Source organism: Azolla caroliniana, unplaced genomic scaffold, assembly GCF_043228905.1.
Source record: "Azolla caroliniana isolate FFs.n. ecotype wild unplaced genomic scaffold, voAzoCaro1.0.p SCAF_22, whole genome shotgun sequence".
Lineage (NCBI taxonomy): Eukaryota > Viridiplantae > Streptophyta > Polypodiopsida > Salviniales > Salviniaceae > Azolla > Azolla caroliniana.
Genome location: NW_028230457.1, coordinates 5,148,307 through 5,220,395, shown reverse-complemented (window position 1 = coordinate 5,220,395; position 72,089 = coordinate 5,148,307). Strand labels below are relative to the sequence as shown.

General features: G+C 41.8%; 3 protein-coding genes across 6 annotated transcripts; 1 reads left to right on the top strand and 2 right to left on the bottom strand.

Annotated features, from left to right (window-relative positions):
- Positions 1-13,489: 13,489 nt before the first annotated feature.
- Positions 13,490-26,676, bottom strand: PDR2 (phosphate deficiency response 2). Of its 3 annotated transcripts, none has more exons than XM_087337227.1 (23): positions 26,523-26,676; positions 25,603-26,097; positions 24,670-24,762; positions 24,275-24,537; positions 23,936-24,008; positions 23,680-23,852; positions 21,966-22,137; positions 21,740-21,844; positions 18,617-18,727; positions 18,450-18,536; positions 18,147-18,329; positions 18,019-18,069; positions 17,819-17,944; positions 17,653-17,732; positions 17,446-17,554; positions 16,342-16,470; positions 16,195-16,260; positions 16,038-16,109; positions 15,815-15,966; positions 15,608-15,719; positions 15,157-15,273; positions 14,974-15,070; positions 13,490-14,899 (listed from the first exon to the last, which is right to left on the bottom strand). In XM_087337227.1, the coding sequence occupies exons 2-23, from the start codon at positions 25,846-25,848 to the stop codon at positions 13,806-13,808; spliced, it is 3,711 nt and encodes a 1,236-aa protein (XP_087193353.1). In that variant the 5' UTR covers positions 25,849-26,097; positions 26,523-26,676; the 3' UTR covers positions 13,490-13,805. The 3 variants fall into 3 exon arrangements, with proteins under 3 accessions (XP_087193353.1, XP_087193352.1, XP_087193354.1); XM_087337226.1 differs by having other exon boundaries at positions 26,527-26,676; XM_087337228.1 differs by having other exon boundaries at positions 24,275-24,483; positions 26,527-26,676.
- Positions 26,677-40,261: 13,585 nt separating this feature from the next.
- LOC147849871 (uncharacterized) lies at positions 40,262-43,323 on the top strand. Its single transcript, XM_087336896.1, has 3 exons — positions 40,262-42,050; positions 42,537-42,589; positions 42,898-43,323. The coding sequence occupies exons 1-3, from the start codon at positions 40,338-40,340 to the stop codon at positions 43,037-43,039; spliced, it is 1,908 nt and encodes a 635-aa protein (XP_087193022.1). The 5' UTR covers positions 40,262-40,337; the 3' UTR covers positions 43,040-43,323.
- Positions 43,324-44,066: 743 nt separating this feature from the next.
- LOC147849870 (uncharacterized) lies at positions 44,067-46,865 on the bottom strand. Of its 2 annotated transcripts, XM_087337264.1 has the most exons (6): positions 46,624-46,865; positions 45,967-46,088; positions 45,569-45,658; positions 45,208-45,260; positions 45,028-45,130; positions 44,067-44,562 (listed from the first exon to the last, which is right to left on the bottom strand). In XM_087337264.1, the coding sequence occupies exons 1-6, from the start codon at positions 46,826-46,828 to the stop codon at positions 44,497-44,499; spliced, it is 639 nt and encodes a 212-aa protein (XP_087193390.1). In that variant the 5' UTR covers positions 46,829-46,865; the 3' UTR covers positions 44,067-44,496. The 2 variants fall into 2 exon arrangements, with proteins under 2 accessions (XP_087193390.1, XP_087193391.1); XM_087337265.1 differs by lacking the exon at positions 45,569-45,658.
- Positions 46,866-72,089: the final 25,224 nt, after the last annotated feature.

The window sequence follows — 72,089 nt, the reverse complement described above, 5'->3', positions numbered from 1 at the left end:
TTGAGCGCACGCGAGGGCACTAGCACCCTCGACAGAGCCATTGAGGTGGTCGTCGGTACGATCGGCCGGTTCAGCGGAAAGGATGCGACGAAGTATTTGGCGTCCTACGGGGCAGAAATGCTGATGCGGGACATTCCGGAAGAGAGGCGTCTTGCCGGGTTCCCTCGAGTGGCGATGCCGAGCATCCATGCGGAGGTGCTCAAGGTACGGGCAGAGAGCCGTACCTGGGAGGAGTTCGAAGGCCGATTCCTAGAAAAATACGGGTTGGACGATGCGCTCCGGCTTTCAAAACGGGACTTCATGGGATGGGTGGAGTCCCCCGGCAAGGGAAGAAACGCGTCGGCACTCCTCCGGGAGTTTGAGGAACGCTTTGCGCGCCTTTCAGCTCTTGACCGAACCGTTCTGGATACGAGCCGGGTCCTACTGTTCGTCAAGTCGGTGGACAAGCGGGACCGGGATCAAGTCGGCTCCTTGCTGGAAACCGAAGACGGACTGACGACCGACTGGGCTGCGGTTAAGAGAGTCTGTGGCCGTTTCGACAAATGGCGAGAATGGGCTGACAACGGGGCGGCCGGTGCGGGCTCTGTCACAGCAAGGAGGCTTGAACCGGCACGGCAAGGGCAAAGGGTAGAGACCCGGGAGTGGCTCGAAACCAGTTCGGCTTCGACCGGCATGGTCAATGACTCGTCCGGAGGAGGAGCGCTGGAGGAGTTGACGCGGGCGATAAAGGATCTCCAGATTGCCCAGACTCGAAGGGAAGGCGGCGAACCGGCTCGTGACCGACGGCCGGCAGCAGGGAATAGGTGCATGTGGTGCGACGAGGTTGGCCACATTCGGAAGGACTGCGGCGATTTCGCCGAGGCGTTGAGGAACCGGGTGGTGTACCTGTGGGAAGGCCGGGTGCATGCCGGCGATACCAGAAGGGCCCTAAACCAAAATGATGGGCGAGGAGGTATGAAGAGACTGATGGAAGAGGCAGCGGCCCGACACGTGGAGGCCATCCACTACTCGGCGTCGGCCGGTATTCGGGTCGGGGGCAGCGAGGCCCAAAAGGAGAGCAAAGACGGATTCTGGTCGGCAATGCTGGAAGGCCTCGCCGGCGCACGGCTGAGGAAAGATGAAGCGAACCGCGCTGAGAGACGGGTCCGGGAAATAACCGGGTGGAGCGACACGGTCGAGGAGAAGACGGGCTTCATAGAAGCCGCCTGCCGGAACTACGAGGCTCTGGTAGAAGACAAACGAGTGGGGAAAGCCGGAGCGGCCGGGCCCTCACAGCGATACGAGACCCGATTCGGGCAACGACGGAACGAAGCCGGTGGGTCCAGCGCGCAAGATAACCCCAGGAAGGGCGGATACCAACTGGGGACGGAAATACAAAGGACCACGGACCTACGAAAGGTCCTAGAAGAACGGATCCTCGACAGCAAAGTGGAGCTGTCATTGCGGGAGGTGCTAGGGATCGCCAAGAAGGAGTTCCACGACTCCATTGTGGACCTGGTGAAACGGAAGAGGCTGTCGACGGAGACGGAACCGGAAAGACCGGTGGAGGTGCGGATGACGCACATCGACGACATGGCGTTGGAAGATGAGTGGGCGGAGAGCCACTATTCAAGGCTGCACTGGGCCCGAGCAACCACGGAGACCCCGGTAAAGATCGGAGATGTTCAGGAACCGGTGGTGGCACTGGTGGACCACGGTTCGGAAATAAACCTGATGTTCATGGACTTCTATAAGAAGGGAAAGTGGCCGATCAACACCAAGCACGGGTGGAAGATACGGGCGGCGATGCGCGCCACCGAGGAACTGCATGGGGCCTGCAGTTCAAGGAGTACTATCGCTCGATGGGAATCCGGCTCGAATTTACCGTGCCGAAGACACCGAAACTGAACAGGTTGGCCGAGAGGATGAACCGGACCATAATGGAGAGGGTCCGGAGTATGCCAGCGCATGCAAAATTACCCAAGAAGTTTTGGGTTGAGGCACTATCGACGGCGACATATGTGATAAACAGATCACCCTCAGTACCCTTGGACGGAGACACACCACAGAGAGTCTGGACCAGTAAGGAAGTGACCTACCGGCATCTGAAGGTATCCGGGTGTCTTGCGTACGTGCATGTAGCTAAGGACCGGAGAGGAAAGTTAGATCCAAAGACCCGGCCATGCATATTCCTTGGTTACGGCGATGATGAGTTCGGCTAACGAGTGTGGGACCTGGTTGACAAGAAGGTATTCCGGAGTCGAGATATTATCTTCATGGACGACAAGACGCTCGCCGACTGGGAGTCGGAGAAGAAGATAATGAACTCCGAGTCAACCGGTAAGTATCTATTCTATGATGAGCAGACCCAACCGGCAAGAGACCAGTTAGCACTCGATGAACCAGCCGGTGACGGTAAGGAGACAAGATAGGCCGAAGAAGAAGGAATAGGTGAAACCGAAACCAGACAAAACCCCGAATCAGATTTGGATGAAGAGCAAATGGAGGAGCCAATTACCGAAGCCCAAGGACGTAGATATCCTCTCAGAGAGAGAAGGGCCCCCCGGAGATTTCCGAATCCAGAGCACGTGTTGCTAACCAATGAGGGGAGCCAGAAAACATCAAGGAAGCTAAAAGTGACGCCCATAGCCGCAAATGGTTAAGTGCCATGCAGGATGAGATGGATCCCTACATGAGAACCATACGTACGAATTGGTGGAGTTGCCGAAAGGAAAGCGGGCACTCTGAAACAAGTGGGTGTACAAGTTGAAACCGGAAGATGCCGGCAACCCCCCGAGATACAAAGCCAGGATTGTGGTGAAGGGGTTCCAGCAGAAGAAGGGCATGGACTTCGACGAGATATTTGCCCCGGTAGTAAAGATGACTTCCATCCGGACGGTGCTAAGTATAGCGGCAAGCATGAACCTCGAGGTAGAGCAGCTAGACGTGAAGAAGGAATTCCTTTCAGAGTGACCTCGAAGAGGAGATCTACATGCAGCAACCGGAAGGATTCGTGGAGAAAGGAAAGGAGCACCTCGTTTGCCGGTTGAAGAAGAGCCTATACGGACTGAAGCAGGCTCCCCGACAATGGTACTGGACGTTCGACTCCTTCATGACCGACCAAGGGTAACATAAAACGCAAACCGATCACTGCGTCTTTGTGAAGAAGTTCGAAGGAGGCGACCCCCTGATACTCCTTCTGTACGTGGACGACATGTTAATCGTCGGACGGGACCAAGCCAAAATACGGATGCTGAAGAAGGCTCTCAACCAAACTTTCTCAATGAAAGACTTGGGCCCGGCAAGACAGATACTGGGGATGCACATCATCCGAAACCAGTCAAAGAAGCAATTGTGGTTGTCACAGGAGAAATACATGACAAAGGTGCTTCAGCGGTCCAACATGTTAGAAGTGAAACCGGTCGGATCGACACTCCCGGCAAACTGCAGATTATCTAGTAAGCAAAGCCCGAACACGAAAGTAGAGAAGGCGGATATGATGAAGGTGCCATATGCCTATGCCGTGGGGAGCTTAATGTACGCAATGGTGTGTACTCGACGGATATTGGATACGCAGTTGGAGTGGTGAACGGGTTTATGAGCAATCCCGGCAAAGAGCACTGGAACGCGGTCAAATGGATACTCCGGTACTTGAAGGGCACTTCGAATATGTGTCTCTGATTCGGCTTCAGTAAACCTCAACTTGACGGTTTTACCGATTCGGATATGTTGGCTGATGTGGATACCAGCCGGTCTACATCCGGGTATGTAATGACATATGCAGGGGGAGCTGTTTCGTGGCAATCGAGGCTGCAGAAGACGGTTGCGTTGTCAACCACGAAGGCGGAGTACATGGCGGTTGTTGAAGGCGGCAAGGAAATATTATGGATGAAGGACTTCATCGGAGAGTTCGGTATCTGGCAAGATGAATATCAGCTCTATTGCGACAATCAAAGTGCCATCCACCTTGCTAAGAACGCAACGTATCGGAGTGGTGAGCGGGTTTATGAGCAATCCCGGCAAAGAGCACTAGAACGCGGTCAAATGGATACTCCGGTACTTGAAGGGCACTTCGAATATGTGTCTCTAATTCGGCTCCGGTAAACCTCAACTTGACGGTTTTACCCATTCGGATATGTCAGCTGATGTGGATACCAGCCGGTCTACATCCGGGTATGTAATGACATATGCATGGGGAGCTGTTTCGTGGCAATCGAGGCTGTAGAAGACGGTTGCGTTGTCAACCACGGAGGCGGAGTACATGGCGGTTGTTGAAGGCGGCAAGGAAATATTATGGATGAAGGACTTCATCGGAGAGTTCGGTATCTGGCAAGATGAATATCGGCTCTATTGCGACAATCAAAGTGCCATCCACCTTGCTAAGAACGCAACGTACCATTCCAGGATGAATCACATCCAATGTAGGTATCACTGGATCCGGGAGCGAGTAGAAGATCAAGAGTTCGCGCTGACGAAGATCCACACGGCCGAGAACGGGTCAGATATGTTGACCAAAGTACTGATACCCGACAAGCTGGATGCATGTCGGAAGCGGATCGGACTAGTAAGACATCGCATGCCGGAGTGAAGGGGGAGTTTGTTAGGAAACAGGTCCCTCTGGATGGGAAGTGAGAAGAACAGTATTGATGAGCAACACACCCGAGGCCGAATCCGGATGTGGAGTACCCGGCAACAGAAGACCCGGTGAGAACCGGATGTTGCAGGCCCGGTGAGAACCTCTCATCGGATGGAAGGGACATATATGTAAATATGTTCCAAAGAGCCCACCGGGGCTATATTTGTAAATAGCCCGAAATTCACATTAGTATAAATATGACCTAGGGCAAACTTAATAGTAATGATGTAGAGTTGGTTGTGTGATTATTGTTGCGGCGATAATTCAGAGCGCAACTGCGTACAGAGAAGATAGAGAGAGAGGAAGAGGTTGTTGCCTCTGTTGTAACCGCCTGGTGGCGAAGCGAGGGAGCAAGAGGTCGTTGCCTTTGTGCCCCATTGTTGTAATCTTGATATAGTGATATTTTGCAGTCTGAGGGCTGTCGTGGTTTTTTTCCCAGATTTGGGTTTTCCACGTCAACATCCAGTGCACTCTCTTCTTTACTATTTCATGTGTAGACACATTTCACCACATCCCTATTTTCTGTGGTTGATCTGACGTCTCGGTTGTCGCCGATCATAGCTTAGGAAACCATATTCCTATCAACATGTTATCTACAGAAGGAGGGAATTCGACGCGAATTCTCGTGTAGATATACACCAGAGCAGAACGGTGTAGTCGAGCGGAAGAATCGGACGATTGAAGAAGCGGCCAAGGCAATGCTTGAAGAGAAGCATATGCCGAAATTCTATTGCGCCGAAGCCGTGAAGACGGATGTCTGCCTGCAAAATCAGACTTCTGCTAATGGAGAAGTGTCGCAACATGAGCTGTATTTCGGAAAGAAACCGAATTTGGCACACTTGAGGATTTTCGGCAGCACGTATGTGCACGTGCCGAAGGAGAAGAGGAGGAAGCTAGATGCCAAGGCCGAGAAATGTATCTTGGTTGGCTATTCAGACTAGCAAAAAGGGTATAAGTGTTATAACCCCCAAACAAAGGAAGTATGCGTAAGCTGCGATGTCGTATTTGACGAGTCCGCTTCGTGGTACCTACTTTCTCCTCCAAAATCTCATGACTCCATTCCGATTTTTGAAGAAGAGAACATCCAAGCTGAAATGCCTCCGCATGATGAGGATGTCAGAGCTCTAAGAGAGAGTCCGATCTCATTTCGGCTAAGCGGGCCGAATGAGGGGTTGGGCCGAAATGGCCAACCAGATGATGAGACGGCGAGTAGTGGAGACTCAGTTGTGCATTCCCCGCGCAGGAAGCCGAGGAGACGGCTTACACGCAAGGATAAAGGCAAGAAGAAAATGCCGTAATACGACTTCGGCAGTGCCGAGTCAGATCCGAACGAGTCTAACTACGAGAAACTGAGAAGGAACCTCCATGGAAGAGGTCGACAGTAGCCGAAAAGGTCGTGAAATTGGGTAATCACAAATTATGCCAATCTACCCACCTCAAGAACCCCGTAAAGAGATACAGGTATAATGAGTACATGGCACACCAGTACGCGTACATGACGCGAGTGGCGGAAGTGTGCGAGCCGGAGAGCTACGCAGAAGCGGCGAAGGACGCAAATTGGCGTGCCGCGATGGAGGAAGAGATGCGCGCATTATTGGAGAATGAGACATGGGACCTAGTTGACGCACCAAAGGGTGTGAAGTCGATCGGATGCCGGTGGGTGTATAAAGTGAAACACAACACGGACGGCTCTGTCAACCGCTACAAGGCCCGTTTAGTAGCAAAAGGCTACGCACAGAAGCACGGCGTGGACTATGATGAGACCTTCGCGCTTGTCGCGAAGATGACTACCGTACGAGTCCTACTAGTCGTAGCCGCGGCAAAGGTGTGGCACTTACATCAAATGGATGTAAAGAACGTGTTCCTACAAGGCGATCTTGAGGAACAGGTGTACATGGTACAGCCCCCTGGATTTCTATCCGAACAAAATACCTTGGCAATTTGCCGATTGAAGAAGTCCTTATACGGACTAAAGCAAGCCCCGCGAGCTTGGAACGCAAAGATTCCATAACAGTTGCGTAGGATGGGCTTTGCGTCATCGAAATCGGACTCTTCTCTATTTGTTCGGCAAAGTCAATATGGACCAGTTAGCCTGCTCTTGTACGTTGATGATTTAGTCATCGTCAGTGCCGACCTTGACGAAATCCGCCGCATGAAGTCTCAGCTTGCGGCATCGTTTGAAATGAAGGATCTCAGAGACCTTCATTACTTCCTCGGGATCAAAGTGATCCGTACCCCTGATGGCATATTGGTCAGCCAGCGTCATTACGCGTTGAATATGCTCTTCAAGTTTGGGATGGCAAACTGTAAGCCCATCTCAACTCCTCTGGATAGAAACGCAAAGCTTCACCAAGATTCCGGAAAGCCGTGTGACCCAACACGGTTCCGACAGATTGTCGGGAGCCTTATCTATTTGACGATCACTCATCCGGATCTTAGCTACCCGGTCGGCTTAATCAGTCAATTCATGTCGCAGCCTACGGACGAACACTTTCAGTGCGCGCAACGGATATTGCGTTATGTTAGCGGCACGGAAGACATGGCGTTGTTTTATCGGGTAGGCGTAGCCGAACAGTTAGTTGGCTACACGGATGCCGATTGGGCCAGAAACGCCCACGATTGTAGATCCACATCCGGATATGCATTCTCTCTAGGAAGTGCGGCGATCGCGTGGAGCAGCAAAAAGTAGCCAACAATAGCACTGTCGAGCACGGAGGCCGAATATCGAGGGGCGACTCTTGCTACGTGCGAAGTCATTTGGCTAAAACGGCTATTACGGGATCTGCAGGTAGAGGTGTCTGATCCGACGACGATCTTTTGTGACAACCTCAGCAGTATCCACCTTGCGAAGAACCCCGTTTTCCACGCCAGGACCAAGCACATTGAGGTGCATTACCATTTTGTCCGCAAGCAAGTCCTTTCAGGTGAAGTTGAACTGGTGCATGTTCCGACTGATCGGCAGATTGTAGACATCTTCACCAAGCCTCTTGGTCTTGACAAGTTACAGCATTTCTCGGGTGAGCTTGGGTTGCGCCACGTCGACACGCCGAACTTGAGGGGGAGAAAGGAAGACAAACAGGAACAAGAGCGGACAGCCAATTCGGATGAGAGCGGAATTGAATCGGAAGCGCTCGATTCAATCCAAATGTTCGATTCGGATATGCTGAATCAACTGAAGGCCATGCAGGAAAAAGGGCAGCGAAGGACGCGTCGACACCGCGACAGCGAGGGAGCTGAGAAGGGCCGAACGAGCAGACAAGCCGACCGAAAGGGTCAAAGCGCACAAAATCGAACAGGTCAAGGAGCGCGAGCGAGGCGTGAAGCCAGAAGGAACCGGAGCATAGATCCGGCGAAGCAAGTGGGACCTCAAGTTGAGCTTGAGGGGGGGTGTTGAGAGACAAGCTCAACACTCGGTGCGAAGTACGCAACGTAACCCAATGCGTAGACTAGGTTGCTGAAAAAGTACGCACAACAAGGCTGCATCGGTGTGAAAACCGAAGAGGCTGTTAGAGTGTTATTCCTCGTAAGGGAATAATTTTGGGAGTTTGTGTAGTCAGCTCATTTATGAGCATTCAAGTACTGTTAGTACTTGTGTCAGCCCGATTGTCAGGGCTTGTATAAAAGGTGCTCATTGAGCACAGTGTATGTACACAGAACTGAGTGTCATTATTTTGAATCCAAGTTTTATGTTGTCTGCTCTCTCTCTCCATCTCCATCTCCATCTCTGTGTTTTCTGTGTTTTACTGAATTGTCTTATTCCTTTAAACTGTGTACTCTGTGTTTTCGCACACGCTTCCGCACAACGTATTCTTTTACAATAACTAATGTGTCATAGCAATTACATTCTATGACACATAGTTATTAAAGTAGTTAATGTTTCCCCCCTTTCCCAAGAGAGCGTTTTAGTAAAATTGTCGAATACAGTTGTTTAATGGCCATATTTACACTATCCCTTGGATAGACTAGGTTTAGGAAAATTCTATAAATATGTCAAAGGGCAGTTGCCCTAGCTTAGTTATTATATAACGAGCTTTGTAACGTAGCTCAAAAGGTTGTTGTCTTCATTCTATTGTAACTCTGAGTTTGAATAATACAATTACATATCGTGTGCCATTCTCTCTCTCTCTCTCTCTCTCTCTCTCTCTCTCTCTCTCTCTCATTATGTCTCCTTGATCTTGCTTTACTATGCTAACTTGGTGTTCTTCATAAGAAGGTGTTGTTTATGTTTCCGCACGGACGGTCTCGGACTCCATTATCTGGTATTAGACCTAGAGGTTATTCAACTCGTTTTCGGCCGTCATGTGTTCAACAACATTCTTGCCCCTATCTTCCTATAGACCCTAAGTTCAAGATCTCATCTTGAGAAGAGAAAGACAACTGAATATTTGCACTCTACTGAGCTAGATCACTCTTAAGGTAAGCCAGCCGGTTGTACCTTGCTTCTATGATTGCAGCCACTTGGAGTGGAACCTCTATCAAATCGGCCTCAATTGTGCGTTACTAGGTTAGATACTATATTCTTGTTTGTTGTAACCACTCATAGTAGATTCTGTCGAGAATCGTGACCCGCCACAACCGGCTTCTCGTTCAGATGTTCGGGTGCAGGGAACGTAAAATAGAATGCGCTCAGACAGAGTACAAAAAATAGAAATAGCACAAGAGACAAAAACACACGATTTTAACGTGGAAACCTGAAATGGAAAAAAACCACAGGGGTCCACAAACCCCAAGAAACCTCAGCCTATCGGCCTCGTTCGAGTTCCTCATTAACTCGGCTCTTCTCTTCCCCTGTTTCCTAACTAATTCAACCCTAGGAGCAACCACATATGTGCTTCACTCAAACATATGAAATCCCGGAAGAATAGTTTAGATATGTCCCTCCAATCATCGTAGTCACTTGAAGCAAGATCCACCTAAAAAGAAGGCACATAATCTGTGATTGTCCTCTAAAATTGGTATTCGGAACCTATTTGGCATATAGTTGTGCTCAACTCGACTAAGCGATATTCGGAAAGACCAGTCGTTCTGTCTCTCCACTCGTTGTAGCCACTTGGAGCAAACTCACCATCCAATATTCATTCGAAACCCAATCGGCAAACCCAATATGGCTAGAATGAATTCGGGTGAGCTAGTGGGTTGCACCCTACCATTGTTCGTGGCTAACTCTGAACATAATCTCCCAAGGCTGACATAGATGGCATCAACATCTGGCTCATCAGAAATGAGTCTAAGGAAGTTCCATGGATCGAACTTCAACTTCTGAAAGGACTAGATGTAGGACTATCTAATAGTGAAGGGTTAGATCGATCTAATCGAGATAGAAAACGCACCAGAAGGATTCAAGCCGAATGAGTGGACAAAACTTGATAGAATTGTCCGAGCCACCATTTAGATGCACTTGTCGGAGTCAGTGTAATCATGTCTAATAGCCTTCCAACTATAGAAGACACTTTCAGATACTTACAAGAAGAAGGTCGCCGCCACGAAGATATATTTGATTCGGCATCTCTATAATCTTCGGATGGAAGAATCTGACTTAGTCCAAGCACACCTGAACGAGTTCAAAAGTCTAAGCTCCTAGATTTCAACCCAAGGGCCGACGATAGAGGATGAACTAAAAGTCATGCTTTCAATGAGTAATCTCCCCCTTCGTGGGAAACTTTCGTATGTGCAATGCATTGACTGCCGTTGCTAAATACTCTAAAGTCACGAGCTCAATCTTGACAGAAGCTGCTCGAAGAAAATTGTTTGCAAACAATTTGGCTAGTGATGTCTACATAGTACAAGGTTCAACCGATGAAGAAGTTCTTCCCAGCTGCCAAGCAATACCCGAAGCCGAAGCAAGTCCGAGGATAGTCGAATCTACAATTACTACAAGAAACCCGGACACATTAAGGCTAATTGCCACACGTTGAAAGCAAAGAACGATAAAGCTCAGCGAGCTAATTAGAAGAGCGACCGGCATGAGGTAGTCAACTATGTTGGCTCTTCAACCGAAGTATTGACGAACGACCCAAACATTCTGTTCATTGAACACTTAGTCAAATCAGAAGTTTTGCTTATAACTGAAGAGTCAAGCACTTGGCTCTTGGATTCAAGCGCTTAATACCATGTGACTCCTCATAGATCCCAATTTCGATAATACTCGGTCCGACATTCTGACATAATTGGAATCGACACTGTAGAGCTCAACCTTTCGGGTGGCTCTATATTAGTACTACACGATGTCCGACACATACCTGAGCTCTCAAGACCGCTGATTTCGATCAGACAACTTGTCAAAGGCAGCATCCGTGTTGGCTTCTCCTCAGGAGGGTGGACACTCCATAGGGGGAACCTTCTACTTGATCGAGGACCAGAAGTACATTCATTATACCCGTTATGTGTCACACTCAGAGAGGGTGACTTGTTCTTTGTTGATGTCCCTGTGTCATCGCTATGGCATGGACGACTCGGACACCTCAGTAAGGCCGGCATAAAGCATCTATTTAGAGCCAGATACATCCCCAAGCTATCATTCTCCAACCATCAGTTCGGTGAGCACTACCAATACGACAAACAAACTGCCACTTCACACCCGCCTAGAGAGCCGAGAGAGTCTAGTCCCCTTGACTTGGTCCACTCGGACTTCTGTTGCCTATTGCCACATCAGTCTCTTGGCGGCTGCTCCTACTTCGTCACGTTCATTGACGACTCAACAAGAAAAGTGTGGGTGTATTTGATCACAACCAAAGATCGAGAGTTCGCGATCTTTAAGGAGTGGCTTGCAATGGTTGAAAACCAATCAGCAAGGAGAAGTCGGAGAAGCGGACAGATAGAGCAGAGTGGACAAAGAGAACCCCCAACTTGAGCTTGAGGGTGATTGTTGAGAAGGCAAGCTCAACAAGAAGCCAAAGCCGAATCGGCCGAATGGGCTAGAAGCCGACACAACTGTAAGGTCGTAGTCCAAAACGGTCGTACGACCATTAGGACTGATATTCCTAACTTAGTAATAGGAATATTATAGGTTGATTAGTTGTTAGAGCTCAGAAGTGAGCATTTAGTACTTGTGTCAGTACTTGTGTCAGCCTACTATCAGAGGCTTGTATATAAAGTGCTTTGTGAGCACACTATGTAATAAGTCGACAAGTTTTGTAATAGAACTCTATCTTTCTATGTAATCTCTAGAGCTCTATCTCTGTACTTTATCTCCAAACTCTGTGTTTTCCTAAGTGTCTACTATTCTGTTATTCAGCTAAGTTGTCTATGAAGCTTCTGAACCGTTTTCTTTACATTAAAGATGGTTCAAAAACTGTGTTGCATTGGAGAAGGACCTTGAACAAGTTCTCCTTCTACTACTATGAATTAAGTAGCTCTATCGTGGTGATCAAGTGTTATTGGCCCCTCTTGTGTAAATGTCGTGAGTTTTGGTAAGTGTCACATTCTATCTAACAATGATTGCTAGTTTTCGTATTCCAATACTTCCACAACACTTATCCACCATCACAATATAAGATTACGCAAAGGAATGACATTGTGGTCGCAAAGTATGACCTTGACCATCAAACATTCTAATGCTTCCTTACCGTTAAGGCTTTCGTTGGCAATGCCTTAAGTCACAACATGACCATAAAAGACTTTGTCCCATTGCTTGTGCACCGGTCCTCCCTACCCAGGATCATTGCCACCCCATACAATTTGATAGCAACTCATGATTCCTCCCAATACTATAACTCCCATTGATGCAAGATGTGCACATCTTCGTTGATTCAACATCGCCTACATTTGTTTGGCAAGGAGCTATCCTAATTATCGTGAAAAACATTAGTCATGTTTTGGTTGCAACGTTCACAACCGCACAAAGTCTGCTTTGGTGCTATTTGTAAGCTTACAAGACAGAGATTAAACGTCTGCTACTTGAGATTAACGTTCACATTTGAAGATGGACTCCCCTCACACAACCCGATTACCATGGTAGATAGAAAATTTGTATAGGCTTAGATATTTCACAACGCCATGACGAAGTTTGGTCATTTCTATGAAACAAAGACTCTCATACTTGCACCACTAAATAATTGGTGGACTTCAGCAATTGAAACCACTCAAAGAATTCATCAACTCTTGTAATGTTTGTTCTCAAGATTTTGTTCTAATGTCATGGCAACGTGGACAGCTGGTGATTTAAGTATACAGAAGGCCTTCAACAATGGATTATGGAACTAGTGGAAGCTAGTCATAAAAATTTGTTAAATCTTTTGATGCACCTACCTACTCAATAAGTTTCCCACCATTTCCTCTAAATGGTCTACAGCCATTACTCGAGCAAACATAAACACAATTGAAAGAGCATGAGAGGTAGAATCTACATTTACCAATGTGCCTTAGGGCTCTTACAACCCAATAGTGTACACGTATGTAGGTTGTTAGATCCAATGGCTAACAAATCTAACATATGGAATAGAGCACTTGTATGAGGGTTCTTGGCACTTGTACATGTAATAGACACAATACAGCTCAAAATGGAGCACTTTCATCAACTATTTCATAATTTCCTGGTGGCTTCTAACTAGTGACATCGAAACCTAACACATCCTAGGTGTCTTGTTTTTCTTTAAGTACAAAGCATTTATTTTCAATATTTCTCCACATTTTCGCATATTTTTAAATCCCAACTACACATCCATAGCATCTTTAAAATGAGGATTGCCTTCTCCAAGCATTAAACAGAAATGGTGGCATGAATGAAACATATTCCTAATGGACTGTCAGTAGACTACAATTGGTGAAACACATTCCTAATGAAACACTACATAGATGTGCTAGAGAATGAAACACATTCTTAATGAACTGTCAGTAGACTACAATTGGTGAATACAAAAATGCTACAAATCAGTGGCCAAAACAGAGTTTCCTCTTCCAGAATCATAAGAGTTGTACAACAAATAATCAAAAAGCCACCATAAGAATGTTATGAATTGGTGGTTTACCAGAAAAGAGACTCTTCTGGAACCATAACAGTTTTTACAACAAAATAATCAAAAAGCCACCTCTTTACTTCATATTGTAACAGATCATTTAACAAAATTGGAATTTCCTAAAAGCCATCTTTGTCCCCAACCCAGAAAAGTAGGCCATTTGAGGGAACCAAAAAAGAAGGGCACGTGATGTGATTCACACATTTGTTGGCAAGTCACCAAAGATAAACTATATATTACTCATTCTTCTTATCATCAATTCCCTTAGTTATTGCAGACGACCGTCGCAACTTTTTTTGCCATGCGGGCATCTTACCAGGAAAAAGTTTTCTAAGTATTTGCTCCCACGTATAGCAACTGATCATCATCACTAATGCAGACAACAGCAGCTTGTAACCGAATGGTTGAGGCAATGGAACTAGCCGTAGAGAATCATTCAGTGCTCGAAAAATATCTGATGTGATTGCAGTAAAGAAAATACCAGCAGATGTAAGTGCATAAAAAAAGGCCTTGTTCTCCCTTATGCTTTGATTGAAAGGATGACCCATATAGTTAACTGCAAATGTGGCGACCTGAATCATCATGTTGGCCATGTAAGAAACTGTATTTACAAGATTAGGCTCAAATTCTGAGTCTGGTTCGATACATTCTTCTGGCATGTATTCAGCTGCAGCATTCATCATCGCAATGAGAAATGTGATGTGGATAGCAAACTGCCCCAAGAGCGATAGGAAAACATAAGCACAGAAAATGTTGGCATGTGGTCTCTCAGCTGATAGAGTCTCCATGGGACGTGCATGAGAAATGAAAAGGAAAAAAGCTGCTGTGAAAATGCCACTGATAGTAGCTTGTACATCTCCAAGTTTAACACCATCTAAATACATCACACTCAGCACATAGGCAGTGGCCAGGCAATTAAGCCCAAGAATCTTAAACATCTGCACCGTTGTTACTAGAGTACTCCTTCCTTGACGAATTATATCTACTGTTGGTTGCACAGATGAGTGTTTTGCTGTGAATGGAGATGCCATTGAAGCATCACCAAGTTTTACCATGGGAGCTGCCCTTCCATCACCTTCTTCATTCAGTTCATCCATCAGTTTCTTTAGCTTCTGTTTCTCCCTCTCTACAGGGGTAAGCTGGCGATTGCTTGAGTTACCTTCACCTGAGTTTGACCCTTGTAAGTTAATCGAATTAGAACTGACTTTTACTGGCCTGTTCAATACACCACCACTCCTATTTTGAGGGGTTTGATTTGACAATGAGGTAGAAATGCCCAAAGAAGATGGTACATTTGTGCTCCTGATTTTCTTAACCTTTACAACCTTCCCTGCAAGAAAGTAATATAATGATGCCATTCTTTAAGGGCATGAATAAAAATATACCAATATTAACATATCTAACCACTCGCAGCTGAAGATGAAGATTGCTTGGATGATGTGGAGTTTGAGGATGGTTGGTCAGGTGGAAGAGCATTCAGAAGGGCAACACCTACATGTGACTGAAACCACTGAACTGTATCAATCAAACGGCATGCTTATAGGCTATATAACATCTCAAATGACGTAAATTCTACCCAAACCATACTTGCTTCAATGCTCCAACATCATTTGTACCATCTCCACACATTAATGCAGTACGTCCAACAGCCTTCAGTGTCGTAAGTACAAGTTCTTTTTGGTCAGGACTAACTCGTGCAAACACCTGCCAGAAGTAAAACGTCAAAACACTCCATAAGATATTTTCAATTGAATTTATGTGCATTCTCAAATACAATCCATTAGCGCACATGAGAAACCCATACACAAATATCAAACTGTGGAAAACATTAACCTTGCAAAGACTGCATAATCTTTATTATTTTATGGTTGGATCCACTGGCTAACACTCGTGATGTGTATAATAACACTTTCTTATATCATACAACAAAAGGACAGGTGCTTTTCATTACCACTCTATAATGCATACGTATAATCATACATTATCATACGAGAGACATAATTTCACATTATAATAAATCACCAACACAAAACCAAACCTTAATAAAAGGAATGACTAATTGCAATGCTCCATTTCTTTGCAACAGGGCAATACTGTCTCCAGTAATACATAGATCATATGTGATAGATAAGACCCCAACACCTTCATCTCTGATATCATTAACATACAATCAAGTAAATGTCAAGTAGAGTAACAAACCACATCTTTGCAGTAATTAAACAGTAAAGTTTAATTTAGCCCGTACTGAAAGGGTAACTGCTCCTTTTCATCTGGAGATAACCATTCAAACTTCCCACTAACTTGTTTTGAGCTTAGAATCAAAACTGGGTGAGATAGAATATAGACTTGACGAGCTACATGACAAGCGGTTAATGCCTGATCTCCAGTAATCATAACCTATAGGCATAGAGATGGATGAGTAGTGACAAAAGTAACACCATTATCACTCAAATCAAAATTACACATACCAGATCATGAGAAGAAGATTTCAACTCTTTCAAAACCCTTGCAGAATCGCTACGAAGAGGACAAGCAAAAACCTGCATGTATTTTATGAGGGTTGAAAGATGCTAGAAAGTAATCATTTCCTTCAGATTATGCTTAAGACTTAGTTAATATCCATACCGAAAATCCAGCAAACAACAGACCCTCCTCCACAAAATCTCTTTCAAGATTCCGCAATTCACCAACCTAAAAAATTATCTAAATAAAAACATTGTGGAAAATTCAAAGACGACGATATTATGAGAATATTTAACCCATTTTGCATACCGGAAGGTCTGGCAGCTTCTTGAATGCCAGTGATAAAACCCTTGATCCCTGGCAAGTAAAGTGCTTATAGGTTTCAACATACTTTCGGTTTACCTCTATAAGTCTTTCTTGAATGACTTCAGGTGCACCCTGCACATACATTACAGACCAGAATTATTTTATTAAAAATAAAAATTCCAAGAATCACAATATTATACACCGATCTACCCTAGATGTGTGCATACCATATTGGCATTCCAAACACCTGCATATGTTTCATTCTGGTCTGCACAAATCAAACATATGTGCTCATGTCTTTCATTGATTTTAACATTCCTTTTACAATAATGTGTGTGCCTGTGTGCATTTTTTTTATATCACATACCCGTTCGTTATGTTGAAGTTTTTTAACATCAAAAACCCATAGTAACGTTGCACTTTATTCTCTTGGAAAAAACAATCACATTGCAGCACGATACTTTATTTTAAAACTCCTAAATATGTCTCCAAGTCTTTTTAGCAAAGTACCGGATTCTTCTCTTATCTCGAACTCTTCTTTTGTCATTCCTAGTATCCAACTCATGCCTCACGACAAAAACGACTTTCTGTATTATGAACATTGATGTTTCCTCTAACATTTATTGGGTTCCTCAGATTTTGGTTGTTGAGTGATCCAACCATTTTGACCCTGTTTATATTTAAACTCGGAAGCCATGTTGAGTATACAGTCAAAATAAGTGGTCCAATCACTTAGACCCTATATACTACGCTTGTAATTTTGCTTTCTTCCCTTTTGAAACACCAGAAATGTTAAAGAAACATCATTTTTGTACATTCATAATCATCAACCGTACTCATGAGGATGCAAGAATGAATATATGCACAGATAAACCAATAAATGAACCGCATGTATCAACAGGTTAAAAAGTAAAATAAAAAAAGCACAAGGGAAATGCTTCAATAAGGTATGTCTCAAAAGGCTGCTTAGAAACAGAAAGCACTACAGTACAATGGATAATGGCCTTCCATTTCATTATAAAGTCACATCCAAAAATGAAAATGGATCATATTCAGCTACTATCATTGAGTCAAGATCATGTAAATCAGTAGACAAACACTCCGTACCTTGACAAAAGCAAAATAAGAATCCTGCACACGTACTACTGTAGACATTCTTTTCAAATGAGATGCAAAGTGATGTCGCTGTAATATCTGCACTGGTTCATAATTTCCTCTGAAAATAAAATCTAACAATATCAGTACCAACTTCATTCAAAAGTTAAATCACACACAGAGGTCAACATAGACAGGTAGTGTGCAGTTCATCATTACTTGCGTGGAATTGCTTTTTCATCTGAAGTATATGCCCATTCAATTCCCTTCAAGGCAGCTTTCTCTAACGGATCACCAACCTAAAGAAAATTATAAACAGAAAGGTTAAGTCACACATACAATTTTACTGATTTATGAAGCAATCTTAAGATTTCAAAGATCTTACTAGTTTGTTGTCCACAAAAACAAGTGCATGGCATGCAGCTAAAACTTGTACAGCCTTTTCATCCAGGTTACTTGGATCTGTTTCGAGCTCCAGATCTCTATCAAGAGAGACCACTCCACGAAATTCCTGAAAAAAATCCATCAATCGAGAGATGTGCATTGTCTACAGATTTACAATGTCAGAAGTAACCAAAGTTGCACCATATCATCTGAAGTCAAAGTGCCTGTCTTGTCGAAACAGCACACATCAACCTGCAATAATAAGTCATTATTACATGAGATGGATTGCATAGAGACCAAGCTTACACACAATGTGCTCAAAGACATACCTTTCCAGCAAAAGGTATCCTAAATGGCTCAGTACAAAATATTCCTTTACGCGCCAGTGCAATAAGTGAAGTATTAACAGCAATTGAAAGCTCCATTGGTAATTCAGGTGGTATGACTGAGGTGATGATGAGGGAACAATTCAGGAAAAGCTTGTATTTGCTTCGTGATGGATCTTCCAAACCCTGGGGAGCACATTATACTATGGTCCTAAGTTATAATATTCTTGTATCTTGTTGTTCAATGCCATCAGATGATATTATTATTCTATTTCATGAATCTCTACATAATTCGAATGAAATTACCTTTTTAAGGACATATCCTGCTGCCACAAGAGCAAAAATGACAAGGAAACAAATAAAAAGACCACTTTCCCAATTGTTTGCAGTCACCTACATAAGTGAAAACCAAGCACTTCAGTTTGCCACAACTAGAACATCTTCTACGATAACAGAGTCAGAAAATCACAGACCCGTTCTGTTGAGAACAGAATAGTTCGCATCAGTTTCCCCTGGCTTGTCTCAAAGCCAGTTCGAACCACAACAGCAAGACATCCACCATCAGGAGTCTTCAGATGCCCGGTCTGGAGGTAAAAAAAGCTTCAGAATGCACAATCGCTATTCAAAATTATAGAACACATTTCAAAAGTAGAACATATACAGTTTAAAAGCCTCCTTATTTGCATAAATTTTGAAGAAAAGAAAGCACGTGAGATAATTTGCAGGATACTGTAGATTTTTTAAACCCACATTATCATTTTAGTAAAGCATGCACTCTTGCATAAATTTTTCCTTTCCTGGGGTGACAGACAGAAATAGAAAGAACAAAAAAGGGATTATAAATAAACAAACAAATACATACACACCCATGACACCAAACAGCTAGGTGCCACACTATCAATACAACTACCAAGAGCTACATTTGCTAAGTTGGCATTTCCTTCAGTTTGCAAGTATGTAAATTCAAAAGTATCTCCATTTAAGACCCAAGAAAAATTGTATGCAAATCCATCTAGCCCGATAGAAGAAGTACACATCCTAACTCCGATACACATTCTCAGATTCAAAAAGTTGTTCCCGCTCTGCAGAGAGAAAGATGATCCTCCAATGTCAATGACACCAGAAATCATTCTTGATGTGTTTCATACATTAACTTGTATCATATACATAGGTACTGTCTAAACCGTGAGGGATGGCCATCAGAACATCTGCCCATAGATTTCAGTTAAATGATATATATTGCATATTGTAAATCCCTGTTCAATTCTGCTCTCATTATGATGGTTTCACTTTCCGCCTTATCAATTCTGCCCCATGAAACAAGCCTATATCATCTTGACTTAGATATGATGATGATATCAAGGTTAAGGCTAACGAATAGAAACTGTGATTATCGTTGAATATGTATCAGCTAAAAAATTGTGGTTGTGGCAATTATGTTATTGGAGCAAAGAAAATAAATACGAGATATTGTGTGTAACGCACACTTGCTCTAATGATCATAATCACCACAGCCTCCAGATTTTAGCTCATACATCATATTCAACGATCACCTCAGTCTCTATTCGTTAGCCGACTAATCATGATCTCCACAGCCTCTAATTTCTAGCCAATACATATCCAGTAGATCTGCAACGATCATCACAGTCCTTATTTGTTAGCCTGTTTTCAGGATCTGTTGTTCGGTTTGCAGTACTAAATTACAGATGATGATGATATTCAAAGCTGATACATATATGCAACTCTTATTCATCAAACTTGCAATATCTTGTATTCATTCGCTTTGCTCTAATAATTTTTATCGCCACTGCCTCTTTTTTTAGCCGATACACATTCAGCGATATACAACAATTGCTACAGTTCCTATTTGTTAAGACTGTTTTCAGCGATATACAACAATTGCTACAGTTCCTATTTGTTAAGGCTGTTTTCAGGATCTATTGTTAGGTTCAAAGTTCAAACAAAGTCATTTACTTGCCAATGAAGTTGATGAGACTTAGTTTATAACCAGAACCTTTTTTATATTTGTTAAACCTTTTTGGTTGGTCGTTGAAAAACTCTAAAATCCTTAAATCACTCATAAAAAAATGCTATTCTAATACATCCCTATCTCCATCTCATTGAAAAGAGATGAAAGACCTAAGGAAATGGCTTGCATATTTGAAAGAGAACATGGAAACAAATTATTTTCCATGCAGAAATCTCGACAACTCTATTCAGCAGCACAGTAGCCTCTCCCCAATGTCAACTAGAAATGAACTTACATAATGCCTTGTAAGGCCACGTATAGGAACTAGTGAATGGAGAAGCCGTTGAAAACCAAAAATAAAAGAAAATTATGAAACAGAAAGTCATACAGCATATATCACCTTTGAATCCGCAACATATGAAACACATATAATATGGACAGATTACTTAAATAAAAAATCTACTACAGAATTTTTAACTTGCATGATTTGCAAAATCCGTCAAACTCGAGATGTGCAATGAGATCACAATGATACTATTAAGGTGGATTCCATTTATACCATCTTCTCGAGGGATTCACTTGTCTCCATGAAATACATTCCTCTTTAGACTGAATTGACTGAAATATTTCAGCATGCAGTGAAAGGCCAAATCTGAAACACGGCTGTAACTTAAGATTTTCTTTAAAGGATTTACTTAGAGAGGGGCTAAAAGCCTGCCTGAAACTTGACCTAAAAAGTTTTCATGTTTAACTTTAGGGCCTGTCCAAGACAACTTGCCATGGTGCCTCAATACTTCCTTTTAATGTTTTAACATTACAGGTGTTAGAGGGTGGCAACTCCAGACCTACACTCACTTTCATCTTTATTATCTCTCCTCTACAATTTCTATCTCCCTAGATTGTTCTCTCTAGAATCTGCAACTTTTTAAATGCCTTCTCTCTTCACTTTCCCAAGGTTATTCCCTTATTCCTCATTTATTGTACCTGTTCGGTAGTATAAGAGTCACTTTACTACCAAATCACCAGTTCACCCACATTCCCAATTTTGCATAAATCGATTATACCAGCCTCTTGTGTAAGAACTTTAACTTTGCACAGCCTTCTAACAGCTTGGCTGTGTCTATTTTTTCTCCAATTGCTCTGCTGCTGCTATTTACAGCTTTTCTCACAAGGGAAACCTGGTGGAGACATATTTCTTTCTTCCAATGAAGTAAGGCATCCTCCTTCCTCATCTACTTCATAATCAAAGCCATGGCCCATCACTATTAGCTCCTGTCTCTTAGATATTAACCCTAACCCTGATCTAACTACAGACATATCCATCTGTCCATCTTTTTTCACTCATATATACCTAATGCACGCAGTATATTTACTGTCTTATATTAATCTGAAAGTTTCAGTAAACACTTCAGTTCAGCCTCGTTGAGGGCTTAAGTCTCACAGTGACCCTGAGAATCGCATTGAAACTTTTAAGTTCATATCTATTTTGGGTAATGTCCCTATTCTCTTCCCACAGCATTCTAAATGCTAATAAAAAAATGTGAAACCCTAGTGCTTAGACTAGATTAATTAAGATCCCTCTAAGCCTCCTCGTAGATTAACCTAGATGACATGAGAGAGAAATAACCTTTTCTGCTGAATGCTGTAAAATCTTTGTCCCCCCAAACAGTACATGAGTTTTGTCTCTTTTCATGGACAGATTTTCTCCTGCATGCCTGCCAACAATAGAAACCTGAAAGTGAACCAAAATATATATAAGAAGAAATAAATGCCTCTGATCCTCTTCAGGGAATGTGGTAAGTTGTAAGAAATTTTATATTATCCTGTTTATTGGGAAATCAATTACAGTATACCTTCCACTGTGGTGTTGATTCTCCTGTTAGTAGGGCTTCATTTGTAATAACACTTCCAGAGAGTAAAAGCATATCTGCTGGAACAGTTCTTTCTTCAGAACCTTGACCAACCTGACGCCCTATGGATACAACATCTCCAGGAAGCAGATCAATACCTGATAGCTTTACCCATCTGCCCTTCCAGTAGTAGTAATCAGGGTTAATACTAAATTGAGAAAAACTACAAAACAACTCTGATATTTTCTTTATTTTCCACAATGACCCGGGCCAACCCGGAAAAGAGAAATAAGAGATGAATTTGATTGAAACTTCCCAAATAGCTTGCTTTAGATGGGCATGAAAAGGGGCACGTGGGAAAATAAAGAAAAACCTTGAAGGCATTTAGGGTTTTCCCTTTTTAATTTAGTTACAGGCCTACTGCATCTAATGCAGAAGTCCTTTTTCAGATGATGGTCACTAGTATACATTTTTTTAAGCTCTGGTGATATTAAACTTGCATATATGAGAAATTTATAGATAGTTCTGGAGAATGTGCCTGTGATTATTGAACTACATGTAGAGATAGTCAGTCTAAACATATGTATCACAGCCTTTGATGCATTATATTTCTTAACATAAATTTTTCCACGTTGCATGCAGGCACACCACTTCACCTAATTTACATGCATGTGATATTCCCTGCATTGGCAACAGGTGCTCTTTTGCACAAAGTGTTGTCTCGAAAATATTCTTGGAACTTACTCAGAAGAGGCCAAATATTAGCATTCAAAAAACCTAGACAATCATAGCTTGACCAAACTTTATGGCATCCTAATGTGGGAACTCTTTATATATCACTTTTCATATAAAGAAAAGTCAAAACAAAAGGGTAATGTTCGTATATCAACATTTACTGCAAGAAATGTTGAGTATATGTCCTGCATTTTTGAGTTTCTATCACTTATATAACGAGTTAAATGTGACCTGAATCGCAAACTCTTAGTGTGCTTGAATAACTTCTCATGATATCCTTACATGGGTAATAATTGATTAAAACACAACCACGTCAAAAATTGTGAAAGCCACATAAGGCCATGTCTCTGTTGGAGGGTGGCAGCTCCAGACCTGCACTCTCTTTCATATTTATTATCTCTGTACTACATTCTCTCTTTTCTCAGATTCTTCTCTATCTAGAATCTGCAACTCTTTAAATGCCTTCTCTCTCTAGAATCTGCAATGCTTTACATGCCTTCTCTCTCTAGAATCTGCAATGCTTTAAATACCTTTTCCAAGATATTCCCTTTTATTCCTAGTTTTTTGTACCTGTTTGGTAGTACAAGAGTCACTTAACTACCAAACAGCCATTTCACCCACATTCCCCAATTTTGTATAAATAGGCTATACCAGCCTCTTTTGTATAGTTTTCATTTTCTTTTTTGCTACTTAAAACAAGCTCAATTCCTTGGCTGTGTCTCTAATCTTTGCAACCATTTTTTCTACTGCTGTCTAACAGCCTTCTCACAGCTTGGCTGTGCCTATTTTGTTTTAAGTCTTCCGCTGCTGCTATTAACAACTTTTCTCACAGTCTCTTCAGTATGTATGGGATAAATTAGAATCAGTGTAAGTTATAGGAATATCAGTAGAACATTCACATGTTCAGAAAACATAGAAAAGTATTTAAATTTCAACACAAATTCATTCACATGTGAACATATATTAGATGAAAAACACTTACTTTCCACCACGATGGACCATCAAAGTTTGGCTGTCTACCCGCACTCTTCTTAGTTCTGCCAATGTCCTAATCCTGCTCTTTACCACAGTGGACTCGAACAAAAATAGCATGAAGAGAGTAAAAATGCTGTAATACCAGTACTCATCAAGACACCAGAGACCTACACAGAATACCTGAAACCGTATATATAAACAAGTAAATACTTAACATTCAGTGCTCTCTGAGTGAGAAATAGACATTTCAAATAGTTATTTACCTGGAAAACAAAGAAAGGCTCCATGCAATGCTCTTTCATCAGTTTTTGAAATGTAGGTTCAGGAAACTCAAATCTGAAGAAAATAACAAAAAAGAAGAATAGGTTATCTTTTACGAGGTTATATGTGTAGTAATGGTTTAAATATAAAAACCAATTTTAAACATAATAAAGACAACGAATTACATCAGTTTTATAAACCTTAGAATATGACCCCAACAGTTTGATAAAGAAATTAACAAAAGGGTCTACCATAATGTGAAAAGAACTCCATCTCTATGAAAGTAATTACTAGCAAAATGGAGATATGGTTTAAAACATGACAACATAAATTTAACGTACACATTTCTTCCCCATTTTGTAGCTGCGGCTTGAGCCTTAGCATCTGAACCATATCCAGTGCATTTACCATAGTGGCCAAATGTTTCCTTACAAGGATATGGAAGCTTCTGAAACTTCTGTAGCTCTACAGAGTAAATGAATTGTTGTTTCCTAAACTCAAAGGAGACCTCATCGGCTGGTGATGCAGCAGAGGGTAAAGCAGCTGCAAGCTGTTTGAGAGTTGAACTTTTATGAGTAACGTCACTACTTTTCTCATTACCTAACTGCAAACCAAGTATGCAACAGATTATGCTTTAGATAGGAGTAAGGAATCATGAATTTGTAGTGATTGATCCATATGTGCATGACCAAAAGTTCTCCGTGGAGTCTTAATGGAGTGATTGAGTAAAACTTACAGTGCTTTTATGGCATAGTGGCACAATCTCTTTTGAGCCCGAGAACTTTTCGGGAATGACTTTGCAGATTGTGGCATCCTTTACGTCCTTCACCTGATGTAAGAAATTGTTCATTTTTATAAATAAGGGGAGGAGTAAATACAAGAGCTGTTCCCAAAAGCAGTGCACGAATATACTCTAGAGACCATAGTCATTTTATCCATTCAATGAACCTACTGCTGAACAATGTCACACCCTCAAAACTGGTCTATGTAAATTATGTAAACTTAGAATCTACATCATATTGTTAAAAAGCTTGTTTCAATCGTAGAGGAATTAATCAAAAAGAGATAAATAAATGAATATAGTCATCATATCAATTTAATTGACTCTATAACTGAACAACAGAGACATCTTAAACCTGATCCTATATAAATTATGTACACTTAGAAATAGAACACACTAAAACTTGTACTACATAAATCATGTATACTTAGAAGTAGAACTCTCTGAAGGTTAAATAATATTCTAATGCTAAATTATCTACATCATATCCTTCAAAAGCTAATTTCATTTCTGATAGTAGGATTTCTCATAAATTGTTGAACGTTTCTGAATTCCCCAATTCTTTTGTTAATATCTACTTCACCATCCCATGAAGGTCCTCAATATTCTTTAGGAAATTAAACCCTTAAAAGCTCTTTATAATGGTGCCTTTGAAAGAACTTGAGGGAAAATAATAACAAGACTCAGATTGAACAGATTCGGAGCATCAACTCAGCATGTAATAGTTGGCACATTATATCCAACAATCAAATCAGCATGTAATACTTGGCACGTTATATCCAACAACTCATCAATTGTATAAAACAGTTCCTCGAATATACGAAATGTTTATCCAATTACAGATAGAATTTGGCCAATTTATATGCATATATAGATGTATGTGTGTACCTTCGAAGCTTGAACGAAACACCGGAATTCCACTGACCATGTTTCAAACAAGAACGTCAGGATATGGATGACACCAATCACACCAAACACGATCATAGAGTCCATGAAATCAAGCTTAGGGATGAGAATGGTAATCCAGCAAAGATATAGAGCAACAAAAGGCCACACATCCAATCTCTGAGGTATTTTCTTCCATCTGTAAAGTTCTATGCGTTGCACTGTTTTACCATCAACAGATAAAGCCATTCTCAAATGTGTGTGATGTATGTATGTATTTCCAAACTGGCCACACAGGAGCAGTTGCTTTCTTCAAGTTTTCCTTTCTCAAGCAGTCCTTTCTTAAGGTTTCATTACACTTCCCTTTCAAGTTTTGATCGACGAAATTCTCTAAAGTATAAGGAAAAAATAGGTAGTTATCTTGGTTTTTTCAACTCGAATCCTGCACCTCTTCATCTTTCACCTCACTTTACTGCACCAATGGGAAGCTCTATCTACCTGTTTAAAAACACACACGTTTTCCAAGATTTTTCAACCTATAAATAATGGTACCGAGAAAATAAGTACTTATGTGTATATTCATTTGGAAGATAGAAATTCCGATACATCTGATCTTTGAAGAACTCTGCAAAGATAGAGACATTTAATATGGATTCAGTAAAGAGATCCTTTATATACACTGAAAATTAATATCTGATATCTTCACTAAACTAACCACGCACAACTCTTTACCTTCGCTCATAGGACTTCAAAGTTCTAGCTGTGTCACTACACAGAGAAATCTCGCATTTTAAAGATTTAATTCTAAAGGTATTCTCAACTGATGTGGAAAGAACAAACATAAAGGAAAGAAATGGATCCCGACCTTCTTCATCTTCCATCTCTTCACTGAAAGAATCAATCGATCAATCTGAAATATCGACTTACCTTCTGATAGCTATGCTAGATAGATATGATCTGACACCAGAAGTCCGGGGAGGGAACTGGAGCATAGAATTTCTGCTGGCATCAAGCGTGGATGTTCTGCAGAGATCTGGAAGACGAGGATCTGAAGCTTTCAGCAAAGGTAAGTCATGTATGTAGGTAAATTCTTCGGTGTTTTTCTATTTTCAGTTCTGTCAATCATCTGTGAGTGAAACTGTGTGAATGCCGTCCTCCTTTCTAGAAATTGCAAATGTAGCCCCCCCCATTACACACTACTCACATTAGTAGTAGTAGTAGTAGTAGGTAGTAGGGAAAAGTACCATGATACCTTGGAAGTTCGTCTATTTACCATAATGCCCCTAGAAGTTCCAAATTTACCAAACTACCCCTATGTCCAAAAAATTACACTTTATAAAGTAATTATACACTCAAATCTTTGGTAAATAGGGCTAGTTCGAGTCCATTTCTTCCATCTTTGGTAAATAGGGCTTGTAGATTTGAGTGTATAATTACTTTATAAAGTGTAATTTTTTGGACATAGGGGTAGTTTTGTAAATTTGGAACTTCCAGGGGCATTCTAGTAAATAGATGAACTTCTAGGGGTATCTTGGTACTTTTCCCTAATTAGTAATAACACCACCACCACCAATAATAGTAGTAGCACCAGCAATGGTATCGCAAACAGCTCGTACGATCATCTGGTATCACAGGTAGTGGCAACACTAGTAGTAGGAGTTAGCAATAGCAGCAGTAGTAGTAGTAGCAACAATTGTACCACGGGCAACTCGTACGATCATCTGGTATCACAAGTAGTGGCAACACTAGTAGTAGGACTTAGCAGTAGCAGTAGTAGCAAAAATTGTACCACGGGCAGCTTGTAGGATCATTTGGTATCACAGGTAGTGGCAGCACTAGTTGTTGTTGTTGTTGTATTAGTAGTAGTAGCAACAACAACGAGCAACACGACCAGTAGTAGCAGTAGTAGTAGCAGCAGCAATAGTATCATACGTAGCTCGTACAATCATCTAGCATGTACACCATATACGCATCCCGCTTTAGCTCCTTGATTCTTGTTGTGTGGACCAAGATGTTATGTGTAGTAGGTCACTGATATGTACATAAGTGAAGGGTATGTTCACTAATGTTAAAAAGGAACTAATGTGATTGGATAGAAGGAATGATATGTGCATGCACTATCATGGTCTTGATAGTCAATGAATTAGCTACCACTTAGCTAATTAGCTACTATACTAAACTATGGTAGTAGCTAATTGGCTACCACTTAGCTAATTAGCTATTCAGCTAAATTATGGTAGTAGTTAATTAGCTACCACTTAGCTAATTAACTATTGTACTAAAGTATGGTAGTAGCTAATTAGCTACCACTTAGCTAATTAGTTACTCTAATGAAGTATGGTAGTAGCTAATTAGCTACCACTTAGCTAATTAGCTACTTAACTAAAGTATGGTAGTAGCTAATTAGCTACTGTATTAAACTATGGTAATAGCTAATTAACTACTGTACTAAACTATGGTAGTAGATAATTAACTACTATACTAAACTATGGTAGTAGTTAATTAGCTTCCACTTAGCTAATTAGCTACTTAACTAAAGTATGGTAGTAGCTAATTAGCTACTGTATTAAACTATGGTAATAGCTAATTAACTACTGTACTAAACTATGGTAGTAGATAATTAACTACTGTACTAAACTATGGTAGTAGTTAATTAGCTTCCACTTAGCTAATTAGCTACTCAACTGAAGTATGGTAGTAGCTAATTAGTTACAGTATGATTCTTGTTTCTTATTGCTGTATTTTCCTCATTAAGGAATAATTAATCGGTAAATTTCTTGGTTGCGTTGAAGGAACAATACTCCCGTCAAGAACAGGTAGTTAGCTTCCTTAAGAAGCTGCTATATTTTGTGGAGGGGATGGTAAGGAGCAGACAAGAATTGGACCTGAACATTCTTGCTCCCTTACCAAATGAAGGAGAACCAGGAAACGATATATTGATTGTTCAAGCACGTTACATCGCTTGCGGATTACGTATAGAGGACAAATCTGCCACTCTGTTGGTTCACCTACAACCATGAAACCACACATACCATATCGTTTGTTTTCAATATGTCTGTCGCATTGTTGCATTCTATTTTGGGGGATTGCAGTACAATTCTCCTAGATGAGTGGAGAAAACTAACAAGTAAAATTGTTGCTTGTGATTTAGTTGTTATGGTTGTAGTGTAGTAGTTAATTAAACACGTTCGCGTTCACAAGTGGAAGGATCGTACATAAATGGAAGGATAAGGAATATTTTGGTTGATTTTAGGGCCTTTTCAATGATTTTAAAAAACACATTGATACCAATATCATACATGTTCAAATATACTATGAAAAAGGTTAAAAATCCACTATTTTCGTGATTTAGAAGTAAATAAAAAAAGAGGAATTTCAAAAAGTTACATTCTCAATTTATATCACAAACTTTACAACCAATGTTATTTTATAAGAAACGAGTTTTTAGAAATCATAAGATTCAAAACACATGCTTTTATATTACTCGATTTGTTACAAGCGGAATGTAGTTACACTTAATAGCCAAAAATACATTCATGATCACTCCTTTACGGAGAATCACTACTATAACTAATATACAATGACAATTCCTCCTCGTCATCCTCGGACGTGCCAATCAGTGCATTATCTTCGTCATAAACCAAATGGTTTGACTCTAGATTATATGTAGCAGATCTCGTTTGCCTTTGACTCGAGTCGCCTTGTAGACCTGGTAATTTTTCTTTTATTATATCTATTGTTGACTTCCTTAATCGTCCAGCTTTTGTAAGCGTGAAGTCGTACACAATGATATCCACATCAGAGATATCAAGGGTTGAGGTGTTACGAATGTTTCGCTTCCTCTTCCTACTTCCCCTTGTTGTTGGGCATTCAATCATCTCCAATGTATACTTACCTGTAAAAGCATTTGCACTTCTAGTGTTGTACCAATGAACGCTTATAGACTTGATCGTGTTTTCTATTTCATGCATTAGCACTTCTAGAATTTTACCAACCCAAAATTGGTGGCCATGTGAGTTCTCATCAGCCTGCGTTGCAATCAACATCCTCGCCGCGAGCTCTTGCAAATTGCCTTGCCATCTAGCTTCGGCTACTTTGGTCATCCTTGGTCCCACATAAATGTCTCTTTGTTGTGGATGGACCAAACTGTCATTAATCACATTTGTTGGTTGCTCTGGAGTTTTATTTACACGATCATGTTGTAGCGACCATATGAATGACGTTTCCAAATTCCAATTATCACCAAATACACAATTGTCTATAATTCCTTTTTTATCACTAAAAAATACATCCCACCATGACGTGTCTTGTTGTGCGGCATATTTCTTGGTGGCCTCAATATGCTTTCTTTTTTCTTCTAAGGCTTGGAGCCATAACCGTTTTTGTTCCAATACCAAGTCACTATGTAACTGTCCTTTCTTCTCAATTGGCATTTGTTTAGCTCCATGGACAATTGTACTCGGCATACAAAATAATAACTGGCAACCACCTTCAGGTTCCCATGTTGTAGAAGATTAATATTGTTTAGCATACAAAAGCGTAGAACCACTTATTTCATTTTTCTTTATCATAAAATGTGATTGAAGCTTATATTGTTTAACTTGGCGAGCACTTTAACATTCCCAACAACCCCATCTGATATATATCTCTTAAAGTCATATACCTCCTTCAAGTGTAACACTTTTGGGCGTGGTGTATATGCATCCCAAATGACATCAAATAGTTTAGGTAATGTGAAAGCATCATGCTGAGACAACTGTCTGGAGAATGTGCTAAACATCTGATCTATATGATCATGTGTGTGGCCAACCAAAAGAAAATTTACTTTCACTTTTCTAAACAATCCTTGGTTAACCAACATACTTAGATAGCCAAACACAGTTGAATTTTTGTTCTCTCTAGCAGTATTGTCCAATTGAATGTATAGAACAAGGGGGGATGGTTGGCCCCAAGACATCAAAACTCGGTGAATCACTGTAACTGTTAGGTTAGGGTCATTGTTAGGTTAGGTTAGGTTGGGGTATGTAATGAAGACGTGAGTTCCAACTGACCTATTATAAGCCAAGCATCCCACCAAGTGCATTTGAACAAGGCACTCATCATTGACATCTTTGGGGAGCCTCCGCATATGCGACAAGCATGTCTTCTTCTGGTCCATGCCATCTATCATTAAACACATGTATTGTTCGGGCCTCTTCAAACACTTTTCTCTATGATGCATCGCCTTCTTTCGTTCTAACGATTGTGCCTCACGATGCTCATGTAGTAACTTCTTACTCATATCCTTTTCCATTGATGTCTTTGCACCTTTAGCCAAATTTTTAAGATTTGCACAAATGGAGCAATATCCCATGCGTACTTTACGTGGAATGATAACATTTGAAAACCGAGCTCTCCATAATCTTGTGAATTGGTTATATGTGACAGACTTATTACGTGAGCCCACCATATCAGATCGATAGACATCATAAACTTCCCGACGTGTGTAATTATCAAAGAGGTGCATCCTACCTGTAGTGGGCATTACTTCATAATTTAACTAAAAGTAACTTTTCATCCAACCAATAGCATGTCTTCCAATTGCACCTTTCATACTTGGAACCTCTTTACAATTGAGCATCTGATCCCCGCTAAGTAGACGTTGTTGTACTCTATGTAGCCGCATGTTACTAACACATTACACAATTTTGAATGTAACTCTACATATCTGTTGCGCATGGAAGATATAATACTCGAATGATACTTTGATCTCCGTACATTTGTCAAACACTAGTTGCATATGTGGCCCGAGGTAAGTGTCTTGCTCATCACCAGTCATCGAAAAATAGTACCGCCTTAATTCTCGCAACTTTGATTTTCCAATCATAGACATACAACCACGGGGGGCACAACATATTTTTTTGACATCAAATCCAATCTGCTTATCTGATGTCACCAAGTTAAATCTAGCCAGAAGAATTCTTCGTGGGATTCTTCTAATATGCATAGGGCTTCCAGATTTCTCTTCCTGCATAGAAGTTGGTGTAACCTTGTTACTATCCAATTCTTTGTTGTGACCATCGCCCATGATATTCGATGTTTTATTGGCACTACCTTCATTCTCCGTATCTTTATTAATATCGTATTCTTCAATAGAGAACTCTTCACATGTGTCATTATTCACAGGCGTTGTAGGTGAAGATGAGCTTAGACAATATTCTTCGATAGAAAATGGTGAGTCTGTCGACAGACAATACTCTTCGGTAGAAAACAAAGAGTCTGATGACAAACAATATTCTTTAATCGAGAACAGTGAGTCTTCACTCATGGATTAAGGTTCACACAGAGCTCTTTAAGTTATGTGCTTAGGCTAACATAAAAAACTGATAAGCTTCTAAACATAAACTCCCTCAATATAATGTCTATATTATTAAATATTATATTAATACAATAAAAAAAGATATTATTTTTAATATAACAATTGTATTCAACATATTAATAATTACTTAAACTAGTCTTTATAAAGTTAAATCAAGTATAATATAATTACAATCATTACCAAGACACTTATATGTTGGTTTAAAGTTAAAATCATTGGTTAATTAATGGCACCCATATTTAATATAGAACTTCTCAGTCATTGGTTCATTCAGGCCCACCATTTTAAATATAAGACTTTTCAATCATTGGTTCATTCATGGCCACATCTTTACTATAAAGCAATTAAGAGTCATAAAAATGTTCCTTTGAGTATTCAATCATTGGTTCATTCATGAACCTCTATCATTGCTTACTTCATGGCCTTCAAAGTCATTGTATGTTAGTTTGACTATAAAATAATCATTATTATGTTAGTTTGACTATTTAATCATTGATGCATTCATAAGCTTCATTTATTTCAAATCCATTAGAGAGTGATTGGTACACTCAAGATTAGGTACTAAATAAAGTAAATATGGTTAAAGTGACTGTGGTTACTAATTAACTAACCTTAACGTTGCCAACCCTGGTTAAAGTGACTCTGGTTACTTTAACCACTGTGATCAATTCCAATAAATAGGAAGACCTCCTCATATTTCAGTCACACAGAGCACACGCACAGAACAAAGCACAAGAGCACACAACACCAAACTGAGATCTCCCCCTAAGCATCGACAACGTCCACCATGTCTTCAAAGAAAATCGAGCGCCAAGACTCCAGATAAGTTTCTGACACTCTGGACATTTTTGTAAATATGTTTTAGCACTCAAGAACTCGATACAATGTCGTGAAGATTTTCGGCAATGGTGTGAAAATCACATAAAACGTACGAAATCGAGTGTGATTCATATAAAACAATAATAGCGAAGATACTAATTTTAAGTAAGTTTAATATCTTAGTACAAAAAGATGGAGGTCTTGAAGAGCTTTCGGATGCACTTTACTACATAAGAAACGAACATCTAAGTGTCAACTTATGTGGGTAGGAAGTTTACAAAGACAGAGATAAAAATAAAATTGTGAAATATCCCATATAGACAGGAAATAAGGATCTCACCATATATAAGGTAGAGCAAAAGCTATTATCTTTGTGTCTATGTGTGGAGCATAGAGAGTTCAAGGTGACTTGAACTAAGCTATTGGATGAGTGGGTGTGGCCTGGCTACTTGCAAAGGTTTTGGCCAACCAAAATTGGATCGACGACGGAGCCAATGAGCCGGCGGCAACCAACAATGGAACCGGGATCCGGTGACGGAACCATACAGTAACTGGCATCCGACGACGGAACTGGGATCCGACGATCGGATGGTACATCAGGCGACGGAACTAGGATCCGATGACCGAATGGTAACCGACATCCGGCACCGGACGGTAACCGACATCCGACGACTAGATGAATAAATAAATAAATAAATATTTATACATATACACAAGGAGGGAAAGTAAGGATTTGAACCTTGCACCTCCAAGTTGAGAGTCAATAGGCTTACCACTAAGACAACACATTTTCTTGGAATTATATTTTTATCATTGTAACTTTACATGTAAATTCTCATACATGAGAGCTAAAATGAGTGACATGGTTCTCATGCACCACATGTAATACATGAGCGCCAAATGGCAAACATGCATTTTATGCATGTCTTGTACCCTCAAATGCATGAAGCCATCTATAAAAGAGGGGAGGAAAAAGATGAAAGGACTAATGTAAAATGTTTGGACGATCAAATAAGAGACTTGTAACCCTATTGTTGATGTATCTTCTCTCTCAAATCTAAAATCAAGAGTTAAATCTTTATTTCAGTATCTCTCTCTTGCCATATCAATCTCTCTCAATCTATCTTTAATACTTTCTCGCTAAAACTAGCATAAACTTCGAATTCTTCCAGTCCAGAACCCCGACGGTTCCACCTCACGATTCATGCCTAGTGACGGATCTTCAGGACAACAACGTATCGAGTTCTTGTATAAAGTTTGCGTTTTCAACAGGAACTCGATACGCCGTATGGAGTTCCTGTATTATGTTCGTGTTTTATAGAGGAACTCGATATGGCGTATTGAGTTCCTGTATAAACTCCGTGTTTTATACAAGAACTTGATACGACGTATCGAGTTCTTGTATAAAGTTCTTGTTTCATACAGGAACTCGATACGGCGTATCGAGTTCCTATGTAAAGTATGTGTTCTATAAAGGAACTCGATACGCTGTATCGAGTTCCTGTTTAAAGTTTATGTTTTGCACAGGAACTCGATACGACGTATCGAGTTCTTGTGTAAAGTATGTTTAACTCGATACCCTGTATTGAGTTCCTATATAAACACTAACTTTATACAGGAACTTGATACGGCGTATTGAGTTACTGTATAAAACACAAAATTTAAATAGGAATATTGTGTCTTTGGGGGAACAATTTAGTATATGTGTGAAAAGATACCAAACTTTCTGTCAAAATCAGACTTTTTAGTGACATTTGCCATATTTTGTAACAACTAGGGGCCTTACTTAAAAAGGTTTTATGACCAAGAGGAGCATGACGAACATGTTCGTCAGGTACTGCGTCGACTTCGAGAATATGGTCTCTACGCAAAATTAGAAAAGTGTAGTTTCGGCCAGAATCAAGTGGAATTTTTGGGGTATGTTGTATTGTCAAATGGTATTGCTATGGACCCCATGAAGGTACAAGCAATTTTAGAGTGGCAAACGCCCCTTTCAGTGCGTGATGTGCAATGTTTTCTCGGGTTTGCAAATTTTTATCGAAAATTTATTAAAGATTATTCCAAGGTTGTGCTTCCGCTTACTTAGCTCACACATAAAGATCAACCATTTATATGGAGTTCAGATGCAGCCGAGGCATTCGAAAGCTTAAAACGAGCATTTACAACAGCACCTATCTTAGCACATGTCGACCCAACAAAACGCTTCATCCTCGAAGCCAATGCATCCGATTTTGCACTAGGGAGTGTCCTCTCACAGACTGGAGATGATGGACAACTACACTCTGTCGCCTTTCATTCACGAAAGTTTGAAGTTGCAGAGATCAACTACGAGATCCATGACAAAGAGCTTCTTGCAATCGTGGATTCGTTTCAACAATGGCGACATTTCCTAGAAGGTTCTTCTCAGCAGATCATTGTCTACAATGATCATAAGAACCTGACTTATTTCCAAAATGCTCGAGTCTTGAGTCGGCGACAAGCCCGGTGGACGCAATTTTTGACTCACTTTGACTTTATCATCATATATCACCCTAGGATGCAGCAAGGCAAAGTAGATGCTCTTTCTCGACGCTCTTATATGGAACTTCGTCCAGGGGAACCTGCATTTGAGCATCAAAAACAAATCCTTTTGGGTCCTAATAGATTACGATTAATGGTAGTTAACGCCATAACAACTCTTGAAAATTCCACTCTTCTTGATTCCATTCGAGATCATATGGCCATTTATGATTTTGCCAAGGATGTTTTGGATCATATCGTCCCGGATCGTGCTTCTTGCTCACGGTCGAAAAATCCTCGTAATGACTATTGTCAGTTCTATTGGCATGGTGGTTTTCTATTTCGACAAAATTTATTGTATGTTCCTGATGGTCCCCCACGGCTACAAGTTTTGCAACATTGCCATGACTCACCAATGGCTGGTCATTTTGGAGTTCACAAGACTCTAGAATTAATTTCTCGACGCTATTGGCGGCCTCGCCTTCGTCATTTTGTTGAGGAGTATGTTCGGAGCTGTGATATATGTTGTCGATCAAAGAATCCTCGTCACCGACCCTATGGTTTACTACAATCACTTCCCATTCCGGAAACTCCTTGGAAGTTTATATCCTTGGACTTCATTACTGATCTCCCAATTTCAAAAGGTTTTGATGCAATTCTCACAGTGGTTGATCGATTTACCAAAATGGCACATTTCTTGCCATGTACAAAGTCGATTACTAGTCAAGAGGCGGTTGATCTCGTTATGCGGGAGGTATTTAAGCATAATGGTCTGCCTAATGATATTATTAGTGATCGTGGTCCACAATTCATCTCAAAGTTTTGGAAGCACCTGTTCAAACTTCTCCACATTTCAGTTAAGCTTTCTTCGGGCTATCATCTTGAAACAAATGGCCAAACAGAGCGTACCAACCAGACATTGGAACAATATCTTCGTTGTTTCATCAACTATCAACAAGATGATTGGGTTGATTTTTTGCACTTGGCGGATTTTGCTTACAACAACTCAACCCATTCTTCTACAAGATATTCCCCATTTTTTGCAAATACGGGATGGCATCCTCGGTGGACGATGAATGCGCATCCAGAAGTTCCTACTAACCCTGCTGTCAAGGATCGTCTTAGTCGCCTCCAAGAAATTCAAGCTAACATTCTCCACATTTTGCACGATGCTCAATTTACACACAAGAGGCTTGCCGATCGTCATTGTCTAGACTCCTCAAAAAAGTTCTGCATTGGGGATCATGTATGGCTTCTCCAACACAACATCAAGACCACTCGACCTTGCAGTAAATTGGATTACCAACGTTTTGGCCCTTACATGATCACTGGTAAGATAAGTGATGTTACGTTTCGTCTTGACCTCCCTCCGCACATGCATCTTCATCCGGTGTTTCATGTATCCCTTTTGGAACCCTTATACTACAAGTTCAATTCCAGGCCGTCTTATGACACCCCCCCACCTGTCGAGTTCTTGGATGGGCCTGAATTTGAAGTTGCTGCCGTTCTCGATTCTAAAATCATCGATATGACTCGAAAGGATTTGAACCCACGACCTTGTTGTACACATGTCAAATCTTTAACCATTGTATTAATATTCTTATATGTATAGACTCTAGAATATGAAATCTAATATCATAGGAATATTCTATATTACTCTACATTCTAGAATGACCTAGAATATTCTAGAGTGTTCTATACCACTAGAACCTTCTAGAATACTCTAGAGATCTTCTAGATTACTCTACATTCTAGGATAACCTAGAATATTCTAGAGTGTTCTCTATTACTTATAAATAGGGATCTACCACCCATCCCAAACCTAAATTGGTTCAACGTCATTTTGTAGCCTACTCTTTGTAATCCATTTTACGCTTCAATATAATAATTCTCTTTCAATTATCTCTCTCTCTCTTTTTCTCTCTCTTTCTCTCTCTCAGTCTTGACACTACCATGCTCCAAAATCTTGCCATTTTTTGTTGCAAGCTCCCCATTTTCCGACATCTTTCTACTGATGCCTCACCATAAATTGCCCAAGCTACCTTGTACATTTTAGGGTCTTGAGATTCCTTCGTTGTTTTGCAATACTCGTATGCAAAAGCTATAGCAAATGAAACGGACAACACGTTGTTGACCGGGATCTCTTGATGTACTTTCTGGTGCAGTCTCATGCAGTCATCGTACAGGTCCGGTCGTACATGCTTGAGCTTGACCTTGCCTTTCACTCTAGGCACTTTATATACTGACATCCAGTCTACATCACTAACCAATCTATTTGTTAGAACAGTAGGGTGAATACCCTTGAGTGATAGACCATATATGTTGTGAAAGTCCTCCTTTTCCTTTGCAAAATTTTGCGAAGTTCAGCACTCTAGGATAGGGAGGAACGAGCCACCTGAAATAGAAAATCAGTAATCAAAATTGGTGCAAAAACAGAAATTTTAATGTGAATTTGGTGCAAAATTACAAGACTTTGAGACAATAATTTGAAATTTGTAATCTATCCTTTTCAACATGTATCAGAAATCAACCACTTAAAAAATTAGAAACCCTAATAAGAATTTGTCATGAGAATTGGTGCAAAATTACAACACATTGCGATAGTAATCAGAAATTTGTAACCAGAAACTTGTAATTTGAAATTTGTAATCAGAAACCCTAAACCACTTAAGGAAAACACAAACCCTAATCATCACTAAAGGCAGAAATCAACCGTAATACGAAATTCTGTCAATCAGAAACACACATGTTGCTACACCCCGATCTTCGAGACATCCTTGTTTGGGACTCCAACGACTTCGCCCTATTCGATTTTTGGGAAAGATGAACAGACACCAAAGTTACAAACAATTATCAAAAAGGAAAAAAACAAAGGTTTTTTAATATGTAACTGATACATACCTGGACAAGGATCGAACTAGTCGTGTGTTGTAGCTCTGAAGGTGCAATGTCGATCTCAAAGTTTTTGTGCTGCTGTGGGAGCTTCATCTGCATTCGTGCTCAGAGTACTCCATCTGTTTGGAGTTCGAACTCGAACTCAGGATTATCAAGAATTTGATGACATTCAAGTCAACCTTAGATGATGACACTATTCCCCAAGTTCCACTATGTTAGAAACCAAAGTTCAAATATTTGAGTATTCTCATAAATTAAATGACATGTATTTAACTAATAAAACATAAAATTTCGTAAACCATCCTTATGATTTGCCCACAAAAAACTAGCTAAACAAATAGGTAATTAGCTATGGCCATTTTAGTAGCTAATTAGCTATAATATTGTTTCCACTCGCATGCTTTTACCCTTATACTTGTAAATAGCCAGAAAGTTGTTTTTGTTTATAAGCAACTAGGGCAAACTTTAGTAAGACAGTAGTTGATCATTATTGAAAAGTTAGAATGTAGGTAGTTGCTGTTGGAACCGTGAGTGAGAGAGTGAGAGTGTAACTCTATAGCCATCTGTTAGACGAAGGAGAACTCGAGGTCGTTGCCTCCGAGTTCCGTATTTGTACTTCGTCTCTACTATAGTGATCTGTTTTCTTGGGGTTTGTGGAACCCCGTGGTTTTTCCCATTTCGGGTTTTCCACGTAAATATATCGGTGTCTCTGTGTCTTTACGGTTTTTTCTGTTTGTGTACTGCTTCTTGTTCTCTGCATACGAATACGAACGTGAAACCAGTTGTGGCCGGTTTAGGGTTGTTCTTGATTCTCGAGTTGTTTGCTTATGTATTGGACGACATCTACGACTTGGAGAGTCTGTTGCCATAACATATATAAAACAATGGGGAATTAATAATGGGGCCAAAACAATTTGCATGCATTCCACTCCAATATCTCTACACACTCCAACATACATGAAACTTGACACTCTTCTTGTGTCTCTACGTTCATGTGGTTATATGCTTTAACCTTTGCCCACAACATTAACATTGTTTCGGCGATTGGCACCACCCTAGCTATTTTGTTCAAGGCCAAGGACAAGCGCATATCTAAAGGAAACGAGAAAATCGGATATGATGGCGCGCGCGAATGTATTCGAGCTTGCGGACAACTTTGTGTGCGCTCAAATGGGGCAAGAGTGCTTGAGCCTGTCATCTAGCAACAACCAAGTGAACAATAGGAGTCTGGGGCCAAGGTTCGAGGTTGGGCCGATGCGAGAGCCAAAGTCGTAGCCGGAGCCAGAAGCCAGAGCCCAAACCAGAGGCAGGGGCAGAGGTAGAGAAGAGAGCCCCCCGAGCCTAGAGGCCAGAGAGAGAGCAGAGAGAGAGAGAGAGAGAGAGAGAGCCCACGCATCGTTCGTTCATTCATTGTGTTGTTAGTTAGAGATGAAAAACAGTTAGTTTGTTGGGCGTCCGTCCATTAACGGCTTTTTCATCACATCTCTCTCTCTCTCTCTCTCTCTCCATATCGAGCTTCCATGGCGACCTTCGTTCCCCCACCATCACTGTAACAACACCACCCTCCCCCACATCCTTCCCTTCTTCTTCTTCTTCTTCTTCTTCTTCTTCTTCTTCTTCTTCTTCTTCTCTACTTCCTCTTCTTCAGGAAAAAAAAGAAAAATGAGGCAGAAAAATTACAAAGAAACCTAACAGCTGACATTTCTTGAATTAACAAAAACATTCATTCTCCCGCCATTCCTCCCTATTCTTCTAAAGAAGCTTCTCATCATCCCTGGGGTTTCCAAATCCCCCCACTCATACTCAATAAACAGACAGAGAATGCTGATGTTTCTGAACGAATTGCAGAATAAACGTTAGATTTGTTCTAAACCATAAATCTAGCCCTAAACTCTAAAGCTTTTCTGTATAGGGTTTCAGTTCCCTTATGGAAGGACATGTTCACGAACCAGCTCTAGGCGTTCCTTTTTCTTTCTGGATGATTGGCAGCTTCTTTCTTGGGAATAATCCCCTATAGAATTACAACAATAATCTCTGAGTCATCCACAGACACGGTTATTCCGTGGAGAAAAGAAAATCTGACCAAATTTATAACATTTTCTTTGTTCTTTGTCGCAGTCACAGAAATGGTCATTTAATTCTGAGCCATAGAAGAACAGTTCCTGTTATGGAAGAAAATCCTGTCTGCTTTGTCGAGGACAATGTCTCAAGGTTACGTTGTGATCTGAGGTCTGCAAGAGAGGAGCTTCACAAGGTTTACTTGGAATTGGAACAGGAGAGATGTGCAGCTGCGACAGCTGCAGAGGAAGCCATGGCGATGATCACTCGGCTCCAAGAAGAGAAATCGTCAGTTCTAATGGAAGCTCGGCAGTATATATATGCATGTGAAGAAAGAGAATCACATACTCAAGAAGCCATATCTCTTCTGAAACAAGTACTCCTAAATAAAGAAGATGAATTGATATCCTTACAGAATCATATCAGCGCATACCAAAGAATGTTCTTAAGAATAGATCATACAACAGAACAAGAACAAGAACGATCAGTGTCCAATGTAGAAGATCAGGACAATCGAGATGGTGAACACATTACGCTTCTTGAAAGTGAGAGATTATGCCACACTAATCCAAAGTATGTGAATTCCCATCGGAAAAATTTGATGAGCATGCCAGTAACAGATCCGATCGAACTGGAGGATGAGAATAAAGGTGAAATAATATACTTAGGTAGAACTGATCAGATGATTAATGAGGAAAGTGTTGGACATGACTTGAATGTAACTAACAGTCATGACAGTGTAAACATATCAGATCGGTTAGATGATTATTGCCAAATGAATTGCGATGGAAAGCAGATTGAAGAAGAAATTTATGCTACCATAAAGAGGAATGTAGAAGATGATTGTTTAGGGTTACCTGTAGCAAGTGGTACACTATGGAGAAATGAAGAGCGAGAAGGAATCAAGGCAGAATATAAGGGCTGTCGATTTGATACTCACAAGCATTATCATGAGGAAATCTTGGATGATACAAGTATGTTGATTTTAGCTCGTGTGAAACGCCTGGAGGAACGTTTTCAGTGTATGCAAAATGCTAAAATTCTTTATTCTAACAATCAACTTAGATTGAAACAGGAAACATCAAAAGATGCATTTGCATCAGATGAACTGAGATGGAATTCTTATTTGGAAGAAGAACTTAAGAAAGAAACACAGTGCTCTAAAGCGCATAAAGAGGTGAAACTAGCAGAGGATTCTGTGAAGAGCAAACTCCGGGGATTAGTAAGTATAAATTTGAAAGATTTGGCATATGATAGAATCAATAAAGATGCCAAGCAAGGATGTGATCCTTCTTCAACAGATCGTGAAGGGTATGGTATGAATATAAATGAAGCTTTTCATAGTCAAGCATCAATAGCAGAGGTTAGTGATGCCGGTGAACGTGTACATGATGTGTATGAAGTCAAATATGAAACATCTGATATACCATTTGTTCAGCATTCCAATTTAGTTGTTGACAGAGAATATGACAAGAAAGATGGTCATGAGAAAGATGAAGGATTTGAGGAGGAGGAAGGAATCGTGCTACCTGATGAAAATCAAACTCTTCGTGATAATCCCAAAGCATTAGACCCATTATCACTCGATTCAAGCCTAACAGATGTAAAGTGCACTCGAAAAGAAGACATTGAAGATGGGAAGAATAGCCTTAAGCTTAAGGAAAAACTGACGGTCCTCAAAGAAGAAAGACTGTTGATGAAACAAGCTATAGATTCTCTGATTAAAGAGGACAAAGACTTGAAACTACTTCAAGCGATAGCTCAGGATATTGTAGACATTAAAGGAGAAACGCATCAGCTACCTTTGGTTTCCTTCGTCAAGGTGAAGATCTGTTGCTTGTTAAGCTTAGTATTGGGCTCCCTTTATTTTGTTTTCCTTGTACTTGGATTGTTTTTGGTCTTTACTCTAGGTGGGGGCTAGAATGACTCAGAAAAGAAGGCCTGCCTATAATTTTCATTAAAACTATGATGAATGTAGTAAGTGTTTGATATGGTGTAATGTTTGCTTGTTGATTCCTTATGTGAATGGGATTCTTAGGCTGCAAGCATGCAGGAGGAGAAAAAAAGTTCTCTTAAAAAATAATCTTTAGTCTTATGGGTATCTACCAGAAATGCAGTAACATTTCATTGAAAGGTTTAGTGGTATGTAGCAATATATCATAAGACAGAACAGCAAGACTGCTTCATGTTGAACTGCTTATCTTGTCATTTAAAACCTTTCTTAGTACAATGATAAGAGCAGATAGAACACCAGAATACAATCTTGGACTTATCGATTAATAAACGCTAAACTTCGGCATTGTTTCAGAGTTTTTTCCTGTTCATTGGCATCCGGAGCAATGCAAATGCATATCAAACCAGGTAAAGAAAAAGAAAAGGGTGTGGGAAACACTTTGACATACCCCTGAGTTTTTGTTGTTTCCCCTCGGTGGTCAGCTCCTCGAATGAGCAATGATTTGTGCTATTTGAGAAAATATATGGGGTCAAACTTCATCTCCGTTTCTTCGGCTTTTCAAGGGTTTAACTAAGGGCATTTCGGGGAAATAAACAAAACCTCAGGGTAGCCTCAAGATTTTCCCAAAATGTTGGTTATATTTACATTCTTCCCATAGTTGTACACGTGAAAGTTAGTTATCCTTTGTTTATTGCTGTACATTTTCTTCATTCAGATGCCTTTTGATACAGAGTTTGAGAAATGGGTTCGGTAAGCAAGAACAAGGGGGTCTATGCCACCTATTGAACAACTCTAAAGAGACTATGAAGAATGTGTACATAACAAGAATCCATCAAGTTAAGCTATCAAAATCATGAAACAAACAACCTGCTTTTGTGAAACAGCCTGATTTAGCATTGTACCTACATCAATACATGGAAAAACAAGCATGACGTCTCGTGAAATACTATATGTATGCTAAGAAGCCTACAATAGTGAATACCTACTAATTGACTCCATTGATTGGGAAGCCCTTGATGGGAGAACAATTGGGTTTGTTGTACATGTGTGTTTCTTGGCTCAGTGGCCAAGATGGTTGTATAAAACTGGGTGTGAAAGCTAGCTTATGTAAATGATGAAACATTCTAAGCACAAATTCTTTCAGTGGATGTGAATATTTACTAACAATCTTATGTGTGGAGATTTATGAATGATGCATACTCAAGGAAATCAACCTATAAAATATGATTCCAAAAATGGGCAACATCAAATTATCCATATTGAAACAAACATAAAAGCTCAAAGATATCCTAAACATCCATGATAATGATCTCTTAATGCATTAAATAGGTAATAACTCTTGACTTGGTTTTAGACACATGAAACATACAAGTAGGGTGCGCAAGGATTTATAAAGATTTCATGAGAAAGGCACAATGCTTTGCTATGCGCCTGAAGAGGCATCTAACCCATAAAAGCATTCTCCACTACTGGTTTAAAAAAGCAACAGAAACAAAATGCTAGGGCTGCATCAACATGCCTTCCATGTGTACGTACAGGCCTATACCTTGAGAGGGAAAGAAAGGCAGTGTTTTCTCCTTACTTATTTTAGAGAGAACTATTGTGTATCAATTTTGATATAGTTAAATCCTTCTACTACTTACCTATCCTTCTTTCCTTTCCTGATTTCAGTTCATAGTTAAATCACTTCTTTAATTACTGTTTTATACAGCCCTTCATTCTGGATCACCATCATTAGAATGCCGTCCCGAGAAAGTTCAGAGTGGGTCATGAAATGCCAATTGGGAAACCTTTATTAACTCTGAAACCCAATTTCTCATCCTTAAATCCTTCATTTCTTAGCAAGGTTGATGTGAGATTTTGAAAAGAAATGTGATACACATACATTGAAACGAGTAGAGAAGTTAGTGAAAAATTCAAGGCAATTCTCTGCTAGTTTCATTATAGGATGGGCTTGTTCTAAACCTGACTCATCATAGGATTACAGGAAATGCATTCCATTAGAAATAATTCTATTACAGTCTCTCTGGATAAAAGAAAATTGGTCACAGATTTCTAGGACAAGCCTGCCCGCAACCCTTGTGTTTTTCCATTTACCAAAGAGCAATTGGTTGGTGATAAAAGATTGAATATGACAATGCTGCAGCATATTTGAACTTACAAATAATGCAGTATTTGATCACCCTTTTGTTTACACTTCTTGTAGCTAATCAGGAACACATACAAATAGGTAAGCATTATTTTTATGCTCAAAACACCACCGCTAATTCTTTTAGCAATTTCAAAATTCTCAATTCCAAACATCCTAGTCTGATTAAAGTCCGAGCCGTTTCATCAATTCGTGCAACCGGCCAGGATTTGTAAGATATAAATATCCAATCTGTCAAAACAATACATTGTGTATCAAGATTATAAAAAAATCACGTTGTCAAATGTATTGAAAGCAATGAATTCTTTTTTCAAACTTTTCCAGTAACTCATGAGCCTAATATAGTTAGGTATATATGTTTGTGTGTGTGTGTTCATAACATAAAATGAACCATTAGAAACATAATATTTTCCTATTCCAATGCCAGTACGATCTGTAATGGCCCAGCTCTAATCTTGATTAACCTCTACACATGGGCCTAGTCTAGTCTTAATTAGCCTAATAGCAATATAGTGATATCTCCAGCCTTAATTAACCTCTATTAAGTACATGACAGTGACAAATAAAAGTTTTAGATTTCAATGTCAGAAGATTGCTTCTGATTGTTATGAATGTGAAGTTTTCTTTGATTTCAGATGTGGATGCATTTCTTTTTGTTTAACTTTATTACAGTAAATCTTTCAGACTGTTACTTACTAATGTTTCTAAAGATGAAGCTCGACTATACGCAGCAGCCCCAGCACGCTTTGTTGCTCTTTTATGGTTGGTTTGTACATTCTGTCCCCACCGAACTATGTCTCTGGAACAGAAACGATTCATTTAAGCAACACAAAAAGGGACGAGCCCAGACCCAAAACAAATACACATAAATTGCACCTTTCTTCCTCCGAGAGAAAATCATCTTTTAGCAACGTCTTTATCAAGGTATCCTACATGGACATGAAACATTTAAACAGGATTAAACACATACAACAAAGGGTTGTAAACGCCCATCTACTCCTAACTTTTAATGGATATTTACCAGAATACCCTCCTCCTGGACCCCTCAAAATTTTCACAAGTTACCAGAAAGCTTCTTTGTAGTAAGAAACATTTGTACTACACAGAGCCAAGTTTGGAAAACTTATGGGTATTCCAGTAAATAAGCAAAAGTTAGGGGTTGTGCATTTTTGTTAAACAAAAGCATTAAAAATGATCTCTCTTTCTCTCTCAGTAGCTCTATGGAATGTTTCATTACCTGTGCTTCACAACAGACCATACCCATGACAAGCGTATTGTAGCTGTCAATGCTCCGTGGTGGACTTAAAAAATGGCATCGCACATACAGCTGCACGCCTTCACACCAATGTAATGAACACAAAAAAAAGCTTACATATTATTAAGAACACATGATGTAGCATATCACCTGTAACATCCACAGTTAGCTCACATATACATAGTTGCATGAAATAGTGATTATGAGAGAGAAATTGTACTGTGATTTCATTTAAGAGTAGATTAGCTAGAGCATTTTATTTCCACTATTTTTGTTTCTCGCCCATGTATTACGTATCCTATCAGATATTTCTAGCCACAATCACATAACAGGAAACTAAAATTTTTAATATCTTAAAGATATGAAGAGAGAAGAATTACCTCATATATGCTATCTCCCAGGTATGCCAAGGATGCTGCATTGTAAGAAGCTCTTGGCCTTGGTACAAGAGGAGCATCAGGGAGCCACAGAGGGTTTCCTTGAACATCACCTTCATCTTTAGCTACGATTAATAACACGGAGTCCTTTACCATAATAAGAACAAGCAATAAATACAAAACACACTGATATGCATTGCCCCCGTGTCTGTGCTTCCCTGCTTTTATTAATTCTTAATTAGATAGCTCCTTCAATTTCAGTTTACACAGGTTCTCTTAACTGGATTCTCAAAAGAATAGATGATCTTTTCATAAACACAATGCATCTTTATGATAGACTCATTTCATACAAGGATATTTATGAAAAGAGAACGGGATACATGAGAAGATGCCATAAAATTATAGTAAGTTTTTGCAGGAATTTGTATATATAGTATTTGTACAGAATGTTGTTTGCTCTATAAAGACTTCCGACACCAACATACAGAAAACTTGACCAAATTTTTAGAGAAAGAGGGCAGGCATCTTTTTCTGTCCAAACATTTGGTGCAACTTTAGGAGAAGGGAAACTCCGACCACATATTTATAATGTGAATACAGGAAAGGGAAAAATAAAAAAACAGCAACAAAAATAACGAGATGGGCACAAATGAAATACACCTCTTGAGAGAAGTGGGCGATGGAGTTTCGATGTATTTGGTTTGGCGAGAAGCTTGTCATGAGATCTCTGCTGCTGGCGATGGTGATGCTGTTCTTCTTCACCATCTCCTTTCCGTTTCTTGGTCTCTTGGTTTGAAGAAGAAGATTTCCACGGCCACGACATAGCTCTGAGGATCGAGGGCGAGAAATTAGTGAAGGAAAGCATCGATGCAAAAGAAAGCGCAAAGCAAAAAGATGGATAATAGATGTATATGTATATGTATAACAGCATATGTATGTGTATGTGTATAGGTATTTGTTATCAGAATTGTGTGTAAGATTGAAGGCATATATATTGTACATAAAAATATCGGAAATACCCTTCTCTCGTATGATCCGTGTAATATCGACACTACCCCTCTCTCGGTCATGCAAGGAAGGACCGTGATAAACAAGCTGACAAATAGACCATCATCTTATGGGACGAAAGAGAAACAAACATGATCACGAGTTTGTAAATGTGTTGGTAATGAACTATCAATCAAGGTTCATGGAGGGATTGAGATAACATGTAAGTAGATAGATTGTAAAGATTTGCAATATGTAGAAGCTTGTGAACAGACAGTCAGTCGGTTATCCGAAAGATGAACAGTTTGTTACCACAGAACACAAAGCACAAGAAGAAAGAGAGTAGGATTGAGTGAGATCAGACAACAAAAAATTCTAGTACAGAAATATACACTCTATCACTTACATAGTGCTTATGTGCAATTTATATATACAAGCCCATCTGTCAGGGCCGTTAAGAAGTACTGACATGTAGTTCAATGCTCTTAAAAGAGCATCTGACATTCATTGTGTTGAGCGGCAAGCTCAATTGGAGCCGGATCGGCTGGATAAGCAACAGAGCCAGTGAGTTGGGGAGCCGGTTAGCCGGATCCAATCGGTAACCGGAAGCCTAGTATTAGTTTAGACTACTAGGCAGTTATAGTCTCGTAGTAAGTGTCAGATGCTCGTGTGAGCATTGAAGTACACGGTACTTTTGTCAGTCCCACGAGGACTTGTATAAATAGTGCTACTGAGCATAGTTTTATGTATAGGGTGTCTATATTGATTTGAATATAGCTTTTACGTTCTGCTCTCTCTGTCTCTCCCGTGTACTTTGTGTATCCTTTACTTTCTCTGTTTGCTAACGCTTCCACAAGTAATCGTTTACATGGTATTAGAGCGCGAGGGTTGAGAACCTCTACAGCCGACAAACGCTTGAAAGCAAACCCTAACAGGTTGTAAGAATAGCAGACAGAGAAGTGATGGATAGAGGAATGGCTAGCTCGCTCCCTGTGGAGAAACTCGACAGATCCAACTACGCAACTTGGTTGTACAAGATGCACCAGTACCTGCTTGGGCATGGCTACTGGAGTTTCATCGAAGGAGCCAACAAAACAACACCTGATGCGGCACATAAGGATTTCCCAGTGTGGGAACAATCGGCAAGCAGAGTGATGTACTGCTTCACGTCCAGTGTCGGAGACCAGCTGCTGAGCCACATCCGAGATGCCAAGATGTCGAAGGAGGCTTGGGGAAACCTGAAGAAGGTTTTCACCGCGAGTACTATAGCTCGGAAGCTGCAACTTCGACAGGAGTTGAACAATGTCTGATAGAAGGACATGTCGGTGGCGGATTACACGGCCCGGATCAAAGAGATATGTGACTCGCTTGCCTCTATCAACGTTACCGTAGAGGAAGACGAGATGGTACAGGTCTGTCTTGGGGGCTTGGCGTCTAAGTTCAGAGTGTTCCGAACGGTGGTATGTACAAGGGAGAATATGCCGTCATTTTTTGACTTACAATCGATGCTCCTTGTAGAGGAGAACCACGCCGGTGCGTCAACTAGCGCACCCATTGACAACCGGATGTTGTACACGGAAGCGGATCGGTCCCGTGGGCGTGGTGGACGAGGAGGGTTGGCACGCAATGGAGGCGGCCAGCAAGACCAGGAACAAAGGCACAAAGAACGTGCCTACAACAGTTCCGGACCCTCCGGGAGCAGGGGGAGTCATGGCGGCACCGGAAGACGGCAAGAGAAAACTACAACGAAATGTTGGTACTATGGCAAAAAGGGCCACAGAGAAAGTGAGTGCTGGAGAAAACGCGCTGATTCGGACAAATCCGAATCCGGCAAGACCGGCAAGGATGGCCGGCAAAGCTCGCACTATGCGAGGGATCAGGAGGATCCAAGAACGGTAACGGGCCAGCCTTGGTGATGAAGCATGAGGAAAAATCGATGAAGAAGACCACTTCCAAATCGAAGGAAGTGTGGTATGTTGATTCCGGTGCGTCGAACCACATGACGAGCCACAAAGAGTGGTTCTCCTTTTTGGAGAAACTGGATCAACCAGGAGTAGTCGAAACCGGAGACGACACTCCTCCCCCAATCGTGCACGTCGGAGAAGTCCCTTTGAGCCACGTCAGACAGAAGGGGAAGCTGATGAACGTATTACACGTTCCGACAATCATGAAGAACCTGGTGTCGGTCGGACAGATCGTCGACCAAGGGATGCAGGTGCGGTTTACGCACCTCGGGTGCTTCATTGAGGAAGAGGGCTAGATTATTGCGCAAGGGCGCAGAGACGAGAGGATGTTTATCCTTGACACCAATGATGTCGGCACCGCTCTGTTTGCAAAAGGACAGAAGGTCGAATCGGACATCGACCTGTGGCACAAGCGGATAGGCCACGTCAATTACCGGAGGCTTCAAGACCTGCAAGCGAAACAAGTTGTTTTCGGTTTGCCGAAGTTCAGTGGCCGGAAGGCCCAAGTATGTGAAGCCTACCAACTCGGGAAGCAACACCGGTTTCCATTCCCTACCGAACGTAACCAGAGCCATAACAAGCTCGACCTTATCCATTCGGATGTCTGGGGACCGGCACAGAATGTTAGTCTTGGCGAGAGTCGATGTTTCGTCTCCTTCATCAATGACTATACGCGACACACGTGGATCTACCTCATTGAGCGGAAGAGTGAAGTCTTCGAGTGTTTCCGGAGTCTCCAAAGCATGGTGGAACGGGAATCGGAGAGGAAGATCAAATGCCTGCGGCCGGATGGCGGAAAAGAATACTTTTCCGGCCAATTCAACAGTTATTTGCAGCAAAAGGGAATTCGGCGAGAGTTCAGCTGCAGATACACACCGCAACAGAACGGTGTTGCCGAAAGGAAGAACCGGTCGCTTATTTATGCAGCAAGGGCAATGATGGAGGAGAAGAGCATGCCCAAATTCTACTGGGCGGAGGCAGTCCGAACGGTTGTCTACCTCCAGAACCGGATCGGTGACAAGGTGTCAGCTCACGAGCTGTATTTCGGGCGCAAGCCGAATTTGAGACACCTTAAGATCTTCGGTAGCATTGCATATGTGCATGTACCGGATGAGAAGCGGAGGAAGCTGGATGCATCCTAGTAAGCTATGCTCAAGAGCAAAAGGGTTATACGTGTTATAACCCCCAGACAAAGCAGGTCCGAGTTAGTCGAGATGTCGAGTTTGATGAATCAGCATCGTGGTACTCCTTACCGGCTCTGACTTCTGAATCCGACCCGATGCCGGCGGATGAGGCTAGTGAGCCTGAACCGGCCCAGGTAGATGATGACGAAGCGTGGACTTAGGATGAGAGTCCGGAATCGTTTCGGTTGAGCGGGCCGAACGAGAGACTGAGTCAATCTGACCAGTCCGATGAGGAATCAGCGAGTAGTGGAAACTCTGTTGTGCTCTCCCTGCACAAGGAACCGAGGAGACGGTTCACACACAAAGAGAAAGGGAAGAAAAAGATGCCGGAATTCGAAACTGGCAACGATGAGTCGGATCAGTGTGCATACGACTCCGGCAAGGAGAAAGGCGGATCTTCAGCAATGAAGACTGAACCAGCCAAGAAGGGCCTCAAACCGGGTTACGGTGAGTTACGGCGGTCCACCCGCTAGAAGGATCCCGTCACACGGTATAGGTACAATGAGTACATGGTGCATCACTATGCGTACATGACTAAGGTGGCGGAAGTGCGTGAGCCGGAGAGCTACATAGAAGCGGCCAAGGACGCAAATTGGCGTGCCGCTATGGAGGAAGAAATGTGGGCACTTGCTGTCAATGAGACATGGGACCTAGTTGACCCTCCCCGTCACTGTAAACCGGGTGGATGCAAGTGGGTGTACAAGGTAAAGTACAACGTCGACGGTTTAATTAATCGGTACAAGGCACAGTTAGTGGCGAAGGGATACGCGCAGACCCACGGAATCGACTACGACGAGACCTTCGCTCCGGTAACTAAGATGACGACGGTTCGCGTGGTGCTGGCGGTTGCTGCAACAAGAGGGTGACATCTTCACCAGATGGATGTGAAGAATGCGTTTCTTCAAGGTGATCTTGAAGAAGAAGTCTTTATGACTCCGGCCCCCGGTTTTCAATCGGAGATGAACAAGTCGGCGGTATGCCGGCTAAAGAAGTCGTTGTACGGCCTGAAGCAAGCCCCTCGACCTTGGAATGAGAAGATCACGCACCAGTTGCGTAAGATGGGGTTTGCGGCCTCCAAGTCTGACTCTTCGTTGTTCATTCGGCAAGGCTCAGCCGGTCCGGTATGTATCCTGCTGTATGTTGATGATTTAGTCATCACCGGACCGGGTCTTCCAGAAGTCAACCGCGTCAAGTCCCAGTTGTTGGACGCATTTGAGATGAAGGACCTAGGGGACCTTCATTATTTTCTTGGGATCGAGGTGATCCGAATCCTCGACGGCATATTGCTCTCACAACGACATTACGTCTTGAATATGCTGTACAAGTTCGGCATGACAGAATGCTGACCTGTCTCCACACCCTTGGACCTGAACCAGAAGCTTCGTCCCAACTCTGGACCGGCCTGCAACGAGAAACAGTTCTGACAAATTGTCGGAAGCCTTATTTACTTGACTATCACGCGACCCGACATCAGCTATCCGGTCGGAATGATAAGTCAGTTCATGTAGAAGCCGACCGTGGAGCACCTTCAGTGCGCGCAACGTATACTGCGATATGTAAGCGGCACGAAGGATTGGGGCCTGTTATACCGGCGTGGTATAACCGAAGAGCTGGTCGGTTACACAGATGCCGACTGGGCCGGTGATGCATCGGATCGCCGATCAACCTCCGGTTACATGTTTTCCCTAGGTAGTGCAGATGTTGCGTGGAGCAGCAAAAAGCAGCCAATAGTTGCTCTGTCGAGCACTGAGGCTGAGTATCAGGGCGCTACCATTGCCACCTGTGAAGGCATTTGGCTTTGGCGACTGTTTCAAGACCTACGGATCGAGGTACCGACCCCGATTCGTGTCTACTGCGACAACATAAGCAACATGGAACTCGCCAAGAACCCCGTATTCCATGCTCGCTAAAAGCACATAGAAGTGCACTATCACTTCGTGCGTGAGCGTGTCCTGAGCGGTGAGGTCGAACTTCGGTATGTTCACACGGATCGACAAGTTGCCGACATCTTCACTAAACCACTCGAATCGGACAAGTTGCAGCACTTCACCGAAATGCTTGGTGTTCAGCATCTCGACGTGCCACACTTGAGGGGGGGAACGGGCAAAGGCAAAGAGACTGCCGATTGCGCCGGTGAGGGAAGAATCGACGAAGGGAGAGTCAAGAAGAAGAAAGGAGCTGAGTCGACACGTCCGAACAAGTCGGAACAAGCGGTAGCGGCGGTAGAGTCAAGAAGGATAGAGCCGACCGAAGGAAGAAGGCCAAGACTCGGACATGGTCTGATGTGGTGAAGGGCTTGGAACGAGAAGACAAATCGGGAGCAACCGATTCGAACAAGAGCTAGAACGAATCGGAGACAGTTGATTCGGTTCAACAGACAGATTCGGAAGAACCAGATCAATTCAAGGCCAAGAGGACAAGAAGGCAGCAAAAGTCGATGCCAACATGAAGGAATCGGCGAACCGGAACGCGCCGAAGTCACAACAACAATGGAGCTGAATTGGGCCTGTTGAGCAGACAAGCCGACCGAGGAGGTCAAGGTGCGCAGAACAAGAGGGGTTGCGGCAAACAGAACCGGACTGGACGAGGAGCGCGAGCAAGGCGGAGCGACGCCAGGAGAAGTCGGTTGGAAGAACTGACTGCCACAGAGGCTGACACTAGGATCCAACCTCAAGTTGAGCTTGAGGGGGAGTGTTGAGCGGCAAGCTCAACTAGAGCCGGATCGGCTGGATAAGCAATAGAGCCGGTGAGCTGGGGAGCCGGTTAGCCGGATCCAATCGATAACCGGAAGCCTAGTATTAGTTTAGACTACTAGGCAGTTATAATCTCGTAGTAAGTGTTAGATGCTCGTATGAGCATTGAAGTATGCGGTACTTTTGTCAGTCCCATGAGGACTTGTATAAATAGTGCTACTGAGCATAGTTGTACGTATAGAGTGTCTATATTGATTTGAATATAGCTTTTACGTTCTGCTCTCTCTGTCTCTCCCGTGTACTTTGTGTATCCTCTGCTTTCTCTGTTTTCTAACGCTTCCGCAAGTAATTGTTTACACATTGCCTACGTTGGACGTATTTAATAAAATAGGTGTACTTGGCACGTGTGACATTCCGGACGGCTTCCGTAGCCACTTCGTCATCCATTCCAGATCCGGTATCCAGCTTCTCTAGCCTATCCAACATCCGGTCCAGAACCTAGTCTAGAGCTTAGGCTTATCAACCTGAGTGGGCATAGCCAACCGGATCAATGTCAGTATGGCCTACTTGCTTGTCCAACCAGTTTGGCCCATGTTGAGCTTGCTCACTCAACACTCGCCTTGAAGCTCAACTTGAGGTTGGTTTGTCATGTCATATGTAGGTAGTCCTTGCAACCCACTCCTAGAATCCTCTCGCTTGGCTCGCGCTCCACGTCTAGTCTGGTTCCGCGTCCCACAACCCCTCAGGTCCGACGCACCTTGACTCGTCTGGTTCCACGCACCTCGACCCTTACGGTTAGCTTGTCCACCATCAAGCCCTTCTCAGCTCCCTCAACCCGTCCACTCCTTCATTTCGTTGTCGGCTTCAGTTGTCCTCTCGTCTACCTGACCTTCATATGATTCGGCTCTCCCAAATCAAACTCCTCAACCAAATTGGCTGTCTCCAATTCGTCTTTTGTCTTGTGTTAATCAATTGTCTCCGATTGTTGAGACTCAAGCTCAACCTAATGCAACATGTGAACACACCTTTGAGAATCTATGATCACTCAAAAGGTCATGAGTCACACCACTACTCTCTACACATTAACTTTGTGTCATAGAATCATATTCTATGACACATGTTGAGAATCAAGCGCAACATAGTGCAACGTGTGAACACACCTTTTGAGAATCTATGATTACTCAAAGGTGATGAGTCATACAATTACTCTCTACACATTAACTATGTGTCATAGAATCATATTCTATGACACATAACTAATGAGTTACATATTCCCCATGACTATGAGTCTTCACATTCCCCAAGAGAGAGTGGTTGTTGTAGTTAGTTAATGAAGAGAGAGGTTGGCTATATATGAAGCACCCTCCTCATACTTCATACTAAGTCGGTTGTGACTCCTTGTAATGCTACATTTTGTATTTGCTATTCTACTTGTGAATATACATCTTCTTCTTCTTGAGTATTTCATTTCTCTAGCTTATCTATCTCGTGTTTCTCTTCTCTTCTCTCTTTTCTCTCCCACATAACACACATCTCTTCCACTACACAAGAATCATATCTGATTCTTTACATGGTACCAGAGCGGTTTGGTAGCTCGATCTAGCCCATCCGCATGTGTTGTGTTCTACGCCGACGTTTGAGAACAACCGGTCCATCGATATCGTAGTGCGACTACATAACTCACATTCAAGAGAGAAGGAAAAGAAAATAAGAAAGACACCTTCATCCACAATGAATACTCAAATGGGGAGCACTCTCACTAACGAGAAGTTAGATCGAAGCAACTTTGCATCTTGGGAGTACAAGATGCACCAAGACCTTGTCGGACAAGGCTATTGGAGCTACATCAAAGGAGCACAAGAAAATCGACTCGATCCGAAAGACGCCGACTACGCAACATGGGAGCAAGCGGCAAGTCGAGTGATGTATTGGTTGGCGACATGTGTTCACGACCACATGCACGACTACATTCGAGAAGTCGAGACACCAAAGGAAGCGTGGGAGAATCTACGAAAGATCTTCACTGCCAACACAACCGCGAGAAAGCTTCAACTCTGCCAAGAGTTGAACAACATCCAACAAAGGGATATGTCCATCACGAGCTACACCTTGAAGATCAAGGACATTTGCGACTCGCTCGGCTCGATAATCGTCAATGTGGACGATGATGAGATGGTGCAAATATGCCTCGGCGGCCTTGCACCATGGTTCGGCGTGATGAGGACTGTTGTACTAGCACGGGAGAATCCGCCCTCCTTCTTCGATCTTCAATCCATGTTGTTGGTTGAAGAAAACCATGTTCGAACAAGGAGCAACGCCTCGGAAGGACACATGATTTACTCACATTCGGATGGAGGAAGAGGACGCGGCCGTGCAAGAAGAGGCCGATTCGGCCAAGGACGAGGCGGACGAGGCCCGACTTACGAAAACAACTCGCAATTTTGGCATCAAGACGGAAGCCATCGAGGAACCTTCGGAAGAAGGGGGAGCTTCCATTCCGGTCCAAGCCGAAAAAACTCGATTGTATGCGGATATTACGGAAAAATCAGTCACCACAAAGAAGAGTGTCGTAAGAAGATGCGCGAGTCGGCTTCCACAAGTCGACAACTCACCAATTACGCCACCAACTCTGACTATGACGATCATGGCGGAATGTTCGTGATGAGACATAGAGAAAATTCTATGTCGGCTTCTACTTCGAATAACGCATCTAGTTCAGAAGACATATGGTTCGTCGACTCGGGTGCCTCGAACCATATGGCATCTCATCAAGAATGGTTCCGAGAAATTGGAGAGCCGGACTGACCTGGCTATGTCGAGATCGAAGACGACACTACGCATCCGATTCGACACATCGGCAATGTCCCATTCGGCAAAGAATGTAACCAAAATTTTATTAAGAATGTCTTGCATGTACCGACCATTATGAAGAATTTGGTCTCCGTCGGCCAAATTGTTGAGCAAGGCATGCAAATACGATTTAATCAAGGCGGTTGCTTCATCAAAATAGAGGGCTGACTCATCGCTCACGGACGAAGAGAGCCGAATGTTCATTCTCGACTCACACGAGATGAAATCGGCCATGTTCGCAAAAGGCACGAAAGCCAACTCCGACATAGAGTTATGGCACAAGCGGATTGGCAATATCATATTTCAAAAGCTTAAGGTGATGCAATCGAAAGGTGTCGTCATCGGGCTCCCGACAGTCAAAGAGAAAGAGATTGAAGGCGTGTGTGCCGCTTGCCCCCTGCTTGCCAATTTGGCAAGCAACATCGGCACCCATTTCCAAAGGAGCGAAACGTGAGCAAAGGCATACTCGACATAATCCATTCTGATCTATGGGGTCCGGCTTAGACGACTACATTCGACGGATGTCGATACTACGTGGCTTTCATCGACGACTTCTCCAGGCACACCTGGATCTACCCCATGCGGCAAAAGGGTGAAGTGTTTAGACACTTCCAAAAATTTAAAAATGAAGTCGAGAAAGCCACGAGCCGACATGTACGATGCCTTTGATCAGATGGAGGCAAGGAATATTTCTTGGATGAGTTTACGACATATCTCCAAAAGGAAGGAATCCGATGAGCATTCTTGTGCCAACACACATCTCAGCAAAACGGTGTAGCCGAACGAAAGAATCGGCACATCCTCGAAGTAGCACGGGCCATGATAAGCAAAAAGCACCTGCCGAAGTCGTACTGGACAGAAGCGGTTAACACGGTCGTATACCTCATGAATCGGTGTACGACATCGGGTGTGCACGCACTTACTCCACACGAGAAGTTTTTCGGAAAAAAGCCGGACCTATCACATGTTCGGATATTCGGCTCCATTGCATACATGCACATCCCCGACAAGAAGCGACAATAGCTCGACCCGAAGTCGGAGAAATGTATCCTCATAGGATACTCACTGGAGCAAAAGGGGTACAAGTGCTATAACCCCTCTACTCGGAAGGGTCGAGTAAGTCGAGACGTCGTTTTTGATGAGTCCGCATCCTGGTACGCACTAGAGACTACTTCGACTCCGATTCCGCTCGACCCGGAATCCGCTGAAATAGAGATAGAAGCCGAAGATCGGCTCACGCTATCGGGGTAGTTGTGGTTCATGCGGCGAAGTCGCAGGGACTAAGGTTAAGGGAAGTTGAAGGAACTTAAATTTTAATAAGGCTTGTATGGTGATGTTAGAAAGGTTAAGAATAGCAAGAAGAAGAGTTACGAGTAATGTGTGTGAGAGAGAGACGAGAATAGATAGAAGATAGAGACAATATATGATTCAAGAAGCAAGATAAAGACAAAGTATGATTTAAGAAGGAAGATTGAGACAAAGTATGGTTCAAGACGCAAGAGTATTTGATATAATTACCAACTTTACAATCCTTGATCGCAAACTGAACACATTCTCTACCGACCCTTGATTTGAACCCATGACCTCAACTTCGAAACAAGAGGTTCTCCACCCAATGAGCTAGTCTTCTTTACTTGATTGTATTATTTTCTCCCTCTCTCTTCTTGATTCCCTCTTGTTTCCTTGCACCTCTTTATATAAGTGTTGCCATGCATATGGTAATGTATGGGAGCATGGCATGCATGCAATGCATGAGTTACATGTAATGCATGATCGCCATTTGGCGCACATGCATTGCATGTGATGCGTGATGGCTATGTATGAAAATAGATATGGGATAAGTATAATGATGAAAATACATTCTAAAATAACTAACCTAGCTTAGTGGTGTATGCTTTGTGTTTGGTATACAAGGTTGAGAGTTCAAGTCTCTCTATTTTACTCAATACAATATATAGCTTCATTCTTATATCATGAAGGACATTTTTTTACAAACTTTTACAAATAAATAGCCTAGCCTAGTGGTATGTACATTGTACTTCGTATATAAGGATGTGGGTTCAAGTCTCTCAATTATTATTAAATACAATATTTAAGCTCATTTTTATATCGTGAAGCACATTCTTCACGACACCCACCCCCTCTGAACTTGCACATTGGTTGTGCAGAGTTCATCCAACACTTCTTCCGATTCTTTTAGTATTTCTACTTCTTCATAAAAATCGGGCTCTAATGACTCCCTCCTTTTAAATATTTTAATCCTTTTTCCTGCAATTGGGATACGAATTTCTGTCCCATCTAATTCATTGAGGAAGTATGTGGCTTTATCTGTTATTTTCCTAATTTCACAAGGTCCAAACCATCTTTTTGCAAACTTCTGAATAGTACTGTATTGATTATCTAGGCCACTATCATATACTAATACCCAATCTCCCTCTTGCACCTTTCTTGGTCGTATTCTTTTCATCTTGTCAAATCTATCCTTATTCTTGATTCTTGCCTCTTTCAATCTAGTAGCTGCTTTTTCTATGTCTTCTGTCCTTGATTGAAGTTGTCGTATTCGAATCGCAAGTAAATCTTCCCTACTCATTTCCAATTCCCAAGGCAACACAACCCATGTAGTTATCTTTTCTTCAATTGGCATTATTGGCTTCTGTCCTGTGATTAATTCTACAGGCATATATCCAGTAACAGTGCTGTGAGTTGTCCTATCAGCCCATAGTGCATAGGGTAAGATTTTTGGCCAATCACTAACTCGTCCTCTACATGCCTTTGCCAAAGCTTTGACAATTGGCCCATGTCCCCTTTCTATCTTTCCATTAGCTTCTGGATTGTACGCCGTTGTCAAAGAAAGCCGAATTCCTATTTTGTCGAAAAAATCTTGAGCTTCCGCAGAATTGAGTTCTCCCCTATCTGCCACTATCTTCCCGATACATCCATATCTACAAACAATGTCCTCCAAGATGAATTGACATACTCCTAATGTCCCTTTTGTTCACAATGAACGACCTTCCACTTGATTTGTTAGATCTTCTCTAGCAAGAACCAAGTATCTCTTTTGTCCTACTCCAAGTGGCATTGTTACCAAATCTATCATCCACTTGTAATGCACCCCCGGTGAGTATGTTGGGTTTAACTCATCACAAAATTTTATATTTGAATAATATTGACAAGTGGGACAAGTTCCCACATACTTCTTTATTTCCTCATAGTATCGAGGCCACCAAAACCGTTCTTTAATCTTACTGAAAGTGGCCCACAATCCTCGTTGACCAGCCCATTCTTTGTCATGCAACTCTCTCATTACCTCCTTTCTTTGCACTTCAGAACCTATTACTCTTTGCGGGTTTCCAGTCTTGGTCTTTGGATGTCGCCATAGATATCCTTCATGCAGGATGAACTTATGGGTTTTCTTGCGAAACTGTGCGAACTCTTTTCCAGATTGACCTTTGTACTTGTCAGGGGTTTGTAGGTATTTCCCTATTTCCTTGAATTCTTCTTCATACTCCTCTACTAGAAACTGCATTCTTTTTTTTCGGGTAATGCTTGTGGCAAGGACTGTTTGTTCTTTGTCCTCATCGTCCGAGACTGGAATCTCCTCTTCCTTATACCTTGCTCTTGATAACATATCTGCTACTGCATTTCTATTCCCAGAGATATGTCTAACTTCAGGGTTGACTGATCTAATATAGGTACACCATCTTAACATGGCTTGATCTGGAATATCACAATTAGCTATGATACCAAGAATAGGCAAACAATCTGTTTCTATTATTACTTCAGCACCAATTAAGTAATCTATGTTTGTCTTTACTGCTGTTACTATCCCCCATAGCTCTCTTTTCACCTGTGCATATTTTCTTTGTCAACCACTAAGAACCTTTGCCCTGAATCGGATTGGATACCTTTCTTCCCTATCTTGTTGGCTTATCACCCATCCAATTCCAATGGGACTAAAGTCAACTGTGAGATATATGGGCCGGGTATAGTCTGGTTGCTTTAATGGTGGAGCTTGTGCCAAGTAGTACTTCAATATCTTCATTGCTTCTAAATGCTCTTCACTCCATTCAAATGTCTCTCCTTTTCTTAGGAGTCTATATAAAGGTTCGGATAAATGGGCATAATGCGGAATCCATTTACAGTAAAAAATACATACCCCCAAAAACCTTCGTACTTCTGAGACAGATGTACATTCCTCTTGCATATTTTGAATTGCATTGACCTTGGTTGGGGACGGCTTTCTCCCGTACGGGCCACACATATGACCAACTATTAATATCTCTTTTGCCCCAAATATTGACTTTGCCCTTGATAAGGTCAAATGAACTTCTTCCATCCTTGATAGCACCTTCTCACAATCCTTGATATGATCAGCAACGAATTGACGGCAACCACTTTCGTCCAATTCCTCATTCTTCTCTTCCTCCTTGCATCCCTTAATTGGAACATCATCTAAAAAAGGCATTGTAATATGAGGAATAAAATCACGAAGTACCTTGTTCATTCCATTCATCATATACGCCACTGAGTTGGTCGCTCCTTGCGGCAAGGTACACATCCGTACTAACCCTATAGGTGTCTTGATAGAAGTTATATCTCGACTTTTGATAGCAAGTTGAAATTGATCATACCCGGAATAAAGGTCTCCCATTGAATATATAGCTCTTCCTGCAAACATCTCAGCAAACTCATCCACAATTGGTCCTACTCCCGAGTTTCGGATTGTTACCTTATTCACAGGTTGCATATCTTGGATAAATCGGAGTCGCCCATCTTTCTTTAACACAGTGAACCATCGACTCGAGTAAGGAGCGTTCGATGGTTCCAAGATACCCGTCCTTATCTTTTCTTTCAAAAGTTCTAATAGTTGAGGGATTCTAGCCCTAGGCATGGGTATTGGCTTAAAGTTCCATGGAATATGAGGGATAGTGAATATAACCATGGGTTCCACAATTTCTGGATCCACACACCCTATTTCCTCTGGTAGGAATGCGAATGCCTTTCCATGCCTTTTTAACATCTCCTTGAACTGCTTTTCTTCAGCAGGTAATAGGAAGTCACCCCCTCCTATTTTCATCCCTTGTATTGTTTCCGGAGTAAACGCATGTCTTACCTTTCGTGGGTCTCTGATAATTGGCTCTATAGTTGCTTCTTTGATTGCCCTTTCACTATCCCTTGGAAGTGGAGCAACAATAGGACGAACCTTCTTCTCCACTGTCTTGTACTTTGTCATCACATATGCCTCATGATCCTTTCGAGCAACTTCTTCAATGACCTCGTACATCTTGATAGAATGGACAGGAACTTGAATTTCTTCCTTGTCCTCCATTGCTTCCAAATGACTTATTGTATCTTCGAAACTTAATTCTTCAAACATATCCTGAATTTCTTCATCATTATCTATTAATCCAGAATACTTAAAGTACTCGAAAGTATTTTGTATTTTATTATTATCGGCCTTTAGTATAAAAGTAGCACCACTAGATGAGATTGTACAAAGAATATCTCTATTTACATTATTATTTATGGGGTTTTCTTTCATGTCCGGGCTATCACAATCCCTACCTATAAAAGCCCTATCTAAAAATCTTGGGAAAACTCTTCATCCATCTCTTGAATTGGATGTTCCCTCAAGCATTCTTTGTTTCTTTCATGGTTGGGCCTCACGGTTAAGGATTGGATAGTCTTTCTTCCATCTTGACTCTTGATTCTCGCGAAAGCCTTACCATCATCAATAACCTTTGTTTCCATCCTCACTGCGGTGATATAGGGCTGACCAAGGATGACGGGGTAGGTTGATCAATCTTGCACAAAGAAATTTTGATTCACCGACACATCACCAATTGTTACCTTCACACTAGGACATGCTCCGAATAGATCCTCCGTAGTCTCTGTGGCAGCTCTTATTTTCCACCCATGATTCTTGTCAATCGGCCACCGTCCTCGAGCGTAAAATTCCGATGACATCATGTTAATCTCGGATCCATGATCGATCAAAGCAATACATGGAATTTGCTGCTCCCCGATTTTTGCAGGTGCCTCCGTTGTTGCTCAAGCCCAATGGTCCCTTGTATAGTGACTCCTATCCCCTTCATGGACGCCAACATCATTTTGGTTTTTTACACTTGCAACATTGATGGTGCCACCATACAAATCTTGGAGTGTTGCTGCACACCCTCCCGTAATTTCCTCCGTCACCTGTCTCTTTCTTCTAATAATATCTATGATAACTTCATGAAATTCTTTCTTTGCTATACCCAACACTTCTCTTAAAGTAAATTCTACCTTACTATTTAGTATTCTTGTTTCTAGTACCTTTTTTATATCCGTCGTTGTTTCTATGTCTGAGGCAAGCTTGAAAGATGGGCCTCTCTTTCCTTTTACTTTATCAGCTTCCTTCGGCTCAGTAGCACCCTTTTCCATCTCCCTTCTCTTCTGTTCTCGTGTCTCATGTCTCTTTGTCGGATCAGCTTCCTCAGCTCTCTTCCGCTTCTCTTCCACTAGCACATCATGTGCATTCACTTGGGCGAATGCTGGTAGCGCGTCTACTGGATCATTCCATCCAGTGAAGTTTCGTATTTCATCTCCCGCTCTTTTTAATTCATCCACTCGAACCTTCCCTTTTCTTGAATAATCCATCACATCTTGCCAAAAGCCAGATCCACCATATGAGTCTTCTACGCGCAACCCTAAGGTTGCCACGGATTGTATCGCTTGAGTCATTTCTCTCTCAGCATCTTCCATTAGATTTTTCATTCCTCCTCGCCCGAAGTTGAGTTGAAGTGGTTGTCAAGTCTCTGTCGAGTGAATCTTGCCATCTTGATAGTAGATTTTATTATGATTAAGAGCATCCCTATGCTCTTAACAATCTTTCTTCTGGTGGTCGATACTATCCACCACATACACCTTCGGACCATTCCACCTCCCTGCCTTGATGAAGTCGAGCTTTGTCCCGATTCTCGCTTCGTCACTTTGATCAACAAGTCTTTCATGCCTTTCACCAATTCGTGTAAGAGCGATTCTTCTACTTTCTTTTCTCCCAACTCGTTCCCCATTTCTTCATCATTTCTGTCGAGCAACTCCATAAACCATAACTTTCTTTTGTAGAAATGGGCGCACGCCCTTTTCACCTCCTCCCAGTCTTCGGTAAGTCCACTTGGACTATTCTGATCTTCTAAAAGCATTCCCAAGTCCTTCCTGTCTTTAATATTAGTAGCTTGTAGAAACAATATTACTTTATCTGGCATTATTATATTTCTATCTCTAACATTTAATTGCTCAAACCTTTCTGAAAACTCTTTTAACACTTCCAAAACATTTAAATGTTTATCAGACTCTACCCAATCCATGAAAGCTCGCCTTGTAATCCTTGACATATCATTGAGGTTGTATTCATTTAGCAATGCTCTTTCGAAAGTCGCCCATGTCTGATGTTCCCTCTGTAGCTCCTGGATCCTTTCTTGTAGCCCAATCGCAGCGACTCGACTAAAGCTATTAATTTTTGTAGCTTCATCGACACCGCGTTTAAGCATTTCTTCATTATAAATCTTCAGAAATCTTGTTAAATTTATACCTTCGAAGATTCCTACTCGTACGAGAATATTGTCGACGACTTTGTCGATGATTGCCATCATCCCTTGTTCCCGCATAACTCGTTCCATCATCATACACATAAGCCTCATTTGCTCCTCCATTTCTCCTCGTTGTCGCCTTCACGTCAGGTTCACCAAATATGTCGGGGTAGTTGTGGTTCATGCGGCGAAGTCGCAGGGACGAAGGTTAAGGGGAGTTGAAGGAACTTAAATTTTAATAAGGCTTGTATGGTGATGTAAGAAAGGTTAAGAATAGAAAGAAGAAGAGATATGAGTAATGTGTGTGAGAGAGAGAGATGAGAATAGATAGAAGATAGAGACAATATATGATTCAAGAAGCAAGATAGAGACAAAGTATGATTTAAGAAGGAAGATTGAGACAAAGTATGATTCAAGACGCAAGAGTATTTGATATAAACATGATGTATATTAAAAAAAACAATATTTTACCAACTTTACAATCCTTGATCGCAAATTGAACACATTCTCTACCGACCCTTGAGTTGAACCCACGACCTCAACTTCGAAACGAGAGGTTCTCCACCCAATGAGCTAGTCTTCTTTTCTTAATTGTATTATTTTCTCACTCTCTCTTCTTGATTCCCTCTTGTTTCCTTGCCCCTCTTTATATAAGTGTTGCCATGCATATGGTAATGTATGGGAGCATGGCATGCATGCGATGCATGAGTTACATGTAATGCATGATCACCATTTGGCGCACATGCATTGCATGTGATGCGTGATGGCTATATGAAAATAGATATGGGATAAGTATAATGATGAAAATGTATTCTAAAATAACTAACCTAGCTTAGTGGTGTATGCTTTGTGTTTGGTATACAAGGTTGAGAGTTCAAGTCTCTCTATTTTACTCAATACAATATATAGCTTCATTCTTATATCATGAAACACATTTTTTTACAAACTTTTACAAATAAATAGCCTAGCCTAGTGGTATGTACATTGTACTTCGTATATAAGGATGTGGGTTCAAGTCTTTCAATTATTATTAAATACAATTTTCAAGCTTTTTTTTATATCGTGAAGCACATTCTTCACGACAACGCGAAGTCGGAGGAATGTATCCTCATAGGATACTTGTATGAGAAGAAGGTGTACAAGTGCTACAACTCTTCTACCCGAGTGGTTCAGGTAAGTCGAGACGTAGTCTTTGACGAGTCCGCATCCTGGTACGCACCAAAGACAACTTCGACTCCGACTACGCTCGACCTGGAATCCTCCGAACAAGAGGTAGAATATGGAGATCGCTTTGAACACATGTTCGAAGAATGTCTGATTACGGCAAGGCCTAGTGGGCCACAGGAGCCCCCACGCGACCCAAGCACATCACGGCCAACTACAAACTTGGACAAAGGCAAAGGTGAGATGCCCGAATACAAAGTCGATCACTTCGACGACAGTGATTCAGATGTGTCGGCTCCCTCACTAGACAATGAGTTCGGTGTACCCATCATGCAGACACCCGGAGCAAATAAGGCGCTCACATCGGTGAGCAAAAAACTTCGACACTCTTCTAGAGAGAAGAATCCTGTCACTCGGCTCGACTACAATGAGTATACGACCATCATTACGCCTTCGCGATGAAGGTTGCGGGCGAACAAGAGCCCAAGAGGTCCACCGAAGTGGCTTGTAACCCACGATGGGTGGAAGTAGTCGACCTTCACCCACACGCTACAAGCCTTCGTCACCGGCCTGAGGAGGAGGAACCAAGGTTCCCACGGCGAAGAAAGCCGAAGGCTGGACGGAAGCACACGAAGCTGACGAAAGCCAAAGCGGATGTCGGACGCCTCACACTTGAGCTTGAGGGGGCGTGTTGAGAAATCAAGCTCAACTTAGTTTAGTTAGTTAGTCAATCATGTAACTTCGTAGTTACGTAGATAGAATCTAATTAGAAGTGTTGACTATAACGCCTTAAATAGGACCTTGTACTTAAGTAGGATATTCTAGATCCTCCACTCCTAAGTACATTTAATATAGGACTTACACCTTAGTACCTATATTCCACTCACACATGTGCACCTTTGCACATGAGATGTATATATACCTCATTGTGGGTATTTTTGTATTTGATGATGATGATAATGCTAATTTAATATACTTACTCATCCCCCATCTTGTGTTGTTCATATGTGTATCTCTCTCTCTCTCTCTCTTCCTCTCACACACATACACACATATCACTTAATCTTTCGCTTATCAATTAATCACATAATTAGGTACTAATTAATCCTTGCTTAATTACTTACCTAATTCTGAACACTTTTCTATGATTTTCTAGTAATTGTCATTTACCCACCCACAATTAACTCTCTTTCTTGCCCTTATTTTAAGTTCATCTATACTATTTACGTACGTTTAATGGTGTAACGATTCATGTAGACTATTTTTTAATATTGAGTGGGCATCATGCCGTTTTTTGAACGATTTTTTCTAACGACTCATCTAGGTTTAACTCATATTATCGAGCCTTAGAACTCGAGTAAAACCACATGAGTTACCCTATTGATGTTTTACTCACAGATTTGAGTTCTACATCTTTGCGCACAACACCACCGCCACTTGTATCAATTTGTGGCTTATGTCACAATTGTGCAAATTACAACCACCATATTGGGATGTATATGTGCATACCTCGCACCATCCATTTATTTGTGACAAATTTTTTTTTTAGTAGGTAACACATGGGTTTTTTTACCCTTGTTTTCGTCACTGCTTGATTCTTATGGGTGCCTTAGTTTATCGTTTTTGTCATAACATTTGCTTGTTACTTGCAAGACTAGAATATTACTTGCGAGTGCACTTGTTTTTTCACGTAATACACTTTCTTGACCATATCAATACATGTTGGGTTGGCATTTTAATATAAGGCTAACTAGGAAAGTACGTTGATGTTTAGAACCATGGTTGAGCCTCGGGGAGCCGCCATGATTATTCAAGATAGAGATCCGAGAAAAACATCTTAGCTATGTTTTCCCCCATGGTTTTTAAAACACCATAGTGTTACCATAGTTATCGGATCTTGAATCACATCTCATATGTCTAGAGGGGTAAAGACGTGAGATGCTTTCTTGGTAAAGTTCTTACAATCAAAATTTCAAGCATTCATTTTGCTTGTGTATTTTCTGAACCTCCTTATTTATATTGCATACCCACAGCTTGCATCATGGAACAAGTTTTGAACGTTGTTGGAGCAATCTCTCCGACCGAGACCTCTCAACTCCAATCCGCATCTCACACACAAGCTAAGATCACTATTGAGCAATTGCTCACTACTACCTTGAATCAATTGGACGAAATCAGGTAGGCCAATATGGCATTGGAATAGAAATTCCAAGAATTGACTATTGAGTCCAAGAAAGAAGGTGAGCCTTCTTTCGTAGTAACGCCATTCAAGGGAGATAAGAAAGAAAGAACCGAGGAGGCCATTAACAACTTGGCTTGGTCGTTGGGAGTCTCACTTTGAGCTCCACCCCAAGCCCGATGCTATAAAAATTGGTTACGTCGTTCGTGAGTTAGGTGGCTGGGCTGCTGCTTGGTGGCGCGTCCTAAGGACTGCAAAGAACTTACCCACAACTTGGGAAGGTTTCATTGATATTTTTAAGAAACAGTTTTTGCAACCACCTTCCCAAACTAAACAAGCGCAACACTTGCTCACGTTGTCGATTAAGCCATTTACCTCTCTCGAGGATTATGTGCATCATGCTCGGACCCAAATCCAAAAGTCGGAACTTATGGGTGAGAAATGTTTTGTTGCTTGGTTTTTGAATGGTATTCCCAATGGGGATTACCATTGGATTGTCCATGACAAAGACCCCACAACTTTCGAGGAAGCCGTCAACATTGTACTTCGGTACCATAGGACTTCCAAGAAAGACCACAATAAACTTGAGTTTGCCAAAACTCCGAATGTCAAGTTCATTGGGAAACGTAAGCAATCCAGACACTCTTGACTGCGACTCCAAGAAACCTAACCTCTTTTGTGCATATTGCAAGAAGTGGGGCCACACAAAGGATACCTGTCATCGTCTTGAGAGGAAGTCAATGAACACCCCTCCTCAAGACAAATCTACGAGTCACACAGGTGAGTCTTTTGATGTTGTTGAAGTTCATAACAACCACTTAAGTTCATGTGAATGCACTTTTCCTTCACATCTACTTGGACCTAATGATTTACTCCGGGCAATCGGGTATATTAATGGAACACAAGAAGATTTCTTGTTTGATTTCTCACAATTTTCTTAATGATCACTTTGTGCAACAAATGGAACTCCATATAAACGCAAGTGATCATATCTATCAAGTTCACATGGCAAATGGAAGCCTTGTGAAGAACCCGTTTCTGCAAGGAGAATTTGATGAACAGGTATACATGGAGCAACCACCCAGATTTCAGTTCAGATTGAATACTTCAGGAGTATGCTAATTGAAGAAGTCCTTTTATGAATTAAAGCAGGCCCCGCATGCTTGGAATGCGAGGATCACGTAGTGCCTACGTCGGATGGGGTTTGCTACATCCAAGTCGAAGTCTTCACTCTGCATCCGGGAAGGTTGGAATGGGTCATTAAATCTTTTACTTTATGTTGATGATTTAGTCATCATCGGCGCCGACCTAGAGGAAATTGGTTACATGAAGTGTCAACTTGCGGCATCATTTGAGATGAAGGACCTAGGGAATCTTCACTACTTCCTCAGGATCGAAGTGATCCACATCCCCGATGGCATATTGTTGTCACAAAGACACTATGTGTTGAATATGTTGTTCAAGTTCGGCATGATGGATTGCCGACCAATCTCAACATCCAGAATTAGAAGCTACGTCCCGACTCTGAACCGGCCTACAACGAGAAACGATTCTGACAAATTGTTGGAAGCCTAATATATCTTACTATCACCCGACCCGACATCAACTATCCAATCGGGGTGATCAATCAATACATGTAACAACCAACCGTCGACCACCTTCAGTGTGTGCATCGTCTACTGTGATACGTGAGCAGCACTAAGGATAGGGGACTATTGTACCAACACGGTATAACCAAAAAGTTAGTCAGTTATAAAGATGCCGACTGGGTTGGTGATGCGTCAAATCTTCGGTCAACATCCAACTTTATGTTCTCTCTTGGTAGCGTGACTATTGCGTGGAGCAGTAAGAAGCAGCTAACAGTGGCTCTATCAAGCACTAAGGGTAAGTACAGAGGAGCCATATGGCTTCGACGGCTGCTGCAAGACCTCTGGATCGAAGTATCGACTTCGATCCCAATGTACTACGACAACATAAGTAGCATTCAGTTGGCCACTAACCCCATGTTCCATGATCACACAAAGCACATATAACTGCATTACCACTTCCTACGCAAGTGGGTCTTGAGGAGGAGCCAAAGGAAAGGACCGACAGACACAGAGACCACAATCTGGCCTCAAGTTGAACTTGAGGGGGAGTGTTGAGCGAGCAAGCTCAACATGATCAGGATCTGGCAAAGAAGCCAGGAGCCCGACCCATGTGTGAACCGGTAGGCCATTGGAGGCCTACTCTCCTAGTCTACTAGGTAGTTATTGTTCTAGTAATTAGTGTCATAGCTCAGTACGAGCATTGAAGTACTTGTTAGTACTTCTATCAGTCCTTTTAAGGACTTGTATAAAAGTTCTCTAAAGCACATTTGTATGTACTGAGTCCATAGAGTATTTTGAATATAGTTTTGTGTGTTCACCTCTCTCTATCTCTCCTGTGCATTCTTTGTGTATTTGACGCTTTACATTAAACCTTCATTCTGTTTTCGGTTGTGTCTACAAGCTTCCACACGTTAACTTTTACAAAAGTGCTCTTTGAGCACATTCGATGTACAGAGTATTGTGTATTATTTTGAAGTAGACGTTGTGTTCTGCTCTCTCTCTCTCTCTCTCTCTCTCTCTCTCTCTCTCTCCTGCATACTCTCTGTGTATTTCCAAGCTTTCCATTAAACCTTCATTCTATTTCTGTTGTTATCTCGCTAAGCCGATTGTTTCTCAGAGCTTCTGCACATAACTCGTATAGAGAGGATCTCGCTCCAATGATGGATATATCCATGGACAAGATGATGCAAGAAAGGGAGAAAACGGCAAGCCTAGACCAAGCCATAGAGATGGTCATCGGGACGACGGGCCATTTCAATCGAAATGATGCCTCATGCTACCTAGAGGTATACAAAGCCACGATGTTGATTAGGCAACTGAGTGGCTTTACGAGACTTGTAACACCAATTCTCCATGGGGAGATACTCGATATGACTACGGAGAGCCGCGACATGGCGGAGTTCAAGACAGGGCCACTTGAAGAGCATGGACTTAGAGACGACTCCGTGTCATTGACCAAGAAATACCTAATGGATTGGGTTGAGCTTCTTGGGAAGGGGAGAAATATTATTGTTCAATACTTCAAGATTTCGAGAAACATTTTATGAAATGTGGTGGAAGGATCGGCAGGAGGATTGGCCATTGAAGAACTCACAAAGATGGTGTGAAACCTCCACATAGCACAACCAAGGAGAGAAGGTGGGTTGCTCCCTCAAGATCATCATCCTACAATAGCACAAAGATGCATGTAGTGTGACAACCCCGACCACCTACGAAGGGAGTGTGAAGACTTCCAAGAGGCCTTACGAAGGAACATAGTCTATTTTGTGGGCAACAGGGTCCATTTGACGAAGACAAGGTACCATGTGCAATTGAACATAGGTCAAGGAGGAATGAAGAGGCTAATCAAGGAAGTTGAAGCATTGGATGTCGAAGTCATCCACTCCTCAACATCAGTCGGGATACAATTGGGAAAAGTTGTAAGGAGCTAAGAAGAAAACGAGGTCGATTTTTGGCCATCAATCCTTGGAAGCCTCCAAAAGGGAATGCACCAGAAGGAAGAAGGAGATCAAGTAGAGAGAAGGGTCGAAGAGGCAACCGGATGGAGAGATCTGGTAGAAGAGAAGACGGGCTTAGTAGAAGCCACGTACCAAAACTACGAAGTGATGTTGAAGAAAAGAGAGAAGGAAATGATCAAGGAGTTGTAGCATCAAGGAAATATGACACTTGGGGTGCACAAAGAAGGGAAGAGCCAAACCCAGCCCTAGCACGCAACGATAGATGGATTAGAAGATCAAACCCCTAAACTTCAAGCTTTTCTTAGAGATTGAACAAGCAACAAACCTGTAGAAAGTGATGGAGGAAAGGGTCCCTAGTAGTTGGGTAGAGTTCACTCTACTGGATGCCCTTGGTATACCCAAGAAACAATTCTTCGAGGTTATCATCTACCTAATAAAGAGAAAAAGACTCAAACTCAATTAATCTAGACGGTGCAAGCCCCATGAACATAAACATGGTGGCAACAGATGGGTTTGAGGCCAAAGAAGACTATGGGCATAGCTACTGCACAAGGCCACATTGGGTTGGGGCGACAACAATGTGGATCGGGGACATAAAAGAGCTAGAGGTGGTGTTGATCAACCATGGATCCAAAATCAACCTAATCTCCATGAAATTTGTTGAGAATCAAACTCAACTTCCCATAGGAATAGGTTCACACTATGGACATACCAGGCTAGTTTTGTAAATAGCAGAAAGGGTGCTTGCCCTAGCTTAGTTGGTATATAAACCAACTCATTGTAACTTAGTTAACGGTTGGATGTATTTTGTCTTGTTAATATCATATACACTTTTGTCTATCTCTGTCTCTTGAGCTCTCTATCTCTCTTTCTCTCTGTTGTTACACACACACACACATACAATCTCTCATCTTCCATTGCATTGCAATCACCATAGACTCAATTCTTAACATGGTATCAGAGCGAGTGGTTGCCTGATCAAGCATGTTGTGCTGCATGCCGACGATCAACAGAACCGGCCCATCTACAGAGAAGAAATCACCATGAACACTCAAATGGGAAGTCTATTCTTATATCGTTGGCCGAAAGTCCAATTTTGACATGGCTAAGCGGACCACAAGAGCCCCCAAGTGATGAAAGCACATCTCAGCCAAGTTCACTGCTAGACAAAGGCAAGGCGAAAATGCAGGGGTATGAAGATAATTTTGATCTCGACAATGAGTTCGAAGGCCTTGACATCCCCACGGACGGCGTGAAGAAACCCCTAGAATCCGCAAATGACAAGCCACACCGATCTACGCGTGAGAAGAACCCCGCAAACCGCTACAGCTACGACGAGTACATGGCGTATCATTACACATTCATGATGAAGGTAGCGTCAATACGGGAACCGGAAACGCTTTCCGAAGCCACAAAGGATCCGTGATGGGTCAACGTGATGAATGAGGAGATGGAAGTGTTATGCAAAAACGAGACATGGGATCTCATTCCTCACCCCCCGAACAAGAAACCAATTGGTTGCAGGTGGATTTACAAGGTGAAGCACGATGCTGATGGTTCCATAAATCACTTCAAAGCACAGCTCATTGCAAAAGGCTACGCACAGACATACGGCATAGACTACAAAGAAACCTTTGCTCTGATGGCAAAGATGATGACAGTACGAACCGTAATCGCGCTAGCAGCAGCAAAAGGGTGGCACCTCCATTAGATGGACGTGAAAAACATTTTCCTCCAAGGAGAGCTAGAAGAAGAGGTGTATATCACACAACCACCCAGATTCGAAACGCGTAATCATCCGCACGCCGTATGCCGACTCAAGAAGCCATTCTACGGCCTCAAACAAGCACCCACGCTTGGCACTCGAAGATCACGCAGTATCTTCACCAAGCCGGATTTCGGATGTCAAAATCTGATACATCTCTGTACATCTGAAATGAGTTGGATAGCCCGATAGTCATCATTCTATACGTGGATGACTTGGTTA

Excerpts from the sequence above, each read along its gene's own strand:
- PDR2 (XM_087337227.1), bottom strand. The coding sequence starts at position 25,848 with ATGGCTTTATCTGTTGATGGTAAAACAGTGCAACGCATAGAACTTTAC. Across the intron at positions 18,537-18,616 it reads TTCTGTTCTCAACAGAACGG|GTGACTGCAAACAATTGGGA; the intron begins GTCTGTGATTTT and ends TCACTTATGTAG. Across the intron at positions 18,330-18,449 it reads CAGGATATGTCCTTAAAAAG|GGTTTGGAAGATCCATCACG; the intron begins GTAATTTCATTC and ends TGTGCTCCCCAG.
- LOC147849871 (XM_087336896.1), top strand. The coding sequence starts at position 40,338 with ATGGAAGAAAATCCTGTCTGCTTTGTCGAGGACAATGTCTCAAGGTTA. Across the intron at positions 42,051-42,536 it reads CTTTGGTTTCCTTCGTCAAG|AGTTTTTTCCTGTTCATTGG; the intron begins GTGAAGATCTGT and ends GCATTGTTTCAG. Across the intron at positions 42,590-42,897 it reads GCAAATGCATATCAAACCAG|ATGCCTTTTGATACAGAGTT; the intron begins GTAAAGAAAAAG and ends TTCTTCATTCAG.
- LOC147849870 (XM_087337264.1), bottom strand. The coding sequence starts at position 46,828 with ATGCTTTCCTTCACTAATTTCTCGCCCTCGATCCTCAGAGCTATGTCG. Across the intron at positions 45,659-45,966 it reads TGGGAGATAGCATATATGAG|CTGTATGTGCGATGCCATTT; the intron begins GTAATTCTTCTC and ends GAAGGCGTGCAG. Across the intron at positions 45,131-45,207 it reads TTTCTCTCGGAGGAAGAAAG|AGACATAGTTCGGTGGGGAC; the intron begins GTGCAATTTATG and ends TTTCTGTTCCAG.